The 50,985-nt window shown below is 33.8% G+C and overlaps 1 protein-coding gene across 4 annotated transcripts; it reads left to right on the forward strand.

Moving 5' to 3' along the window:
* The first annotated feature begins 513 nt into the window (after positions 1–513).
* Positions 514–42,178, forward strand: Zir (dedicator of cytokinesis). 4 transcript variants are annotated; one of them, XM_085955400.1, is made up of 37 exons: positions 514–657; positions 2,034–2,109; positions 3,157–3,317; positions 4,940–5,156; positions 5,767–6,101; positions 6,484–6,763; positions 7,511–7,697; positions 8,777–8,973; positions 9,565–9,745; positions 10,829–10,983; positions 11,120–11,238; positions 12,658–12,814; positions 12,924–13,112; positions 13,942–14,039; positions 14,855–15,023; positions 15,573–15,759; positions 16,728–16,884; positions 18,624–18,951; positions 19,253–19,420; positions 21,927–22,036; positions 24,369–24,550; positions 24,820–24,905; positions 25,784–25,963; positions 26,089–26,230; positions 27,340–27,545; positions 29,517–29,651; positions 30,803–30,955; positions 31,091–31,249; positions 31,817–31,993; positions 32,791–33,022; positions 33,212–33,341; positions 33,419–33,590; positions 35,640–35,820; positions 36,782–36,975; positions 38,323–38,528; positions 39,239–39,385; positions 41,358–42,178. In XM_085955400.1, exons 1-37 carry the CDS (start codon positions 614–616, stop codon positions 41,395–41,397), a joined length of 6,237 nt encoding a protein of 2,078 aa, XP_085811526.1. In that variant the 5' UTR covers positions 514–613; the 3' UTR covers positions 41,398–42,178. The 4 variants fall into 4 exon arrangements, with proteins under 4 accessions (XP_085811526.1, XP_085811527.1, XP_085811528.1 ...); XM_085955401.1 differs by having other exon boundaries at positions 26,104–26,230; XM_085955402.1 differs by having other exon boundaries at positions 16,761–16,884.
* Positions 42,179–50,985: the final 8,807 nt, after the last annotated feature.

A 50,985-nucleotide genomic window follows, 5' to 3' on the forward strand; every position in this document is an offset into this window, starting at 1 on the left:
CAAATTGCAAGCTTCGTATTTTTCCGCTACTTATCCACCCCACCAACTAATAAAAATCGGGTTATATAGTTTTATTTTAATTGTTAGATGACTTAAAAAATCGTTTTCATGTTTTTAGATAAGTACATACGTGGGTATTGATTATTTTAATGCAAATTATCAATACAATGATTCTTACTATTATATTACGTACAATGCAGAAAAGTGTGAAAAATCTTTCATGAAATGGTGATCAGTGACATCTAGCGCCCACTAGTTTAATCCATTTCACGCAATACGTTTGGAAAAAGCCGTACCTTTAAATTATTCATAGTAAAGTTCTAGAATATTGTGGCTTTGCATTTATAGTTTTATTTCATTATTATTTAATAATACATAAATAATTATATTTATTTTATTTATTCCAGCTTCTCACAATAAAATATACAGGATAAAATATTTATGTTTCTGGCAATAAAATTCATTCGATTTGTGCGAACTTCATATTAGTAAACAATTTTGACATATTGATATTAGTCATCTTTGGTAGTAAATGATTGTCATGTGTATATTTTCATCTCAATTAAGTATTTTAAATTATAGCGAGTAACTTTGACTCATTTTGGATGATACGATGGCTACATCGGCGCAGAAATCCTTCTCTCAGAGACTAACAGGGTACTGTATTCACCAACATTGCTTATACCTCGCCCATTTTGACTCATTGGTAAACGGATATATAATGTCAAAAATCCACTTGGGAGACATCGTCAAACATTACTTCCTCGTTTGTCAAATTAAGTAACACCTTTACAGGCTATGTTTTATGCCTTAGTATTTCGCGATGACATAAATCATTCATAAAATATTGTACTTATGTTGCGCAAACTGACAACCTACGAAGTATACATGTATGTACCTCATCTGTCTGGCAGTGCATCTATCTATGGATTTTACTACATGTTTTGAATTATAATATTCATATTGTCTTCTTATTATAAACCGAATGAATTGCACAAACATGGAATACTAACCACTTTCTGTGATTAGTTATATATCAATGCATTAGTGTATATGTGTGTCCAGTGTTTTACTGAACTTTAGTTATACAGTTATAGGGAGAAGGTGTATTAAAAGGAGTAAGATCAGAGAAAACACATGTAAACGCAAATTGTAAATTTGAAAAATAAACTGACATATAATATGAAAGAATCGCTTATTTTAATAGAGACATGAAAGAAAACAAATGCTAAGATACTCCCATAATAGTTTGACAGACGCTTACAGTTAAGTACTATCATATCGAGTATATAGAAAGTATTAAACGACATTGAAACTAATTTGTGACAGATTGATAAAAAGCTAAGTATAAAGAAGTATGAAAATAAAAGTGTTACATAAAAAATTAAAAAACAACAACCAAAATGTTGACAGGTAACACTGCCACCTGCAAATTTTTTTCTGGTAAGTAATAAATATCCATTTCACCTTTGATTTTCAATCAATTCGAATATATCAAATTCAATTTTCTCTAAACTGGACATACAACATCTGTGCACCAATTCATCAATATTTGAGTACCTAATGCATTTATAGACTTAAAAGGCTGCATGTAGGTACTTTAACTATTGACTAATACCAGAACACTCCCTTACATCGAAAATCAGATGAAAAACAATGGTATTGTAACAATACTCGAATTGATATAAATGAAAATGGTTTTCATTTAAACATTAACTGTTATTTTATAGAATTTATTGTCAATTAAAAAATACATCAAACTACGAATCTTATTTTAAAATCTCTTCTACACCTTCAAGGGAACATTTCAATGATAAAAATAATTATGTTTATTGCTATTTCTCGGTGTATATGTATGATAGTTAAATGAAATAACAGATAGTAATTTTATTCTGTTAAATTTTTGTTTATTTTGTATTTCTTCCACATTTTATTTAATCACAAGATCTGTTTCTTCTTATACAAATACAAATGATATGCTACTCTATAGGTATATTTACTGACATTATATGTTTAACCAATTTTTATTATAGGTCTCACGGTGCTGAAGTGAGGAGAACAGTTTCATTCCAACAGCAATCTGAAAGCAATTCTGGTTGCTCTTCCTCTGTAAGTATTTTGAGCTTCATTTCATTTGGGTATTTAAGTTCTTACTTGTATAGTGTAAAAAAGCAAGGTCTCCACATATCAGTCACCCTTGAATTGCAGCTACAGATTCTACTTCTTCGATCATATCCACTCAGCTAGAACATATGAACATCACACGGCGTCTCCAAGAATACTTGTTGCTCGCCGGTCTTCTTGTATCTTCCCAGGTCTTTCCAGCATTCCAAAGCTCTGCCGTATATGCTATGTAGATGGTATTTAGCAGTCTTCCAGGACGCTGGAATTCTATTGACTTGAAGAACATCCAAACCAGGTTAAAATTGCCTTAAGGTATCTGTCGCTTATGCTCCCAGTCTACCTCAGGCTGTTGTGCCAAGGAAGAAGTTAAGAAGTTAGCCACACAATAACGACACTCATTGGCTGCATGGGCCAACTAAGGGACGGTCCCGATTATCTTATGCGAAACATTAAAATCATTATGTCAAACAAATAAAATAAAAGTCAAAAACTATCAATGTGTAAATGTGGAAATTAGCTAAAATCATATCCTTTATAATAAGTCAGATCCACCAGATCTACAGGATGATAGAAATATGCATATCTTTGGGTTTGTTTAAGAAGATGACATTACGAGGTCAAAGTATGAGAAGACGCTTTATGGGGGCGAAAAGATCACGTAGTATATGAAGATTCAGGGTCTGCGCTGGATCGGCCATGTGCATAGAATGCCGGAAGAGATACCAGCAAGGCGGGCTATGTACACTACCCCCAAGGGCAAGGAAGACCTGGACGGCCGAAACTGAGATGGCTGGACCGCGCCACAGGAGATTTAAGAATGCTCGGTCAAAGCAACTGGAGAGTGTCAGCGCTGGATCGTCCAGGATGGAGGAAGTTTTTGAAAAAGGCCAAAAACCCCCAAGGGTTGTGCCATAAATGATGATTTAATATGGCATTGGTAACTACATTACCTTCCGAAATACATTCCTCACTTGTTCATTTACAATAATTGTATTACTAACTAAAATTTTACTTTATGTTACCTTCTTTTAGATGTCATTGAACGATATGGTGGAGCCACCTGATTGGGAGGAGCTGTCTACACGAATCGTCACAGAGCGGGATCCTTTGGCGTATCCCTCAAATGATGTCGACGTCTCAACCATTCCGAGACGAATAAGAACTATCAAACATGTTATGCCGGAAGAGGACATGTAAGTTGACTTTTATTATTATTCTACTTCCATTATTGTGTTTATTTTATCTTTTCTAAACTACCAATAGAAGGTTCTCTCTTCAGAGTCAGATCCAAGTTTTTTTTTTCATGCTTACTATGTGGAACAAAATTATAATATAAATACTATAATTTTATGACAATGACATTCCACTATCTTGCTTCACTTACCATAGTGTGTACGAAATGATTGTAAGACACCATACATTACATATTCTAAAAATGCATGTTAACCACAGAACAGATAATAAATAGAATACCGATAGGCTATATTCAATACGCCGCATGTTGATGCCGGGTTTTGAATGTGTGAGTGTCCTACGAAAATGAAGCACATATTGCACGTGCAATAGTGTGTGTAATACACCAACATTAAATTACCGTAAATGCATAAACCGAGAACAGTTTTCAGTATTTGACGTAAAACGTATTCTTGACACGTATGGAAGTTTAACCCGGATTCTTCCTTACTCGAGTCAGTTACTTGGTATCGCCTTACCCGTTATGTATTTCAGTTCCCATTATTTCTGAGTTTTCTGATTTTAACGCAGCGTTACATATTACAACAAAAAATATTTCAAATGAAAGAGGATTTGCATTTTAATTTGGTGTGCCGCGGAACAAATCCCATTCACCAGTGTACCGTGAAGTACAAAAGTTTGGCAGACACTGGCTTAGAGTATACACTCTACGTAGCATTCACTTTTGTACACCTATCTCTAGATACGAAGGTATCTAAAATTAATAATTGCAAATGAATCACTCATGATGATGGCCGATTTGGGGCGTAGTCGATACAGAGAGACTAATAATTGAAGAGTAGCCTTCATACATTGTACTTAGGGTTTTGGCGTCTCTGTGTGTTCCACTGATGAAAAGAATTATGTTATGGTGGTATGCCGCGCATATAAGACCAATCATCACCAGCCTTTAATTAAAATGGAATCTAATAACATAATAATACAGTCGCACTCGGTTATTACGATCACGGACATAGCGAGATCTCGGATGTAATGCGGAAACATTCGTTGACATTTTAGTTTATGATTTTCTCCATACATTTATTCACTTTTATAACAAGCTACTTATCCGATATACCGAGAAAAAATATTGTCAAAAACTTTCTTAAAACTGTTAATGTGTTGATCGTTTAAAAACATTTTCGACCCTAAGCAATAAAATCCGACTGTAGACCGATGCCGCCGGAATCGGATTACGTTTATGACACTAGGTAAGTGTCTAAGTACCTAATTGGTGTTTTCGCCGACAACATTGAAAAAGTATCCACGCATATCGTTGAAATTTCATGTAAAAAATCCAAGCTGAAGTCAGTAGGTACCTACCAGCGTTCATTACAATAAACAACTTCTTTTGTAGTTTATGAATGCCATGCTTGTTTCGGGGATTTCTACGATGGTTTTCAGATTTTTTTATGTTCTACTTCTATTTTTGTTTGAATTGCAACTTTTTGTGTTATGTGTGCTCATTTAAAAATACCTATTCTCTGATATAACGAGTAATGGTTATAACGAGCAAAGTCAGTCGGTCCCATCTTCCTCGTAATAACCATGTTTGACTGTATTATAATGTATTTGTTTACAGGTGTGAAGTACCGTTACACGTACGGGAATGTGTCCGCTGCCATACATCTGATTGGGTGGCTGTGGATTTTCAGTATCGCACATTTTCCGGATCGTGCTGCTCTCGTGAGCGCCTCAACGAACGCCACACCCTCATGCAATCTGTACCTAGACAGGATTATGAAGTGGACATTGATCCTCAACTGGTGTCCACTCCTAGTGAAGAACTAACGTTGCAGGTACCGTATCATTTGCATAAAAATTATATTAATAGCATCAGTATTAATAAATAACAAACACTTCTTATATTGTTAATGTTGTCAAGTGATAGCTCATTGCCTGGTCTTCATTTCCCAAATATTACTTTTTTTGTCTTGAGTGACTCATCCATCCTATTATATTATATCCCGGCCATCTATCTTTAGGGTCGTGTAGAGAGCATACAACTCGATGTTGTATCTAGCATTAGGCACATGTTGAATTAAAATATGGATTTTTGGATGACATATTTTTTTTCACAATGTCAAAATCATTCTTAAATCTCAATAATGTGAAATTAACTATGAGCGTTTCCTATAATTTTGGAGGATAGAGCCTATGAAAATGATTCAAAATAAGGATCCTTGTCTACTAATCTTTATATAAACTCAGCCGGGAATTTAAAGAATTTGTATGACATGCACAAATCTGTTATTTCGGACAAACTCGAACTTGCTTTAGCGATTTTGATAGGGAATACCACAGAAGGTTGTATTTGGAAGAAGATTCAACATCTTTATTATACCTACTTTTTTTTGCAGAAAAAGGCATTGATAGTAATACTTCTCCAATCATTTCTTTATTTTGTAGAGTTACTCGCAACCTTCAAGCGGAAGGCAGTCTGTGTCATCGATCTCTTCTGTATCTTCATGCAATGATACCCTCACACCCCGGGGATCGTGGGCTAGCCTGGACTTGCGCAGTTCATCCTCGGATGCGCTCCTTCCTGACCTGCTCGAAAGGCGTCCTCCCGAACAATTGGATCAGCTCAACGAGACCAGACGGATGGAGGGGCGGAAGGGAGGTCTTCTCGGATTATACGCCTCGTATGTTGACGACGATGAAGCTGTCGAGAAGAGAGTTCAAGCAGAACCACCCAGTGAAGTCATCGGACACCGTATTTTGGTCAAATGCTTACATCTCAAGTAATAATATTTTACTCTTTTACCAGTTATGTAAATAGCTACGGTAAAACTTATTAGGAACTGATTTGGAACGTTTTCAGATTACATATTCAATTTAAATCTTATGCTGGATGACTGAAAAACTAAATTCGCTTACCAAAAAGTTGTGTTTGCAATTCAGCAGTATGGTTTGGTGAATGAGAACGCTCATTATTCACTCTCTATCGATATTTTCCTAAAATTATGGTCTGTTCCTATTTACCAGTGAAACGGGGTGAATAAAAACACCAAATAAATAGAAAGGGAAAAACGGTCTTAGCGCATAGCCCCTTTGGCGCAATGATAAATACAGCTTTGAGTACATAATGTGTTAAAAATTATTTTAAAATGGTCTTTTTCATAGATTGGACCTGGAAGTGGAGCCGATATTTGCCTGTCTCGCTCTATACGATGCCAAAGAGAAAAAGAAGGTGTCGGAAAACTTCTACTTTGACATGAACTCGGAATCGATCAAACATATGTTGGCGGCTCACATTCCCAAGTGTGACGTCTCCACGCTGAGTCGGAGCGCCGTCTTTGATATTACACATCCGACACCAGATCTTTTCCTGGTCCTTAGACTTGAAAAAGTTTTACAAGGCGATATAACCGAGTGCGTGGAACCATACATTAAAGATGACAAGGTTTGTATTTTGCGTGGAACAGTTTATTGTATTAACCAGTGGTTTCACGTGTCCGAAAACTTGTACGTATGCAGTCCGCCGTATCACACTTCACCTTGAAATGTTGTATCGGAAATATAATATATTTCCGATACCATATCCCATACCCAGCCATATTATGGCTGTATATTAAAGACCGTCCGATCTCTTTGGGTCGTATAGTACTGACATAAAATTAATATCTAAATAAAACACAATTCTTGTAGGTTTACACTTTACAGGAAGCCAGCAGCAAATAAATTTTGAAAATGGCCGATATATTGGATTATTTGTTAGGTTAGGTTTGGTTTCATACTTGAATTCATGAATTTTGCCAAAATCAGCTATGAAAATTGAATTAATGTTCATACTGAATCTAATAAAAATGGAGACCGTATAGTGTACGGTCATCTCTTTCCGATAGAAAGCTCACGGCGAACTGTGCCACGGTGAAATGTTTTACGTACAATTTATATGTTATCATGGTTGCATTATAAAAAAACTACAGAAATTAAATCTATATTATTTCTCCAGTACTGCACCAATTACCTATGTTTATACAGATATTAGCTATGATTACAGATGCAATAATTCATTTAATAGTCATCACTAGCATCTCACATAATTTACATACTTACAAAATGGAATAATAAATTAATTTTATGAGTCAAGAAAAACATTAATAATTATCTGCTGCCAAAACGGCTTCATAACTCTTTTGCCTTCCAGAACAGGGACAAAGTAAAATCCGGAGCTATCGCAGCGTGTGAACGCCTTGGAAAATATCGTATGCCATTTGCATGGTCTGCAATCCATTTGATGACCTCTCTCTCTGGCTCAAATAGTCTGGAACGTGAATCGAGTACATCATCAGATAAGGATTCTTTCTTGTCCAATTCGCAGAGTAATAGCCTTGGTGAGTGGATATTTTTTTTTATAAAATCTTGTGTAAATACTTATAGCTGCATGTATAATAAATATTATAAAATAATTCTTATACCGATGCACAGTGTTTTAATTGTTGAAAATATATTTCTCAACCTGAGATGTCACTACAGTGCGACTTTTATATCAAGTCTTCTACATCACCACAATCATGTTACTCATTTACTTTCATAATTTCACATGTAATTCAGTGTGTGTTCAATATCGCTTGCAGTTTTATTAACATTATAATACCTAAACCTTTACGAAAGCATACAAAGAGCTTTACAGTAAAACCTCGTTAATACAACCTAGGGACCGAAAATCGAAAAAAAAATTTAAATGCATGGGAGAAAATATTAAAATTTTGAAAAAAAAAATTTTTGATATTCATTAATTTCGTTTACGATCATAGATGTGCCTATGAAATTTCCGATTCCGTGTGTGTTAAGGTTATAAAATGTCAGGATTATTTATATTACCTTCTTAAAATAAGTAATTTATGATGTTTTACGAAAAATCTGTCACAATTTTCAATGACTGGCTCATTTTCTTCACTTTATTACGATTTATTGAATGTTTTTCTCTGAAATCATTTTGAATTACGAAATTCAAATTAAAGGTATGGTTTTATATGAAAATAATGTTCACCACCACCATCACCACCGAAAATAATGTTCAAGGGACTTTTTTTTGCGAAAATTTCGAATTACGGCGAATTTCGAATTATCCGTGTTCTTATTAACGAGGTTTAACTGTATTTGGATTATAGAAATATATAGTGTCGGTGTATGTAGTATTGTGATGTAAAAGACTTGATATAAAAGTCGCACTGCACATTTGCTGTGCTATGCAACTCGTGCCCTATGAATAGTATGAATTCTGTGGAGTTTCACGGTGACTTTTGGATTATGCCTTGAAGATATTTTTTCCAACCAAAAATGTTGCATCAACGCTTTATGCGCTAGATTTATTTTGTGAACGCCAATAAAATCACATTGACGGAGTCGACTTGTTACAGTCTTATCGAGTTTGTATATGCGATCTACCATAACGCTTCTTTTATTACAGATCGCAAGTCATCAGCTGGTAGCTTAGAACATTTCAGACGTCAAGGAGTCGCTGGAGGGTCATTAACTCGGCGCGGTTCCCTCGAACGGAGAGCCCTTGGACAGCACTCTATCGTATCATCCAATGCAGAGGAACTCGGCAATTGTTTGGATTCTTTCAAGCCAATTACCATCACACTACCTAGTTTCTTCAAACAGGTTAAATACCCAGAGATCTTTTATTTACAATATTTTGTTAACTGCATATTTTTTAAAACAATATTTTTTTTACTTACTTTAAACCAGCGATTTCCAAACTGGGAGGCGCCTCCTTGGGGAGCCGCACACAAGTGCAAAAGGAGGCGCGAACAAGAAGATGAAATTGGATTGACTACTATTGAAACGGAAAAATTTATAGAATTATCATGCGATACTTCATTGAAACAAAAATTTCAGAGTGAAACCCTAGTTCAATTTCGGTTGAATCGTAGTAAAGAATATAATATTTTGTCAAGCAAAGAAATGCAAATTCTGCCATTCGGAACATCATATTTATGCGAAATGGGATTTTATGCCTTAGCTGCAATGACATTGAAATATCGAGTCCCTTTAGTAGTAGCAGTCTCCTCAATGACACCTACATTTGATAAACTTCGTGCTAATAAACAATCGCATCCATCACGTTAAAATCTAATTAATTAATAAATGAATATAATATTATTTAGTAAAACTTTGTTATTAATCTGTCAATTAAATTTTTTTCATTTTTTGTATTACTTAATACATTTTTTATAATTTTAACCCTTGCAGGAGAGTGATAAACTTCGTGATGAAGATTTGTATAAGTTTTTACAAGAGCTAAAGAGACCGAGCTCGGCTATGAAGAAACTGAAATCCATTCCTGGTAAATTCATCCTGGAAATTATGCCGTGTCCTGAAGATAATGAAAACGGGCTTACTCCGGAGTTGGCCAAAGTAATTCCATACACAGGTACGTGGCAAAATTTACTAAGACACCAAATGTGAATAGTATTATAAAAAAGCGTCACAGCAAATTCTAAAAATGAACCACCCCCAAGTGAGCTTGAATCACTAAACTTTTGATCTGCACTTGAATGCTTTTCTGCTGAGCTATATTTACAGACTCAGATTGGCGAAAAAATCTCATGTTAAAATTTATTATATTCCACAGTAAAACCTTGTTAATAATATGAACACGGTTAATTCGAAATATTTGCTTAAATTCATATTATCTATAGCAATTTCCAATAATTTGATGAATCAACCATAATCGGAAACAAATTATACAGTTATAAAACTGTAACATGATTTTTTTTTTTCAATTTTTGGTCCTGTCGATTTCGAATTTACGAGGTTTTACCATATATGACAATGACAGAAGATGTGAAAAAATACAACCAGAAATTGGGCTTGAACCACCATCAGTTTGGTTAATAGCCGAATGCCCATATGATCTTATTAGGATCGGACATAGTCATAGTGCTGCCCATTGCGCCACTAAGACTATGACGAGAACATTAAATACACACAATTAAATTTTATTAAGTTATAATAATAATTAAGTTATAGTATAAAAGTTAATTTGATTGCCAATCGTGCAAAAACTTGGTGTTCAAAATTTCATCAATAATAAAACCGAAATCACCGATTGAAACCTACATATTATGTAACATACTCATTTTTCATCCATCATATTTCAGGCAATGTGTTTACCAATTGAGCCACCTGCGCTCTACATAATTACGGTGAAATTAACCAATAGTCATGCAACCTAATACGCTTCTAAAATTGCATTAATATTGGCAACCAATTGGCTTTTGTGGTTGTTGGTTTGAGTCCCGCCCAGTGTCATATTTCTTTCCAGATTTTTTCTAGTATGTAGGTTGAGGTGTTTTTAAATTATGTACGTTCAATAAAGAAAGTTACATTCTCAAATGTTGTGAATAAAATTATTCATTGAATAAAAAAAATCCTTTATTAACCTAGATATCATTTCACAAACTTATTGTTTTTTAGTTCGGTGCCATGTGACCAACTCAATCTTTTTTTGCAGATGACAACACAGCACCATGCAAAGAGATGTTATCTTTTCCCATGTCTCCGATGTTGGTGCCGCACTACCAATACCGAAACTTACTCTACATCTGTCCAAAGGAACTCAACTTTACAGCTTTCACTTCAAGATCTGGATCTGCCAGGAATATAGCTGTGAGTATAGTGCACTTTTATTATTGAACTTATCACATACTATCTTTACCAAACTAACTATTGGCAATCCTGAAAATGGCAAAGCCAAACATCCAGATTAAACTGTAATTGATGCAATATAATATTTTATTCATAGGTCCGAGTCCAGCTTATGTCAGGCGAGAATCAGACTCAAGCATTAAACGCTATCTTTGGTCGTAGTTCCTGTCCTGAATTTACTTCTGAAGCTTACACAATAGTGACCTATCACAATAAGTAAGTATTATTTTTATGTTATTATGCATAAGCGTTGGACTATCATGCCGTGGTTCCCAGGTTCGAATCCTGGGTCTGGCAAGTACACATATTGTTTTTCAATATGTGTGTGAGTCAGGGTATGGACCTAATAGGTTGAGCAAGTGGCTGACATCCATTTCTCGTAAAAAAAATCTGTTAATACAAAACCTCTACTCTGTGGAGGCCCATATGATCCTATTAGGATCGGACATGGTCGGACATGGTCGAAAAAAAAAAAAATATAATTAACTATTCTAGGATAAAATATAGCGGGTCGAACATTATCTAACAAACTGAAATTAGTACAGTAATACTCTCGATTTGCACCCACAGTAGCCTAGAGTGGCCGTTTCTGAAGCTGTGGCTGAGATAATGTTTGTGACTTTCACCTATCATTAGATTCTTGGGTTTCCACCGCGTGTACTTCTTCCTTATTTCCTCGACGTTTCGGGCTCGTTGCAGAGGCCAATATCAAGAGATTATGTGTTATGATGAAGTGTAGTGTAGGTGTATGAATGCAAACGTCAATCGAAGAATGCCAAAAGAAATCCGATTCGCTAAGAGCAAACATTGCTCAGAGTAATGTGGCACTCGTTAAGACCAAGATACCGGATCGAATATTGGATTTTGCTGACAGTGCTGGAAGCCATGAGGTTTTTAACCGTAACCCATCATCCATATTAATATTTTCAGGGTTTCTATGAATTTCGATTGCCTCTTTTACTAATCGTGAGAAATATCCCTTATTCCGACCCAGTATCTTGGTTTCGAAGTCAAATTTGTGTCCTGTATCCATCGAGCGCTCGGCATTTGCTGACATCGTATAGTGTTTAAGTCAGTATGCCCTCTCGTGTTCACTCGCACGCTTTTGTACCGTTCGAGAAGTTTGACTTATATTTTTTTTCAGGCATCCTGTGGGTGAGAATTTGATTCCTGCACATGGCAAAATCACATGTTTTTCAATGTATGTTTTATCTAGTTCTAGGATCCAATGTGTTGGGCGAATGCCTAACAATCATTTCTCCTATTCCTATTTGTTTTTAAGAATCTGTGATGATTCTCGAATATCAGTATGATCACCTTGTTCATGTCATGCATGAATAATTCACACCCAGACAAATTGAGAGTTTACTGTATTTAATCTTTTCAAAAACTGTAGATGGCCATTTATTAATGATCATATTCCATTGTTCAACTCTTTCATGTACATATTGTACATGTTCAATGAAAACAAATACGTATAACTGACAAAATTTAGTGCGCACTATTTATGTCTGATCTTAACAGCCTACCTCTACCCCTCGCCACTGGACCGTTATCTCGTCACCTCATGCAACTGTTCCAAGAGCTTATATGTCTTCATGTCAAATTCGTTTAAAATAAATGTTCACCTTGTAGGTGCCCCACATTCTATGATGAAATTAAGATAAAGCTGCCTGCGAACTTGGGAGACCAGCATCATTTACTCTTCACCTTCTATCACATCTCTTGTCAAAGAAAACCCGTCACAGCCCCCGAGCAGGAGAAAAACATCGAGACACCTCTGGGATACACGGTATGAAACTTTGTAAATTTGCACCTTCTAAAGTAAATTGACACAAGTCCAATGATAGTGGTTGTCTTCAAATGATTTCTTACTTACTTATTTGTGGTTATTTTTACAGTGGTTGCCAATGTGCCGTTCTGGTCACTTATCTGCCGGCGAATACAATTTACCAGTGATGCTGGAACCCCCGCCGCAAAATTATTCTTACATATTCCCTAATGTTCTATTACCTGGCACCAAGTGGATTGACAATCATCGATCGATTTTCACCATTTCGCTGGAACCATTCTCTTCTGTTAATCCTATGGTAAGAAACATCTATTAAGTAATAATATTACAGTAAAACCCCGTTAATTCGAAATCAACGGGACAAGAATTCAAAAAAAAAATTCGAATTACGAAATACAAAATGTATGGCTACAAGTAAAATGTGAAACTTTATTTTGTAAAATTGTTCTTAATCACTATACTGGTGGATTGTATTTGGGGTTGAATTCTGGATGCTGGGGGTGGGCGGTTTATACAGGATTCAATCCACACACTAACCTTGATGTTGATCGGATGTATGGCTCAAGCAGGTCCCGGGTTCACGCACTCACACACTAGTTGTTGCTGACTGTTCGATTATCACTCTCACGATTACACTTTGGCCTTGGGATGAAGATGATGACTTTATGATAGATGGTAGACACAACGTTCGCTCAAACCTTAGCAGATTTAGTACAATTAAATTCGAACGATAACTTCTGGCTCAGTCACTCTGTATCGCGGCGATCTACGCTCAAAACTAATGTGGATAATGACATCTCGACGGGCTGCAGGTAAACAGGTGTTTATGCCAATAAAGTTGAACAATGCCTGCCTTCTTAATAACGTGCGTGACGCACAAAGGATGATTGTGGAATGTAGGTTAGGAATTTATATGGTATTAGAGTCACCATAATTGGCCCAAATAATAGATTTTATGATTTTCGAATAATCGTGTTCGTATTAACGTGGTTTTACTGTATACATGTATATGGATAGTTTTATCCATTGATTATTGTTTTATATCAATATTGTCTTTGGACAATATTAACTGATTATTAAAGTTGCCAGATTGTGATGAGAAGTTTTAATATTATTGTCTTTTTTAGGATTCACACATGGAAAGATTCTTGATAGCCTGTGAACAAATCCAAACTGGAATAACACCGGCTCATATAGTAAATATGGAAGCTGAATTACGAAATAGGTAAATTAGTATTGTGTAATACTAATTATTGTCAATGTGTAATATACAAAAGCGGACCAAATATTCTCCTATTTATTATCTGTACGCAAGGTCATGTATATATTTAATGATTCAAACAAATTAAACTAATTTTTATAGAGAATAAGTGCCTAATGCATGGTAATATTTATTTAAACAAGTAGTAAACTTTTTCATTAATTAGCCTTTTTGGCTAAATAAGAAATATGTAACACGCACTAAGGTGACAGTTGCTGTGAAATAATTATTACGTTATGTATAAACAGAAATTAAGTAAATATATAATTTCGGAGAAACCATGATTGCCAAGTCCCGATGACCTACACAACCAAAAATGAATTATTTGCACAGAGCGTGTTGCTATTTTAATAATAAGTAAAAATAATGCTAGGAATACTTTATCGGCATTAAGTGTATTTATTCATTTAACTACTGATAAAGAAACTATTAAATTATTAAAAGTTTATATTAACTATTACTTTATAATTATTATTATACTGTTGTCATGTTAGTTCTTGTCTTCACAAAATGTCATCTATACATAAGAATCGTATATGCCCACAATTATGACGACGATGTATGAATTTACAATGTGTTTCATTGTTTTACATCTACAATAAATCCTATTTATAATTACTGAATTAATGAGCAAATATACCTTTAATATTCCAATAAATCCTGATGACTTAAAAGTAATTATTTGAAAAATTCAATTGTATTTACTGTTTTGTGCTGTAGTCTTTTTGATTAGATCTATTCTTATTCAATACTTTCTCTAAATCTTATTTGTTTTTCAGCATTAATGAACTGCCAAGTGCCGGGATTGAAGCACTCGTCAAAAGTCTGCCGGTGATTCTGGATAAGCTAATTCTTTTGTTGGTAATGCCACCAGCTCTCAATGACCAGCAACTCAATATTTCACAGGATGTCTTCTGCTCTATCACACAAATATTTACCAATATAACGGTAAATAATTTGTTTTGAAATAATCTTGAGTATTATTAAATTATTTGAATTTTGTTCATTATGTTTTGTTTTAATTAATAAAAAATGAAATCACACTAAAACTTTATAGTGCAAACATTACTATTCTCCATATTTTTGTACGGTATCGAGTCATGGACCCGAGGACAAGGGAGCGAAAGACGATTGATGCCTTAGAAATGTGGTGTTGGCGCTGAATGCTCTGTATTTCTTAGACAGAGCACAGGACAAATCAATCAATCTTCCAGAGACTCCAAATAAAAGAAACTGCTGTCGACAATGTCTGAAACGTATTTTACAGTTTTTCAGACATATGTATTGTTCGGCATGAACCAGAGGAAGAGCGTCAGTGCTAGTCTAGTTTAAATATCTATTACAACCAAATTAACTAAAATTGAAAAGCCGATTTCGTAGAATCTATTATTATACTGTTTGTGTGAGTATTTTTAGCGTCATAACATATTCTTTGACACCAACACGATAGCTTTTCCAATAACTTTAATTTATGTAAATGTAATGGGAATATTACAGAATATGAATGACAGAAGCACATGCGACTTCCATGGCCGCAGTTCCTTGCTCGGATCTTACATTCAATTCCAATGTCTGGTGCCTCGTCCGGCAAAAACCAATCCGCCATTTACTTGCACACATCCTCGAAGCCCCACTTCAGAACTCAGTTCATCTTCACCGTTACAGATGGCTCGTAACAAATCAGGTGTGTATTATATCTTCTGTCAAAAGAATACATTTCAACTACCTCTTGGAATAAGACACTAACTCAAATAATATGTTAAAACATACATAATTTGAAAACACTTCTGAGAAATATATAATCAATAGAAAAAATCTTTTTTGAAAAAAATAGGACACCCAGCAGGAATCGAACCTGTGTCTCTCGAGATTTGCGCCCACGCACATTGACCACAATGCTATTTATAGGCATCTTATCTAATTGCGACGAATTTTCCTTAAGTAATTAAGGTAATTAATACCTACCTTGATTTAAAAATTCAAAAGCCGATTGCCGTTAGTAACTCAATTTAGAAAGCGCTTCAGAGACTATTGTTAGGACCATTAGTTAAGATTCGTCGCAATTAGATAAGATGCCTGTAGTGTTGTGCCCATAATTTTATTTTTTATTTAATAAATAATGATATCCATGATTTAAGAACACAACATTCTTTATTTAACATACATAATTTCGAACAATCTCAGAAACATACATAGAAAAATATTGTACCAAAATAAATGAGGCTTGTACCCATATCCATTGCAATCCAGGTGATGAGCTTTACCGTTTAAGCTACCGATACAATTACTAATCATGCGGAAATTTTTTATCAATTATGCATTTGTGGTGTTATTTTAAATTAAAGGAATTGTATCAGTAACATAATCACTAAATTAAAATGGATTTGGGTTAAATTCACATTTTTTTCTAGGATTTTTTCTTATATGTATGCCTCTGAGGTTGTTTCAAATTATTTATGTTTAATATAATCACGTTTCTGTAAGTGCTGATGAAAAGTGTAAGACACATGTATTTCTGGATTTTTGTGTTCCATATTTCATGTAAATTATATCTAATGGCCAACTAATGCAAACGCGCCAGTCGCGTTGTCTGCACTAAATGAGTTAAAACACTTAGATAATATAATATATGTTACCTTTCTTTCTCTATAGGAGAAATGTTTGAATGGTGCTCGAATCTTGCAGGTGGAACCAGTATGACGCAGAGTTTCACTCCTGGCAACACTTGCAAGGTACTCCATGAAGAATTGTCTCTTCAGTGGGTGGTCGCCAGTGGAAATACAAGAGAATTAGCAATGCAGAATTCATGGTATGCTATGCCCACATCGTTCTATCTCGTAGATCATAATATAAGCATCGCTGTTAGAGATAAAACGATATCCAATTTGAGATACACAGACAACAGTTTAGTTATGCGTTGATGTCGCTGTGTTGAATCCTACAACTGAATCAAATTCAGATTTTTCTTCCAGTCAATCATGTTTAGATCCAGTCCATGAACCCAATAGATTGAGCAGAAGGTTGGTCACAATCCATTAAGGGGTCGTCCGTATATGAGTTCATGCCCTAAAGGAGAAGGAGGTCTGATACAATGCGATGATTTGTGACGAAATTTGGGTTATAGAAATGTGATGTCATAAATCCAACAAGTATCACATATAAACTCATTTTTTTTCTGAAGATAAATTAATATTCTATGAGGACATTATATTGAAATTGACCATTCTCAACTAATTTTTTTTTTTTTTAACAAATGGGGGAGGGCTTCAAAAGTATGATGTAATTAAAAAGGGGGTAAAAGACTTGTGACGATAGAGGTGGTCAAAACATACCAAAAATCGTGTGACATTATTTATAGATAACCCAAAATAACTAAAAGCCAAATTAGTCAACTTATGGTTCAAATATATTATGATCACACTATGTGCTGCCACGTGATGTCACAGTAAGCTGCCGCTACGGGAATAATGTGTGTAATGTCGTTTTACTTGGTGTTTAAAATGTGAATACATGTATTAATTAAGGCGCTAAGTACCAAAAAAATAAAAACTGACATTTTTATAGAAAAATGTTCTACATACCAACGCCAATAACGTCAACTATAGTCTAAGTGCCTCAAGCAAGTCAAAAAAATACAGCAAAATAATTGAACCTGTCGACGTTGTAAGTCCGTTAGCGTGTTTTATTTATAATGGTGTAAGTAGCACTGCAGTGGTCAACGGCATTCAATATAAAATAGCTGACGATGGTGTGTTGACACTTGCGAGTTCTTAATACCTAAAATTATAGAAGCTGCCGTAATTGCTTCACACTGTAAAACTACATTTTTCAAAAGGTCAGCTTCATGAAATTTTACTGCAATGACTCGGTATTTTGTAACTACAGGCAATACCACTTTTTGGTACTTAGAGCCTTATTTAATACACGTATTCATGTTATCTGACTGATGCTCCCCTCCCATCCTGTAGCATATTTTGAACCTTTAAACGAACATTATCAATTCCAGCATCACCAGAACAACAATGAGGTCATCTCACACGTACTGCACTGCATCGACACCCGCATGACTCAATGAACGTTTTTTTATCATTTCCTACATGCCTACACATTTCTGACTCATTTCAAAATCACGTTTTTTTTTATTTTAGTGGTTGGCACTATGTATTTTCTATAAGAATTTTGTCTATTATCTATTGTCTGCAGGTTGGGTTCTGTCCAAAATATTATCTATGGATGCAATATCGCAAGTAATAATTTTAACGTACGCACACGTAGAAACTGTTAAAATAATTGAAATTAGCATGAATAATGAATAATTATTCAAAATACTAATACTCCATCATTGAATTTAAAGAGATAGTGATTGTTCAAAATAGTCTGCGGAATGAAAAAACCATAGAATAAATTTGTCGCCATGACAGTATGCGACGTGCATCTAATGTATTTGAACCTTTATGCTCTTTGACTAAGCAGTGAGCAGCGTTATAAAGAATCAAAATTACTTTTCTATCAATTTTTTCATATGGTGTAATACAACTCTGTTTGAAGGATCCTATTTGAGCTCATGTTGAAGTCCATGGTGGAACAGCTGTCGTGCAACGGCACGTTAGATGCTCCTAGGAAGACCAGGTTCACTGACCAGTACATGGACGACATTACGACTCTCGTCACCAACATCACTTCAGAGATTATATCTCGCTACGGCAAAGTCAACAAACTCACGCAGTCTCTGAACAACAGCTTGGCATTCTTCCTGTTCGACTTGCTGAGCATAGTGGACAGGGGATTCGTGTTTGGGCTGATAAGGACTTACTATAAACAGATGAAAGCCAAGATTGCATCTCTTCCTGACGCTGCCACCCTCATACATTATAAGGTGAAAATAGAATATATAGTAAACTACAGTAAAACCTCGTTAATACAAACACGGTTAATTAAAAATTCATGATATTCGCTAAAATACGATCCTGCAAGTATAATTTTCATATAAATCAGTAACTAACATTCTACTAAAACATTCAATTAATTTAAATACATATACTTACATTATTTTACGTAATGTCAGTAATTGTGGTGGTCCCTTTTAAAATAAAAATAATAAACAAACTGTGACCATATTGAATTGGCATTAATAATTTTATTATTGTCCTAATATTTCTGTATATGTTATGTTTTAGGTGGCCTTCCTGCGAATCATATGCTCCCACGAACATTACATATCACTGAATCTCCCGTGCGGAACTCCGTACACTAGCCCCACGAGCCCATCCAGCCCCTCGCCTTCCACACACTCTTCACATTCCACACACTCTGCGCATAGCCATTCTTCAAATGTCTCTTACCAGGTTAGTATCAAAATCATGAATATATTTTTATGTGCAATTTTTTTACACTCACTGGTGCACATAGCTGATAAAGTGATACGGCTGATGTGTAACAAAAAACGTCAGCTGAGCTATATTCCCAGTCATTAATTGGTAAAAATATCTACTTTTATTCTTCACCATGTATTTTTATTTAACACGAAAACGTGAAAAATATAATGTATTGAAAAAAAAGATTGTTGAATCATTAAATGAAAACGCAATAAGATAGCTGAGTAACTGCGAAAACTGTACAATCAACATAGCTGTGGATATCAACCAATAGCGAAGGGCGGAGGTAGGTTGTTTATCCGCTATAAATAGTGCACATGAAACTTTTTCAGTCATACGTATTTGTTTTTATTGAACTAAGCTACAATAATTTACAGATAGTAAAAGCTTAAAGTAAAAGTTAAAAATCATTTAAAACCTGCCTAAACTAAACCATAATATTTTTGGTATATTTTGTACGATACGACAAAAGTGTGCACTTTTTCATTCATTTTTATTTTTTTTCATTGGTTTAAGAATACATATTACACATATTGTTGGTTCATTGTTTTAAATTCATTAAGCCCTGTCTAAACCAAACTATAATAGATAAAAAATATTATTCTATCTATAAAATATTCAAAGTTATGATTTAATTGCATAATTTTAGATATTTTATAGATAGATGAGTATTTTTTGACTATTATCTATTATGGCTTGGTTTCGCAGGGTTTAATTAAATTTTAAAAACTTACCAACACCATTTGTAAATTGTAGTCTTATTTCAATGAAAACAAATACGTATCACTGACAAAGTTTAGTGTGCACTATTTATGGCGGATCTTAACAGCCTACCTCCACCCTTCGCCACTGATATCAACAATCATAACAAACTGAAATCACCATTCGAAAGTTATGTTGCATTGTTTTATCAATATTAACCCTATCCCTGCGTATGGCATGTAAACATGCCATAGACTTTATCTCGTATTTTTGACCAAACTAGAAGAGACACTTGTGGATAATATGCTTTAAAAATTAGTTCAAACCTTTAGGTAGACATATCAGGCAACAGATCATAAAAATGTCAAGTAAAACACAAGGAAATATATTTTTGAAAAGAACACTCTTTATTCAGTCGTTTGAATCGCGCGCCATTGCGAAGACGGGTGTACTAGATGCGTCACCAGGGTTATCAAAACAAAACATTGGTCATGCATCGAAAAGTGTGCATCGATAATATTTTTATTTACCTTTTAATTAATTATTATGATTACGTTAGTGTTATGTATTTTTTCTTAGTGATCTGTGATCTCGATAGAAACATTTTGAAGATTTGTTTTTAGTATTTTTTGTCATTATAAATATATGTGAAATAATTATTTCACCCGCCAAAATGTCACTACCACATAATATTATCGAAAAAATAATGCTGGAAAATATTTTATCGATGCACAGCTCTCCAGTAAACTTGTTTGGCTTTGTTCATTGTTCCATATTTGATATTTACATTATTATAATGGGTAATAATTTTTATTTTTATGTGCCACGAAACTGTGTTAGCTCTGTTCACATGCTCATATTATGCCTGGCGATTATTCGACAGGCCCTTTGTACAATGAAAAAGCCGACGGCGCCTCATAAATTATATCATAATAGTATTTTAGCAGTGCGGTAATTATTTTTAGTGTTTTATTCTCCAAAACATCCTAATGAATAAGTGGATGACATTATTTTATGGCGACGAAAATAAATATAGGTTCAGAATTTGAAATGGTAATAAAATTTGAGTTTACGACTTACTAAATGCGATAAGCGATAACCCACTGATTATTCCACAAGTGATTTAGTAATATATCTGTCATAGACCGTAATCAACTACGGCAGCATGTACTCAACACAGCCCTGTGTATAACGAATACAAACGCGGCGAATTGCTCGGTAGTATGTGTTGAAACTGTGTATGTGAAGACTGGACAGCCGCCATTTTGAACGCGCGGTCAAAGCTTGGATATTTTTTAGCGTCTTCACTTTCTTCGATTTATTTTAGTGAGAATGTAACGAATATAGTTTATTTCTTGGTGCATTTGGAATAACTGATATATAGTTCATCTAGTAATCTATTTTTTAATTTTGGAATCGATCTGTTTTAGCTGTAGTGACCGTTTTAACAGATCACTTGACTGAAAATAAATTCCCGCGAAAATGGCTCGCAGCGAAAGGGTTAAGAAGACTATTTTGTTCATGTCATCGCCTATTTTAAAGATGTTTCACTTCTACCTTAGTGTGGTAAATCAATTAGATTATTTATAGCAACAGGCACATTGCCTCTACTTCACTATGGGTGATTACAATTAATAATATATTCAGTGATACATTACGATAGCGACTAACTGAGTTGTTTTTTGTTTTTGTGTCACGTGTCACATACAAAATCAGGTCTTGTCACTGTTCAGATTGTTCTTGAAATGAAGCCATGGCATATTTTGAATTTCAGCTTAGCAGTGGAGATAGAGGGTGTTTCTCAGAATTGAGTCCTGAATTTCGGCATCAACACTTTTTGGTTGGACTCTTATTATCCGAACTGGATGCCGTGCTGCATATTCAGTAAGAACTTTCAATCGTTGAACTTATATAAAAACATCTCACCAATAATACCAAATATGAATCTTTTGAAAGATAGATGTATTATAATATTAACTAAATATTTTTTCTGCTGAATCATTATTTTTTTAGACTCTCAGAGACTACTTGCCATACCAACAGTCGATCACCTTTGGAATGTTATGGTTCTCACCATATATCTTCTGGGTTTTGCATATTTGGTACACATGCATAATAGTCAGGGATTCCTCAAGAAATCAATACAGTTCCAGCATGAAAGTAATGATAAAAACGTATGTTTAGTTTAGATTTCGTACACCAAAATGATTATTTGAGACATCTCATGATTGCTTAAATACTTACATTTATTCATATGTGTTGGCAATGTACAGTAAAACCTTGTTAATACTAATTCCACGGGAGCGAAAATCGAGAAAAAATTCAAATTACGAAATATGAAATGTATGGGGGAAAATATAAAAATTTTGAATTTTTAGTTTTTTTTAATTTTCATTAATTTTGTTTACGATCATAGATGTACCTACCATATTTCCGATACAACTCATTCAAATTAAAATCTGTGCAAATACCATGTGTCCTTAATCCATTAATTGAAATTATCAAGTATGTAGCTAGAATTTTAGAAAAATACGAAATAGTTTTTATTTTCCATTTTACTTTCATAAAATAAGCAATTTATGATGTTTTAAGAAAAGTCTGTCACAATTTTCAATTTGTACTTGTCTTGTGATACACCCCTGTTACAGGCGGGCTTCTCCCGGTGTAAAATAATCATTTAGTAGCTCAAGTCGAAACGTAACCCTGACCTCTAGAAACGGCTTCATAAAACATCTAATCTGATTCCTTGCTCAACCACGTAAGTATTTTTTTTAATTTAAAAAGTAAAAATGATGATGGATGAAAGAGATAATTTTAAGACTAAATATAAGGATTCAAAAATAATAAATTTTGCCGCGCTTGTCGGCAACGTCCAAATTTCGACGCGCCTGCGCCAGGGTGGTCCTCGTGATTCGCCGAATCAAAGATCATACGATCAAGATTTGGCCAATCACTAGTCCCTTTTACTAATGGCGTGGGTACGAGAAGTTTAAAAAAATAAATAAATGAGTAAGCGTCCCCTTTCCGATAGGATAGGACCTGCGAAACTTATTGTTAAAACAAAATATGTAAACGTTTAAAGAAAATGTAAAATATAAGAAGACCACGTTACGAGCACGAAAGACCGTGTTTTATTTATACTCCAACCGTTTAAATTTCTTTTTTTTGTGAATCCGGGGTTCGATGGACACCTGAGCTAGCCGCTGGAACCCCGGGGATCTCACTTGTTTATCTTGTTACGACAAAATAGTGTACTTTTTTACAATTTATTGAATATTTTTATTTGCCAGGACTCAAATCATTTCGAATTAAAGGTATGGTTTTATATGAAAATAAAGTTAAAGGGACTTTTTTTTACGAAAATTTCGAATTACGACTAATGTTGAATTATCCGTGTTCTTATTAACGAGGTTTTACTGTATTACTAAACTTCTTCTTCAATCAAGTCCACCCCTGAGTTGGAACATACGGACACCACACGGTGCCTCCAAGATTCCTCATTACTCGCCAGCCTTCTTGCATTTTCCCAGGTGATGCCAACATCCCATAGTTCCGCTATATACAATCTGTAGATGGTACCTTCCGGGACCCCAGAACCTGGTTGGCTTGAAGAACAGACAAGCCAGCTTAAAATTCTCTTGGAGCATCCTTAGTATGTGGCCAAGCCTTGTTTGCTTCTTTACTCTCAGTGTGATGAGAGGTTACTTGATCCGCTCTCTTATCTCGCACATCCAGTATCCACCGCAAACATCTGTTCTCCAAGCTCAGTATACAGTTGCTCTGAGCTTTCATAAGGTACCGTGACTCACTACCGTAAAGCAGCTCTGTCAGAATGCAAGCAAAGAATTGGTGGCATTTAGTTTTAACTGAGTACACTTGTGAGTCCCAGACATTCATTGAGCTGAATATTGGTCAAGCCATTCCTATTCGGATAGTGAGCTCTGTTTTCAAAGAGCCATCTCCCATCCCCAGGTATTTAAAGCCATCGACAATCGATATATTTCCTGTCACTAATCAGGAGGAAATCTGGTTCAGGACAGGTGAGATTGCATAAAGCCTTGGTAAAGGGACAAATTTGGATGCAGCCACAATGGACAGTCTCAAATGAAATTAATATCGATTACATTGTGCAAATGCTCACTGTAGGCTTTTATGTTTTCTTTCTATGTTAAATTTATAACTATTATATCATTTATTATCTCCGCTTCATCTGTAGAAGTCCAGTATTACAAGGAAAGGCAGTATGTGCAGTTTTATCTCTCCTGACTTCACACGACTCGGATAGTCGCTTTGCACAGCCGGAAGTGAAAGCAAGAGTAGCGGCTCTGTACATTCCTCTGCTGACCATCGTCATGGACACCTATTCGCAACTATATCGAGGCTTTCTCCAAGGAAAAGGTGATACATATATTTATTTTATTTCCAAACAATAAACATGGGCGTATCTAATTCTAGTTTTGGGTATACATGGAGTAAAAGATCTATCAAAAATAGCTGGTTTTTTTGTTTGCCTATAAATATAGTTCAAATTTCTTTTATGCAATTATCGCATACATAACTTTGAATACATATTATTATATTGTAATGTAACCGTTCATTTATTCTGTGTTAAACTGATTATTTATATTTTCAATGTGTTATTTCAATATTTTCAACCTTCATTTCAGACCGTCTCCAGTTAGGGGAAGATCAAATCAACAATCTAACGTCTTACACAGGTCTTCCGTCTCCCGATGCATCTGAGTACAAAACGGTAACACATCAATTCAAACTATTTCTATAACACAGTGGCGAAGAAGGGGGTAGGCTGTTAAGATCCACCATAAATAGTGCACACTAAACTTTGTCAGTCACATGTATTTGTTTTCATTGAAACAATACTGCAATTTACAGATGGTGTTAGTTAGTTTTTTAAATTCAATTGAACCCTGCGAAAACCAAGTTATAATAGATAATAGTCAAAAAATACATTTAAAATTTAAAAAATTACAAAATGCATTGATTGGTGCATTCAAATTTTGAAATTGACCAATTACTTGAACTCGTTTAAAATTAATACCGCGCATGAATTATCCATACTAAAAAACCAAGCAAGACCGCATACAGCGGACAAGTGGAGAGTTTCGGCAATACCGCGTAAGGTCCAACTGATTTAAAAAATCATCCTATGGCAATAAATTTACATAGACGCATACGATAGTAAAAATATATTTTCTAATATAAAACAGAGAGACACAATAATCTGTATTTAAATTTATTTTTTATCTTTTTTATTGATGAAATTGCAAGGTTTTTTGTCCCTCCTGAACATTTTGACGAATGGTTCTTCCGTGGTATGGAACTTACATAGACGATAAATATAGGTAAAAAACCAAAAAAATAACCAAAACTATTATGGTTTGATTGAGGCAGGGTTTAATTGATTTTTAAAAACTAACCAACACTATCTGTAAATTTTATTGTAGTCTTAGTTATAAAAAAAAAAAAACAAATACGTACGACTAACAATGTTTAATGCACACTATTTATGGTGGATCTTAACAGCCTACCTCCACCATTCACTACTGCTATAACAGATATTTGACCTTGTATGTCAATGAAGTACTATAATTATTTATTTATTTTCTATAGCAAACCCCACGCGTTCAACTAAACAGCGAAACAACCCGAAACCTTCTGATGTGCTTCATATGGGTTCTAAAGAGCGTTGACAAAGCAGCTATAACTCGGTGGTGTGGAGAACTACCGCCCAGTAAAATCCACACGTTACTTCAAGTTCTCAGCCTAAGTTTTGCTTGCTTCGAATACAAGGTTTGTTGAATCAAATTCTCTATTCTTATTGTATTCAGTCAGACCATTTGCTGATATTAATATGTAATATGAAATAAACCAAAACTAAACATGAAAGATGAAATAATAATTGTCGTTTGAATTAGCGTGTTGTCTTTCAGGGGAAAAAAGAAATCCAACGGTGCACGCAGCAAAATGTTCGTAAGAATACCGATATCAAATCCAAACTCGAAGATGTGATTCTCGGTCAGGGTTCGGCGCGGAGTGAAATGATGATGCGACGTAAAGGTAGGTTGTTTTTATATTACGATATTTATTTAACCCGGCATTCGTGTCGACATTTATTTCTACAAACATTGCAATGTATTTTTAATGGGAATAAAATTAAATGGTGTACCCATTATCATTAGTCAAGGAACTGGAGAAAAGAACACTAAGAACAATAAATTCCATAATATTTGAATTTTGAAAAAAAAATAAAAATTCTTTTCATTAATTTCGTTTCTGAGCATAGATGTGCCTACCGAATTGGGTCATAAAATGTCAGGATTATTTTTATTACCAACATAAAATAAGTAATTTTCTAAGTCTGTCACAATTTTCAATGACTAGCTCATGAAATAGTGTACTTTATTACGATTTATTGAATATTTTTATATGCCAGGGACTCTAAAATCATTTCGAATTACGAAATTCGAATTAAAGGTATGGTTTTACATGAAAATAATGTTCAAGGGACTTTTTTTTCGGGAAAATTTCGAATTACGGCGAATTTCGAATTATCAGCGTTCTTACTAACGAGGTTTTACTGTATTTTATATCACTACAAAGAAATTTATTGTTATAATATAGGTTTATGTTGTACCCGTATTTTAACGTTGGGTGTTATGCTTTTTCATTACACGTCAACCGGATTCATTCTGCCGGTGATTTTAGTTTTGGTGCATGTAAAAGGGTGAGTTTTATTGCTCGCTGTGCAAAGCGAAGATCAGATCCCAACCTTTGTTTTATCACCGTCATCAGCCAGTGTCGAATGCCTTCCCTAGTTCCCTCCACTCTTCTCGGTCCCTAGTTCTTTTCTGCCACGTACATCCACCAAATTTTATGAGGTCATCTATCCAGCAGGTTTTAGAGCGTCCCTGTGGGCGTTTAGTGCTCCATGAGTACCACTGTATGACAGAAGTTGTCCAGTGGTTGACCACCCGCCGAGTGATGTGTCCAGCCCATTGCCATTTCATCTGCTTAGCGACCTCTATCACACCGCGTACTATTGTCTGCTTGCTTTCTCAAGTTATGTTTACGCCAGAATAATATCTCAATATCACTTGATCATGGTGAATTGCAATTGGAAATTATTATGGAAAAACACTCATTTAGTTATGCGTATTTGTTTCCAGGTTGTCACAGCACAATGAGCGGTGAAAAGCGAGAGAGGTGGCGCAAGGAGTGGGTCCGTGGTGGATCATCAGGGAATCCCCCCGCGCCCATCGGACCGCTCTCCACGCATTCAGGTCCGGCAACGTTGCCACCCACTCACCTGGAAGGAGCCCTTGCAGCCGATGTGTCACTCACAGTGCTGCATACTCTCGAAACAATTGTACAGGTGTGATATTATCTTATATACATACATAGCTTACTTAGGGAGGATTAATGAGGATTGATTTTTTCGTATTTCTCATTGGATATGTCTTTATCAACAAAAATCATTTTAGTCCACGTTCAACTCGGGTCCACCTGTCTATCTCACTGTTAATAATTGTGTGCACATCAACACTTTGTAAACTTAAAGCCTATTCTATAAGGTAGAACAACTAGTTACATTTAAATTGTACGTAAAACATTTCACCGTGGCACAGTTCGCCGTGTACTTTCTATCGGAAAGAGATGACTATACTATACGGTCTCCAATTTTATTAGATTCAATATGCACATTAATTCAATGTTCATAGCTGATATTGGCAAAATTCAAGAATGAAAACCTAACCTAACCTAACAAATAATCCAGTATATCGGCTATTTTCAAAATTTGTTTGCTGCTGGCTTCCTGTACAGTGTAAACCGACAAAATCATGTTTTATTTACACATGAATTTTATGTAAGTACTATAGGTACCACCCAAACGGACGGTTGGATGGTCTTTAATATACGGCCATATATTTCCGATACAACATTTCACGGTGAACTGTAATACGGCGAACTGCATAATGTACAAATTTCTGGACACGAGATCAACTGGGGGCATCCATAAATGTCATCACGCAATTTTCATTATTTTGACTCGCCGTCCCATTGTCACACATTATCATAAAATCTATTACCTCCATGTCTAAATTATGTCACATTTTTTTTTAACTAATTTGTTAAAAAAAACAAATTCATCAAAAATTTTATTATTCATATCTCATAAAATATTTTATTCTCAGAAAAGAAATTTTATGTATTTTATCGGTTTTGTGACCTCCTCTAACCCTTGTCACAAATCATCACATTATATCAGACCCTCTCCCCCACCCCCCATATGGCATGTCTTCGTCCCATTTACTCTTACATATTTCTTCTATGTGGCTTATGAGCTCTCGACATGGGATATCCACGATGACTTTGTTGACCCACAATATTTGCAGCATCAGTTAATGAAGCCACATTTCAAAAGCCCGCAGTACCTGTTCAAATTAAGGCCAACTATAGTAAGGCTGTGACATGACACTATATACTTCGATGGTAATGCTAGTTATTGCTAATACTTCGAATGCAATATGGTAAACTATTTGAAGAAAATTATGATTGTTACATATGTATTGAAATAAATAGTAATAATTTGAATGAAATATGCCAGTGATGGCGAACCTATTGTAATGCACGCCGATGTTTTATTTTGAAGAGAAAAAAATTACCTTTTTACAAAAAAGTTTTACAATTAAATATATTTACCTATATAATATCAACAAATAATGAGGACATAGCCATGCGTATTTTCTATTCTGGTTTTTAATATTTTTTACGAATAATATTTATCAATCGATGCACAACTGGAAATTCATGCATAAATGACAGATCACATACGCTTAAGAATAAGCATTACGTTTAGTGTAAATATATAATTGCATAGGTCGGTCCTTAGGCTTTAAGAATTCATTGATCGGGCAATTTAAATTAAAAATATTCAATTAACAAACCTAATGAAATTTATCAACAGTGATTCAAATATAATAGCTGTTTGTTATTTTGCCTCAAACATAATCGCTAAAAAACTGTTCAGTGATATATGAAAGAAGCGTGGTTAAAATGCTCCCATGATCACTTTAAAAATTTTGGAAACAAGGAAAAATTTTGGCATGCGTATGTAAAAAAGTTTGCAAACCCTGAAATATACAATCGAAAATTTATTGCAAACAGGTTACGCATTGCAATCGAATATTATCAATAACCTGCACTACCATCGTAATTCACAATTCAGTGCCATGATATAGTCAGCCTTCTGTTCAAAGGTTTCTTTCTATGTTCACGTGTTGCATCCATACCAAACCCCTTGTCAAATACGCCCATTTTTTTAATTGTGCTTTGTAATCCACAGGTGGCGTCAGCTTGGGACTCACACCACAGTCTATTTGGATTGGTTCTACGGGTTTTACTTTTAGGTCTTGCAAAGAATCAAAGCACCAATGTCCTTCAGCATATGTTCGCCACACAGAGATCTTTAGTTTTTAAGGTATGTTTTAGTACATAGCATTTCATTCCATAAACTCCTGTTATTATTCTTTACATAGCAACATCAACAAATCAAATGTTTTTGGCTAACTTGTACCTCTAAAATAATCTAAACACTTCAATAAAATTAGTTTTGAATGTACGCATGTGCTATATCGATTGGTCAGTCTATCGAGGCGCAAGTTTTAAATTCCGCCCTGTTTCATCAAAAAATCTAAATTAATATTGACTTGAGTCGCCGAATCCGTTCAAGGGTAAATAACAGATTACTAAATCCACTCTACATAGCCGACCAATCATGCGTCGACGTTTAAATCGCTATACAAATGTTACCACTACTAGCATGAACATCATCGTAAATGCACAAAACCGTTTTTCATGATTTACTCGAAACTAAAAAAACCTCCAGAGCAGGTTTAGCAACTAGAGTCCGACCCTAATAAGAATGGCCGAGAATGACAGAGTGGAGGTTTGTATTAACAGAATTTGTTTTTACGAGAAATGAATATCAGCCACTTGCTCAACCTATTAGGTCCATACTCTGACCTGTACACAAATTGAAAAACAACATGTGTACTTGTCAGAACCAGGATTTTGAACCTGGGACCAACGATGATATAGGTCGACGTTTAAGCCGTGCGGCCATCGAGGGACTGATGGCGACTAAGCGACTCATTTCATGGAGTGGTAACAATGGGTCATTTAAAAAGAAGACCTCAATTGCAGAAAGAGTTAAATTTACATTCACTTAATTTTTACTTTGAAGTTGATTTACTTTACTTGGTTACTTATGCACTAGAATGTACTCAGCCCCTTATTTCACTGCATAATTTGATCAATGTAATACAGTAAAACCCGTTATTATGAACACGGTTAATTTGAAATTCACCGTAAATTAAAATTTCATGAAAATTCATAAAATATATTATTTATAGCGATTTCTAGCAGTGTTACCATAATGTTGGAATAAATAAAACTGTTTTTTATTAAGTTTTACTGTTCTGCCATTTCATAAATCAGATTTTTTTTCTGTTTTCTGTCCTGTCGATTTAGAATTAACGGCGTTTAACTGTATGAGGTGAAGTGTAAGGTAGGTAAGGTTTCGGTGTTAGGTTATAATTAACAATTAAATTTTTTTTATTTCTGTTCTAGTTCCATTGGCTGGTGTTTGATTCGGAAACCGAGCAATGCGGAGAGTTATGTTTAGTTCTTCTGAGACACTGCGGTGCTTTGTGCGGAGCAGTGAGAGCTCATGCTGCTGCTACTCTATATCTTCTCATGAGGCAAAACTATGAGATCGGAAATGTGAGTATATATTGTCATCTATATCATTTTATGTAAATAGTGTCTCTCTGTGATTTTAAACACCCGATCAATAATATAGTCTGATTATCAAAACGTGTTTTATTCGTGTCATTCTTTTAATTTGTTTTTTTTCAGAACTTTGCAAGAGTAAAGATGCAAGTTACAATGTCGCTGAGTTCGTTAGTCGGAACAAGTGCCACATTCAGTGAAGACTCCTTGAGGCGAGCGTTAAAGACGATTCTATTATATGCCGAGCAAGACACTGATTTGCAGGAGACATCTTTCCCCGAACAGGTTGGGCGCTACTATTTTGGAAACATAGTGTTTACCTCGATTTAAATGTTTGTTTAGTATGTCAAACAGAGTTGCCAACATAGACATCTTTCCCCGAACAGGTTGGGCGCTACTATTTTGGAAACAATAGTGTTTACATCGATTTAAATGAATGTTTAGTATGTCAAACAAAGTTGCCAACATCGCATTTTTACTCAGATCTAGCATTTTTGAATAGGCAGCTAGCTTTCAAAATACGCATTTACTTCGTATTGTGTAAAATCTAGTATTTTTTTTAACATTGAACAAGCTTAAAATTTCCCATAAAAAGAATACCTTTACTCTAGATTTTTTTGAAAATAAACATGTTGGCCTTTTGTACCTGACTTAGTATTTTATGTTGAGAAATTACCAAATTATTTATTAAAACGTTTTTTAATGATAGTTCATAGACATTTGTTTTAATGAGAAAATCTAGATTTTTTTCTGTCAATTATAGCTTATTTTTTTTACCCTATCTGGAATATTTGTGTCAGCTTGACAGTAGATAATTAACAACACCGACAAGTCTTGTGTATTTTTCGACAGGTGAAAGATTTGGTATTCAATCTGCATATGATTCTATCGGATACGGTGAAGATGAAAGAGTTCCAGGAGGATCCGGAGATGTTACTCGACCTGATGCATCGAATCGCTAAAGGCTATCAAAACAGTCCTGATTTGAGACTGACCTGGCTTGCCAATATGGCACAGAAACACATGGAAGTGAGTACTTTGCAGATTCAGTAAAATATACACCACTGGCAGGTAGATGATAGGAAATAAGGTCTACAAGCGTCTGGGTCATCATTTAAATAGGCATCAGACCAAATCCATGTGCAGTGTTGCATGCATTGATTAAGAGACACTCCTCTGATATTTTTTTTGAGATCTGATTGCAAAGTGAAACACTAGTGACCAAAATTAAATACTTGGTGCCAGCGATGGCGGTCTTTCTAATAATTATTGTAACTGGTCACTACACTCCTTCATTTCGACACTTTTTATAATGCAGGTATTAGACTATGAAAGATCTTTGACAAAGAGATTTTATCAAATGTTTTAAGAGCACTCTTTTATAAATGACTAGAGGATTTAAACTGTAAAATATTTTATAGAAGTTAAGTTTAAAAAAGCTACAACGAATATATGTTGACTTGTAGGATTAAGTTTCCATTCTTTTATTTCTATTTTTTCTAATTTGGGCGGCGATTAGTGTTTAATATTTTTCTTGCTCTACAATCAATAATTTTGGTGCTTAATTACCGTCTTCCATTTTGATACGAGCTGTCACCAACACCAGTGTTTGACAGTAGATCTATTGATATTTAATATTGGATTAAATGCCACATTTATATGCTATTAACTTTTATAAAAAATCTTTTATGAACAATATATTAATTTATAAAATATACTGTAAAAGATTTTATAAAATATTCTTCATAAAAGAGATATCTTTGATAATCTATTATAACCTTCCTAAGCAGATTGTATTGTTATGAACCGTCTTTTTGTGTACACAGCGATCCAACCATACAGAAGCCGGAATGTGTTTGGTGCATAGTGCTGCTTTGGTGGCAGAATATTTGGTTCTTTTGGGAAGTGGCGACGGGGGCGCAGTGCAGGGCGGAGCCGTCGCTCTCCAACAAGTCACCCCCAACGCTCTACAAGAGAGTGCAGTCTCTGACGATGTCATGGCTCCCAGGAATGAAGGCATTTGCCTCGGTAAAGACTTCACAGAACAGGGGCTTCAAGGTGACTTTAATATCACATTCACTTATCCATGTATATTACATGCATGAGCTTTTATTTATTTATTTATTACCATGTAGTAAATGTGATTGTCTGGAATTATTATTTTTACAAACATCTTCCGGCACCCTTAAGTATTACAGCACGTTTGAATAACACTGGTTTAATCAAATGAAATGCATTTTATTTTAGGACTTCTGGAACATGCAGCCAATTCATTCCACACTGCGGGAATGTATGAAGCAATGAATGACGTATACAAAGTACTTATTCCCATCGCGGAGACCAATAGAGACTACAAAAAGCTTGCCAACATTCATGGGTAAATGTTTGTTTTGCTTTTGTTCATTTATAGAATCTACTATCTTACACTGTCCTTAATATTTTTAATCATTGCAGGAAGCTGAATGAGGCGTACACAAGAATAGAACAACTGAGCGGCAAGCGAGTTTTTGGCACTTATTTCCGAGTCGGGTTTTACGGTTCCAAGTTTGGCGATCTCAATGGAGAGGAGTTCATCTACAAGGAACCGACGCTAACCAAACTGCCTGAAATATTTAGCAGACTTGAGGTAAGCAAATTCTTACAATAAATAATTGAAATTGTCACTTCAGTACTCGCGACTAACGTAATAATGATTCATGAACATTTAATTTTTAGTACGTATTCAATTCTAATTGTTTTAAGTTTTTTACTGTTCCATTTTTGAGTAATTTTTTGCAATCCGCATCTTCCAGGCACTATGCACACTCGCCAATGGTAAATGCACATTGAACTGACACAGAGTACAGTTAATTCCATTTTATATAACAAATTAATTCAATAAAATAAACATGAAAACCTTATTACTAAGTAACAAGTATGTATGTATAAAAAAAAACTAGTGTGAAAAGTGTTTAGAAATCAATCCTAACACAGTGGAACCCCGATCTACCGTTCTCTCATAAATCGTTTTCCCGCACGGATCGTTCATTTTTGAAAGTCCCGCCAAACACCCATAAGAACAATGTTAAATAATCCCGCATTAACGGTTCCCCGATTTATCGTTTTCCTCAATCTATCGTCTAAATATTATGATCCCGTCACAAATATTATCCCGATTGACCGTTTTTCTTGAATATTCATTTCGCTTTCGTAGAATTGTTTATGATACATACAGTTGCGTAGCTTTGTTTGCACAGGTCGGTCGGCGGTCAGGCTTGCCTCGCATCTCATATCATGATTTTTTATTAATCGCAACTAAAATGCCCCCCATGAAGAAAACTAGAACTCTATCTGAGAAACTGAAAATAATTCAAGACGTCAAAAAAAATCCAGGAGAAAAACAAGTTTTTTTTTTTTTTAATTATATATTCCGCATTTATTGTTTATTTTTTAGGGTCCCTTGAAAACTGTAGAATCGGGGTTTCACTGTAGGTACATAATTTATTATATATATATAAACTCACTATTTATACATTCAGTAACCACATTTAAAATGTCATTACATACTAATAAACAATGGATCTAGGTAAAGTATTGGAAATTTAATTAAAGTACATAGTATATAAAAGTCGGGGAATTCAATTGATTGATGCACCCGTAGCGTGTGGCCATTCTAGATTGAATGTCGTGTCTTTGTTTCTCTCTCCCACTCTCTTTTCTCATTCATACTAAGTCAATTGCACCCCAATATTTGCCGCAAGCATCGATCAACATACAGTTGTTCTGAGTTTTTCTAATGCGCCATGACTCGCTACTGTCAGATTGCAACCGTTGAAGAAGTGGCACTCGATTCTGACCGAGTGTAATTAAAATTCCAACACATTCCGCATCGAATTGAATGCTGCATCAGCCGATAATTACGAATATGTATTACTAAAACTATACACTAGTCGCAAAATGGTCTGTAATCCAACATCGATCAAAATATACGGACATCGAACGCACAATATAATATGGTCTCTTGAACTTCAATTTTTCATTTAAATGTGTATAAAAGTTGTCACTGCTTTTTCAATATTCTCGTGCTGGGACAGTTTTCCAATAGAATGCTTTCTTTTTCGATTGCAAGCATGGAGTTTTTAAGTAAGGTTTTTTTTTAATTTTACAATTACATCCGGTGTCTATGCTTCACCAAGTGTCACTGACAAAATTGGGAGGAGTTTTGAGTAATTTTTTGTTTTAAATTTGACTGCCTCATGAAGAGGTTTCGTAAAACATTTTTTTTTTACGAGAAATGGATGTTAGCCACTTGCACAATTAGGTCCATGCTCTGGATTCAAACACACGTTGAAAAACAGTGTGAATTTTTTGCCAGATCCGGTATTTGAACCCGAGCCCCTCCACTTACCAAGCAGATACGTTACCACTCGGACATTGAGCGCGCTTAAACTAAATAGTCCCAGAATAATATTGCAATAATACAATATAATTTCAACATGAATCAAAAAACAAAATAGCTACCATATCAATAGTTAAATGCGATATATGTTATAGGTAAATATAAAAAACGGCTGATGATTTGCATTTTTATTTCTTTGCTACTTCAATACAAACTTTTGACAAATAGTGTCTTAAAACCCTCCGATTTTGTATCAAGTAAATTGAAATGTGTTACATTTTTATCTATTCATTCCAGAATTTCTACACCCAGAGATTTGGTGCGGACAATATTGTAATTATTAAAGACTCCAACCAAGTGGACACGGCCATTTTGAATTCCGACAAGGCATACATACAAATCACTTACGTGGAACCTTACTTCGAACCTTATGAATTACGTTATAGAGTCACACATTTTGAAAAGAACTTCAACATCAGTGAGTCAATCAACAATTATTTTCCGAAATGATAAACCTAGCTAACCAACACCATCTGCAATTTGTTGTCATTCAACTTAGAATAAAAATTGTAGATATTGTAGTTTATAAAATTCAATTAAACCCTGCATAACCAAACCATAATACTCATACAAATTTGTAAACACCTTAGAAAATACAACGCCCGGTGGGACTCTAACCAGCATCCACTAGATTTTGACGATGTGATGTAGAAATTGAGGGTTTAAAAGAATTTTAAAAACTAACCAACACCATCTGCAATTTATATTCTAAGTTCAATGAAAATAAATTAGTATGACTAACAAAATATGCACTCTTTATGTCAGATTTCTATTAAATCAGACATAATTTTAGATATTTTATAGATGGAAGAATATTTTTTGACTTATCTATAATGGCTTGGTTCACGCAGTGTTTAATACTTTGGACGCGGAAGACGCACACGGTGCGTAATGACCAGGCGGCCGATCGATGTAATTAACGTGCATTTTAAAGGGGGCAATTAAAATCTCATTATCTATTCAGCAGCGAAAGCGTTAATTGAATTTAAAAAAAACTAACTAGCACCATCTAAGTATAATTTATTATGTATTCTTAATTCAACAAAAACAAATAAGTATGACTGAAAAGGTGTGCACTATTTTTGTCGGATCACCCATAGCATACATAAACTATTATGGTTCGATTTAGACAGGGTTTAATTGCATTTTAAAATCTAACCAGTACCATCTGCAATTTGTATTATTAGTTAAAAAAAAAAAAAAAAAAAACTGACAAAGTTTAGTGTGCACTATTTATGTCGGATTGTAACAGCCTACCTCCACTGCAGTTTGCCACTGGTATATATCTATAACACAAAACAACATAAGACTCCCTTTAGTTATAATGTGAGTTCTTTTAACATCATCCATATAATTTGAATACCATATTTATTTTTCAGAACGTTTTATATATGCCACTCCATTCACAACCAGCGGACGGGCTCATGGTGAATTATTTGAACAGTGCAAACGAAAGACAGTACTGACTACCGCCCACCATTTCCCATATGTGAAGACAAGAATTCAAGTTGTTCATCGATCAACTATCGTTTTAACTCCTATTGAAGTTGCGATTGAAGATATCCAGAAGAAGGTAAATAAATATCTGAATACATTGCGACAGCAAGATAAATTATTCCTTCTTGTACTTACGACCTTTAAGCTGCGATTACATTATGATCACGTCACGTGCTGGCACGGCAATAAATTTAGTCTATGGTTTCGTCATCCCGCAGAATATTTTGAATGATCACTATCTCTATAAATTCAATTATGGAAAGTGCTAACTCTAATTTATTACTATTTTGAATTATTATTCATTATTCATGGTAATTTTCACTTAATTTTAACAGTTTCTACAATTGTTTTTCATTGTTATCTTAAATTTACTGTCCCAATGAAGCAGAATTTTGTCCTTATTAAGTGATATGAGGCGTCTAATTCTAAAAAGCGATAAGTCCACATTTGGTCAAAATCGAGAAAAAAATATGCACGTATTCTTTGTGTAATTTTACACAATATGTATTGATCTATAAATTCTAAAACGTGAGTATCGGTTTATCACAAAAAGCGCTAAGTCCGTGATTCATATTATTTAAAGCTTGGTTGATTTCGCGCGTGAATAAGGGAACGTACAATATTGCAAATGGCGTCACCCATGCTGTAGCATCCGGTAAACTCATGATAGTGCCAAGGAAATATGTGCCTTGTGCGGAAAAAATTAAAAAGTGAGGTACAAGTAGCGCTACGTCCAATTTTATTTTGTCTATATTTATTACATTTAAGAGTTTATCAGCTGAAACAAATTGCCATTTGGTTCTAATTTCGACATAGAATGCAATGGAAAAAATAATCTCACGTTAAAACAAATAATTGAAGCTTGAAACATAAAATTGTTGTTTCCCACAAATATCGAATTGTGGACCTGTCGCTTTTTGTAATTAGACGCCTCATATAAATTAGTTAGTTCCTTGGTTTAGATTTCGTTCTTTGAGATTGTGGACCAATTAAGCGGAATCATCTCTATATCGACGGTGTTAAGCCACAATATGATGTGAGAGATGTTTTGTCAAAAATGACTCCTAAAATGTGCCTAGTATGATTTCTTGTCTACCTAATTTATACGTATGCCTCCTTAGACAGTAAAGATAAGAAAAAGATGAAGATTAGATACATTTTACTGAGACAGATGCTGAGAGTCTTATGGATGGTCAAACAAACCAACGATTCCATCGTCAGCAAACTACAGATTCAAGACAAACTCTCATACGATCAAATCATTCATATTCAAGTATCAAACTATAAGTGGATTTTAAACCTAAATATGTACAGACCCATAAGATGTTAGCTCCATTACATTGCTAGTTTGGGCGTAACATGTATTTGTCACGTCTGGTTGTTAAATGGTTATCATTAATTTCTGCGTTTGTATTTATTTCAGATTAATGAATTAGCTGCAGCCACAAATCAGGATCCACCCGACACAAAAATGCTCCAAATGGTTGTACAGGGCTGCATCGGAACAACTGTCAACCAGGGCCCCATGGAGATGGCCCTTGTGTTCCTGTCAGGCGTTGCGGACGGCACGCAGCCTCCTACCAAGTTAACCAACAAATTGAGACTATGCTTCAAAGACTTTTCTAAGAAGTAAGCAACTATATAATGCCAATATGCATAGAATGTCACTAATAACTACACGCTAATTAGCCGTCTTTAAGGCGTTAGTGTTAGAGAAAACATCTGTGCCCGTGCAACGGATTACCTACAAATCTGACAATAGTTTTTAATGTCATTTACTTACTTCCAACTAAGAAAAATTATTTTGAGTATCTGTTATATCCGCAAATATGAAAGACTAACAGTATTAAATATGTCTTATATTATTTATTATCAATACTGTTAATATCTACTTTTGTAAATAAAAGACTTCTTGATGCCATATTCGAATTTCCTGCCATGTCAATAAAAAATATATGACTTCTTATAATTAGAATGATTGGGACATAGGGATGGTGGAGGGTATAGGATGAGGATTAAGGATAGGTAAGATTGATTGATTCGTTCATTCACAGAAATTCATTACCCCTTCCACGCTGGGGGTGTCCTGCCGACCATAAAGTTAAATAGTATAGCCACTTTCTGGCCGGCAGAATAAAGTTGGTTATGGTTATTTGAACATAACAGATTGTAGGTATACTGTATCCGCAATGTATCAATTTATTCAATTAACTACATATAGAACAACCATTAAACTATTTAAAGTTTATATTAACCATTAATTTATATGTAGTTGTGCAGTTTTCATACTTTTTTCGTTAGTGCATCACTTCATAATAGTACCAATTTCTTTCAAATAGATGCCACGATGCCCTCAGGAAAAATAAGAATTTGATTGGAAATGACCAAAAAGAATACCAACGGGAGCTCGAGAAGAACTATCAGCGATTCACCGAAAGACTCGCACCTCTGATCATCATGATGCCTGGCCATGTTACGCATTTAAGGTTCATCATATTATATTTATCTATGTATAAACTTACCCACGAAACGGCTTTTAAACTTCTTGCTATATAAATTTTAAGAAAACAATTGAGGAACTGCGGATTAAAGGGATAAAAGTGCACTTATGACCATGCCAAGTAAATCAACTTAAATTTATTATGCGTACATAAGTACCTACACACACCTTTTTTTATTTATATGTCAAATTGTACTCTTTTACTCCTCAGTAGGGAATCCAATCCCGACCCAAAATTCTGATCCTGGGATTTCGGGATTACAATTTGACAATCCCGGAACTGGTCCCAGGAATAGCATTTTTTTCCATTGTTAACCCTTTTACTCCCATTCGGCCGATATTTCGGCCCACCATACCTATGCGAAAACTCCATCTGGGCCGATCCATCGGCCGAAAGTTTGGATCCAAATTTACGATTATTCCAATTTTTTTCCCGTCATATTTCTTCTCATGTAGACAAAACACTATATTCGGTATGTGTTAGGTGTAACTAATAGTTATTTTAGTGTCACACTTGATTATAATTGTGGCATACCCTAATAACTCACAAGTCATAATTGCTCTTGCTGTCCAACGCGAAGCCAAAGAGGGTCATAAAAATAATAAAATATTATTTTTATGACACATTTTAAGTTCTGAGATTTCTTTTAGTTGTTTTATGATTCATATATCACATAATTATGAATTTTGTAATTTTAATGAACTCTGACCGAACGAACAATGAATGCACACTGTTCTGTTGGTAGAATGGTGAAAAAATACATGAATAAATATTATTATAATAGTTTTAGTGCTTTGAAACTTATTTTTTTAAATTACTTCATTCCCATATCAGTTGGTCCTCAATACTGTATCGAATTCTCGTGCGATTTCGTGAATTGAATAATTATTCTTGAATACCTTGACACTATACGATTTTTTTAGATTACTTTATAAAAATTCTATTTCATAGAGAAATAATAATATGTTTATTTTTTTTTCTCTTACTAGATAAGAATAGATTATACTATACAATTTGATATATCAATTATAAATAAAAAAATGTCGATACATTATTTTTTTCTTTTATTTTATTGATGTAATTTATCAATATTATTACTTATTATTGCTTTATACACCATTGAGAACACACAAAAAAAGTTTCAAATTTTTAAAACATGTGTAGAATTATTTATTCAAAAAAAACTAAATCAACGATTTTTTGGCGAAAAACGCTTAGGAGTTTTCACATATGCTAGGCTAAATCACTTGGGAGTAAAAGGGTTAATATAAAAATTTTATATTTACAAATAACATTGATAAAATTGGTCAAAAATAAATCTAGTATAATTTATACTATTTAAGACATTTATTGTTAATATTGTATACTTTCAATCTTGAAAATACATAAGTTTAATGGAGTAAATAATATTGTAATATAAATAATAATGTGAATTTAATATGAGATTGCTGTTTCTGATAGTTAAGACTTAATGAATGGGTTAGCGAGATTTAAAATAGTAAAGCAAATCATGGTGTACTTATGGCCTTTCCGCTTCATAAATCTAATTAGTCAGCCAAATATGAAACTGCCGTAAAACGTATGAGATCATGGTGGAATTACTTTGTTAATAGTGCGAAGCATTGTTTTTTCCAATCTTTCTCATTTGTATTAATTTATGTGAAAAAATAAAATTAATCGGCAACTTACACATACATGGGTATAAATCAAACTTCATTCAAACTCAGTTTATTTCTAATGTAGTTATTTGTTATCATAAGTATTTTTTCTGTTATATTTTCGTTTTTATTTTATTTTCCATAAAAACTTACAAAAAAATCAATCCCGAATTATGTTTATCAATCCCGGGATTCATAGGTATCGAAAATACCTCGGGATTCGGAATCCCTACTCCTCAGCATGTCAAATATTATTATAGTAAGAGTGAAATACTAATGAATATGTTTTATTTTTATAGCAATGGATCATCGAAAAGCGAGCGAAGATATCACACATAAGCTAAATCACGATTCTCAAGAAGATGCTATTCTCATATCTAATTAAACCTTAACATATTAGATCATAGTAACCGCTATCTTTCGTTGTATGAAAGAAGTTATTTTCTTTATTTTCTTGTCAGAAACTTAATTATATAATATTATCATTTTAGGCAACAACAATATTATTATAGTAGTCATTTAAACATAATTTTGTCTCAACTTACTTAAATTGTAATTAGATAGACAACTGGATTCATAAAAATGATACCACACGATTTTGGGTATTTTATAAATCCCAATTGTCATATTTTGTCACAAAATCTCAATAACCTCTGTCTAAATCAGCGATTTCCAAACTGGGAGGCGCGGAGTGTTGCGAAGGGAGGCGCGAAAAATTGAACTCAAATTCAAATTATTAATGTATCCACAGGTTTGCAGTTTGCAAATGCATAGTTTACAAAACGGCCACTAGTTATAAACTACATCAATAAACAGTCCTATAAAAGGTTGTTTGCAAACCTGTCTGAAAATATGGAGACTAATTTTATAATACCTCACTTCTATACTATTGTGAAGCGCGCGGGCTATCTCGTGAAAAAAGGAAGTAAAAAGGTCAAATCATAATGTTGAAATTTGAAGCAAATTTGTTTAGCAACAATAATTTTGTTAAACTTGTCTATTTGGTTGAAATTTAAAAAAGATTGAGTGAATAAATCAATGCAAGGACCACTAATGCATTCACTGATTTAAAAAGACAAAGTGAAGGCATTCATAAAAAATTGGAGGTTTGAACCAAAAAAAAACTATTTACTTAGTTTGCTTATGCACTCTTCACATTATTTTATTAATAGTTAAAAAAAGTCGCCTGCGGCGCTACTCTGTTTCAAGACTATTAAATATTTTAAAAATGTGGTTTTGCGTTGCAATTTGATGTGATGCCTATATGAAGATTGATATCTTACTTAAATGATAACTTCCGTATATAATTACATTACATTATAGACACTACATTAGAGCACCACACTGCCCTTAACCTCAGCGATAGGTGGGTGGGCCCGCCAAAGATCCTGGCCTGGGAGCCCTGTTCAAGATGTGGGGCCCATGATAGAATTCATCTGTCAATGAACGATGATGAATTTGGATTGACTGCTTGAAAAACAAACTAATTTAAAAATGAATATAATATAATATGTAGTAAAACCTTGTTTATTTTTATATTTTTTTTCATTCTTGTATTTGTACATTTTTGACTATTTAAAAAGGTGTCTGTATTATTTAATGAAATAAAGGGGGGGAGGCGCCAAGATTAGATTTTTTAAAAGGGAGGCGTAGTAGCATAAAGTTTGGAAACCACTGGTCTAAATTATGTCACATTTTTTGTTCTCAGAATAGAACTAGTTTATATTTTGTATATTGTACATCCTCTATCCCCTTTAGTCACATTATATCAGTAGATGTAGATTTACATAAATGACTTTGGCAGTTTGTGCGGTGTATGCCTTGTGTTTATATTATTTTGTTTTATTTAATGAGACGTTTATATAAATTATTTAGTTTAGTAATACGATACCAAAACCAGTTTATTTTATTTATAGTATTATATAATTATCTCTTAGGGGCCCGATGCAGAGAATGTGAATGTTATGTAACACTAACTAGTAAAAACGCTATGCATAGATAAAAGTGGAATGACAGATAAGCAAAACTGTGATTAACATGGAATGAAAGTGTTGTCATTTTTCAAATTATGATTTTCTGTTGATTATTAAAATATTTTTTAATTCAACATACAATGGTAAAAGTACGATAACTTTACAACATGAATTGAATAGTTTTAAATTAAGCATTAGGTACTGTAAACTTTAAATGGTTTTATGGTTACTTTGTCAGTCAGTGTTTTTATTGTAACTTCATGGACAATGGTAAAGTATTCCCAGCATTATTTTTATTGAATTGGCAACACGCTCGCCATGTTCGTTTTTATATTATTCACTAAATTCTCGTTCGATTAAATGCTTGGTTGTTACTCATTCTTTATTGATTAGCGTTTTTACATTAAGTTGAATTAGTAAAAATTAGTATTATTATGCACAGGGCCCTAGGAGAATGTGTTTTTAACAATTTATGCCCAGATCTATTCATTTAAATTTACATAATGTATGCCATCCCTTTATTCTTGAAACTAATGTAGGAAATATTAATTAAACTAATATGTTAAGTATTTAACATCGTATTATGTCAGTGGTGCATAATCTGTCATGCCATTTATTATATTGAGTATGCATCGTAGAGGCCAGTCCATCTTTGTAACTGGAGTTAAAACACATCTCTTGCTGTTGTTAAAATATAGCACATATTGCAACAATACAACCAACTTATTGTAATTGTTACAATAAATGTTAATACTATGATACAAACCTACCCTAAGTTTGATAATAGCTATCACTTTATCACCTTAGCGGTTGATAAGTACAGAATAGACCCACTGAACTGTCAAAACTGTATCTCGGTCTAAAATTTATCACAGCTAAGAGAGGTGCTGTTAAAACATAGTACTTATTGTAACAATTATAATTAAATTATTGTAATTGTTACAATAAGTGTTAATAATTCGATACTTTCCTACCCTATTTAGCTGCCGTAGCGGGCCGAAAATTTGTGTATAGAATAGACCCGTTGCTTGAAGGTTTTGCATCACTGTATTTTACGTGAAGTGTTATTATTTTATAATGCTTTATTAAATTCTACACAATGTATTCTTCAAGTAAAATATTTTGTGATACCTATATTAATTTTGTTAATACAGCATAGGTATGTAACACTGCATCTGTTGTGAAGCTATGTATATTATATCATCTATGGTCATAGAGATCTTTTTTGTAGGATGGGCGGCATGGCCATTGATATTACTAATCACATGAGATGAAGTTGTCATTTTTTTTCAATTCATGTTTGTTTGTTGCTGCCCTGTCAGCAATCATACTTGGCTGGAACCTGCATAATATTATGTAGTATGAAATACAGTACTCTCTCTGAGAAATTTGTACTAGCAAATTACAGTGTTATTTATATACATATTTATAAACTAAGTTTATTAACCCTTAGACTGCGTATGGCATGTAAACATGCCATAGACTTTATCTCGTATTTTTGACCAAACTAGAAGAGACACTTGTGGATAATATGCTTTAAAAATTAGTTCAAACCTTTTGGTAGACATATCAGGCAACAGATCATAAAAATGTCAAGTAAAACACAAGGAAATATATTTTTGAAAAGAACACTCATTATTCAGTCGTTTGAATCGCGCGCCATTGCGAAGACGGGTGTACTAGTTGCGTCACCAGGGTTATCAAAACAAAACATTGGTCATGCATCGAAAAGTGTGCATCGATAATATTTTTATTTACCTTTTAATTAATTATTATGATTACGTTAGTATTATGTATTTTTTCTTAGTGATTTGTGATCTCGATAGAAACATTTTGAAGATTTGTTTTTAGTATTTTTTGTCATTATAAATATAAGTGAAATAATTATTTCACCCACCAAAATGTCACTACCACATAATATTATCGAAGAAATAATGCTGGAAAATATTTTATCGATGCACAGCTCTCCAGTAAATTTGTTTGGCTTTGTTCATAATGGGTAATAATTTTTATTTTTATGTGCCACGAAACTGTGTTAGCTCTGTTCACATGCTCATATTATGCCTGGCGATTATTCGACAGGCCCTTTGTACAATGAAAAAGCCGACGGCGCCTCATAAATTATATTATAATAAAATAATAATATTTTAGCAGTGCGGTAATTATTTTTAGTATTTTATTCTCCAAAACATCCTAATGAATAAGTGGATGACATTATTTTATGGCGACGAAAATAAATATAGCTTCAGAATTTGAAACGGTAATAAAATTTGAGTTTACGACTTACTAAATGCGATAAGCGATAACCCACTGATTATTCCACAAGTGATTTAGTAATATATCTGTCATAGACCGTAACCAACTACGGCAGCATGTACTCAACACAGCCCTGTGTATGACAAATACAAACGCGGCGAATTGCTCGTTAGTATGTGTTGAAACCGTCTATGTGAAGAGTGGACGGCCGCCATTTTGAACGCGCGGTCAAAGCTTGGATATTTTTTAGCGTCTTCACTTTCTTCGGTTGCATTGGAGCACGGCATAATTGTGATGCGGTCCTTGGGCACTTTCGTCCCTAGTACATTCCTTTCTTCGCAATGAACGTACTGACGTATTAACGTGACTACTGGAATACCGGCGAATTATAGAGCTTGATTTTGTGCTTTCAACTAGTAAAAATAACGGCAGATTATAGTAGTTGTCGGATAATCGAGCGGCAGATTACTGAGAGTGTACTGTACATTATTTTTTTTAATTGTGTGCAATATCCATTTATACGCATTTTATACAATTTATAACATTAAAATACGATATTAAAAATTAAATCAATTGGTTTCATTTTCATCTGCATTGATAAAAATATATCTTATTCAAAAGAATAAATGATTTATGAAAAAAAGAGAATATAAATTATTGTACATGAAATCTGATGTCAAAGATTGAAGGCATTATGAAGACACGTTGTCTTCAAGTGAGACTAACTAAATCGTCCTTAGCATAAATACAGTAAATACGCAAAGTTATAGTGGAACAACTTTACTTAACCTTGAAATTGGGTAATAATTGTGATTCTTCTACTGAGCACGAATTACATAGAGTAAATTTAATTATTGTTACCATTATTATTTCCGACTGCTCCTACATAAAGCCTAATGCATCATTTTCTCTCGCTCAGCGTCGTTCTAATAACCCATTTACACGTGCAAGGATTTACTGCTGACAGTACATATCGTCGGTGTTTTGTAAAAAGGGCGAATCAACCATTTTGGTGAAATCGAGATTTTAATGAAAATACAATATGTACCCCACTAGCTTTGTTGTGTAAAAACGGCGAATTTGTATCTCCACAGTACAAGTACTTAAAAACGATAATCGACTAAAATTAAATTAATTAAAATTACGAATAAAAAGCGAATGTGACATATTAGGCCTTTTAAAATATTATATTATGATGACAGTATTCTTTCTAAGCTTTATTATAAACTTGTTAGATATTTATAATCATCCACAGGTCATAAACAAATAAATGTCAATAGTTAAAAAGCCTCCTCCTGTAAAATAGCATTTTGGTTAATTCGCCCTTTTTACAAAACACCGACGATATTATCATGCCCATTACAAGAAAATGCAAGTGTAAACACATATGAATACACGAAATACAAAAGGCACTAAGTACCAAAAAGTTGAATTTGAGATATAGCGGTTTTAATGAATAATTCGTTTATTTTTCATCAAAGCACTATTTTATTAACTTCTCAATAGATTTAGCATACAATCTTAATGACATTAGATGAAAAAAAAATACAAATTATAATTAAACATTGTAAGAAAAACACGTTTTAGAAAAGCACTACGTCGCAACACTAATTTCTTAAAATAAGCACTAAGTGCCTTGCTCTATATCGATAACGAGGCACTAAGTGTCAATGACACATATTGTTATTAACTTCTTATATTTCTAAGAGATAGGAAACCTTTTACGTGTCTGAATAATTAAATAATACTTAACATGATGATGACATTTTTTGTAATGGAAGTTCACAAATATTAAAATACAACATTATATTGTTGAAACTTGTAATTATAATAACAAAATAATATTTCTAATCAATTATCATATAATGGGATGAAAAATGTTTGACACTGTTTTCACAACTTTTTATTCCAATAGAGTTTGGTAAAATAGTTTATGCTCCTCATTGTGTAAATATGGAAGCATTCCTAGAAGATCTTTCTTCTTTTCTTCGGAAATTTTACTGACGCAATGAAGACATGGAATTACAAAATTTTGCAGTTGATTTATGGTTTTATTTCTTTTCAGAACATTGATTGGTTTCCATGATTCTAGAGGACCGTGTGTTTCCTTAATTTTTACGATAGCAGGATCCTCCGAGTCAATTTTTACACAGTGACCTTGAGATATCTTTAAATTTGTGGTATTTATAAATTCATTTGCAGCTTCATTGAAATCAAGAAAGTCTTCCTTTTCCATACGAACCACGTGGAAAGGTTTGTTGCGAGCAGTTTTTATCATCACTTATAAATCTTCTGAAACCATGGTTTGTGTAACACGTTTTCGATAAGAGCAAAGTCTCGATCACAGCTTAACCCTTTATAGGGCAAAGGTCAAAAACGGTTTATTTATCGACCACCTCATTTATGAGCTATAAGTCATACATTAAATATGGAAATATCAACCTTAGTGCTTCAAGACGTCGTCGAGAACATTCTCTGGTTACGAAGTAAGCCATCTAATATGAAGTGTACGTCAATCGCTCGCAAAACATTATTTCAACGATTGGTCGATGTATCAGCCATTGCGCGTTTGCGGTCGCGACTCGACGAATTCGCGAGTGACACTTGACTTTGCAAGTCATTTTGTTCCTATTTATATTATGTGTTGTGAAAAAGGGTATGTATATAATTATTTAATATGCATTTATTTATCGATTTAAATAATATTTTTTACAAATATATTGTGATAGAGTACCTGTTTCGTCATTCTATTGCCAAGCGGGAAGTACATAACCTCAAATTTGCAATTCGCACGGCTAACTTCTAGAATTATTTTAAACATAAAAAAGCGGCTTAGACAGCTGTGTATAGTTATATTTTATTGTGAATATAGTATACTATCATAAATATATTTTATTTTTACTCAGAATATTTGGGATCGGAAAAGTTCTCAAAATATCCGAGAAGAAATGGTGTTTTTTTGTTAGTTGTGACATCAATTGAATGCTAAAGTACTCAATTACTATCAAAATCGCAACTTTCATGGGATTGTATTGTATTGTATTTGACTGTAGAAGTAACATCATCATCATCAGCCGTGGTCTATCCACTGCTGGATGAAGGCCTCCCCCATCATACTCAATTTTTCGCGGTCATTTCGTAATATGGTAATGTTGTATGTCGGTAGGTACTGTTATGATAATATTTTTTATTTTTTTTCAGTTCATAATGAGTAAATCTAAGAAAAAGAGCTGTCGATGTGCTTCTAGTATGGCTAGAGAGCCAAAACGCATTTCTTATTTTTGTAAGCAATGTAATGTACTGCTTTGCATACTATGTTTTGAAAAGTATTACGTAAATGGGTATAAAAAAAATAAAAATTGAATTGTAACTTTTCTTATGACTAAATAAATAATATTTACAATCATTATTTATTTGTTTTATTTGAAAAAAATATATCATAAAATCAAAAAAAAAAACACCTGAATGGGCACTGGTTGATAAAAAAACCACCATAAATTATAGTTTTTCCAGATTTCTGATAGATATTTTTTATTTTTATATAGAAATTGTTTTAAGATATGAAATATCTGATGCAAAGTGGTAGAGATCGGTTTGAAATGAAGAAAAAAATGCTTTGCCCTATAAAGGGTTAAAAAGGAGTGCCCAGAAATTAGAAATTTATGCTCTATATATTAATTGAGTTAGCATTTACTTGGTAGAATTCCATTTTACAAGAAATGAAAATATAATTAATATTAAATTCTACAGGTTTTTTTAAAAAGGTTTGTCGATAGCTATTTCGGTTGTAACACCATTATCAAGACTATTCAGATAGGCCGTTTGCCTTTGCTTAAATACTATACGTGTATAGATAGAGACAGAATACATTTTCTTATTCGTTCCAGCAATATTATGAATTTTTACATTATTATTAATTGTAATATTATTAATAATTTGAAAACCCTAAGTGGGTTTTTTAAAATGGATATCGAAATTTTCAAAATTTATCAAAATTACAGTGTTCGATGGTTATTTATTGACATTATTAATCAATTAAAATATTATTAGTATAATTGTCTTAATCGTGTGTTTAGATTATATTTAATAGTGGCGACAAATACATTACCAAATTTTCATTAATTATGTGATTACTTTTGGATAATTCGCGATTAATTTCCAACTGTTCAAGTAAATTTAATTTTAGACCTTTATTACATATATGCAAACATTGTGGCGTTTCATTGTTACTGATGCTATGCGAGTTTGATATCAAATGTTTAGCAAACTGAGAATCTGTTTTACCATTCCTAAAAGACCGGAGGTGCTCTTCAAAACGAGTTTTTATTGACCTGCCAGATTGACCAATGTAGCATAGACTACATGTGCCACATGTTATTTTATAAACTCCGCTTTTCTCCAGTTTGTTGATTTTATCTTTACTATTTTTTAAGTTTAATCCTAGATTATTATTAGCTTTGAATGCTACGTTAACGCTATGTTTAATTTCTTGATAAATTTTGTCTGAAATAATGCCGTGATAACCAATGGACTTGTAATAACGATTTGAATCTTTAACGTTAGGGTATATTGTTGATCTAGCTAATTTAAGTTGTTTTTTATATAATATTTTATCTACCATTGATGTTTCATATCCATTACTTAAGGCTATTTGTTTAATGGTATGTAGTTCATCCTCAAAATCTAATTTGTTCATGGGCACGCTAACTAGCCTGTGGATCATGGCATGGTATGCCGCCAACTTATGAATCCATGGATGTTGCGATCCTTTATGTATAGTAGTTTCAGTATAGGTGGGTTTTCTATATATTTTGAAGTTATGTTTATTATTAACCCTCTGAATAGTGAGGTCTAGAAAATTAATTGTGTTTTCTATCTAGTATTTAAGCAAAGGCAAACGGCCTATCTGAATAGTCTTGATAATGGTGTTACAACCGAAATAGCTATCGACAAACCTTTTTAAAAAAACCTGTAGAATTTAATATTAATTATGCTCTATACAACTAAAAATGCCCTTGGAAACCAGATATATCCAGAGAAAAATTATCATTTTGTTTTTGTTCTGCCCACTGCAGTTGTCGCTCCACATTATTAGTTTATTTTTATAGGTGTTTTGTGTATGTGACGAAAATAATTTATATATGCAGGAGGCTATTTCATTACCCCCTCTACCAGTTAAACCTTCGTGCCACATGCACATAAATGCTTCTTTAGTATCTGCAAAATGTATTCCCAGATTGAAATTTGATAGTTGTCTAGCACACTTAGTACATTTGGCTCTGAGTAAGAGTTGGGGTAAGTAGCACTTGTTGCAGGTCCATTGAAGCGGTGCATATATCACTAGCCGGCATTTGCGAAGACGCTACATCTGCTTTCATTGCATTCATGGCACTTTCCGCCTTTCTTTGATGCAGTTCTGTAGGGAGGTCAATACCCTACCATCCGCATGACTTAATTTATAATTACAATGTATCTTGCAACATAATATTGTTGAAATAGCAAAATAAGCGATTTATGTGAATCAATCAATTTTTAACAGAAAGCTAATTTAGCAAAAATAATTCAATAATTATATTAATCAATTATTTATAATTTACAAAACGATTTATCCTGATATGCACAAAAATTGTTAATGTTAATGTGATTGGTTTGGTTAGCAGGATCAGCTTTAACTTGGGCTGATAAAAGGTCACAGGTT

Source organism: Rhyacophila brunnea, unplaced genomic scaffold (genome assembly GCF_057557595.1).
Source record: "Rhyacophila brunnea isolate RB1 unplaced genomic scaffold, BYU_Rbru_1.0 scaffold_5, whole genome shotgun sequence".
Taxonomy (NCBI): domain Eukaryota; kingdom Metazoa; phylum Arthropoda; class Insecta; order Trichoptera; family Rhyacophilidae; genus Rhyacophila; species Rhyacophila brunnea.

What these genes read in the sequence shown, in the direction of transcription:
- Zir (XM_085955400.1), top strand. Translation starts at nt 614, where the DNA reads ATGGCTACATCGGCGCAGAAATCCTTCTCTCAGAGACTAACAGG. An exon ending in TACCTAGTTTCTTCAAACAG is followed by an intron (nt 8,974 to 9,564) that starts GTTAAATACCCA and finishes TAACCCTTGCAG; the next exon opens with GAGAGTGATAAACTTCGTGA. An exon ending in CCACCCTCATACATTATAAG is followed by an intron (nt 18,952 to 19,252) that starts GTGAAAATAGAA and finishes GTTATGTTTTAG; the next exon opens with GTGGCCTTCCTGCGAATCAT.